At 34.7% G+C, this 70258-nt stretch overlaps 6 protein-coding genes, 1 long non-coding RNA gene and 2 pseudogenes across 15 annotated transcripts in view; 5 read left to right on the forward strand and 4 right to left on the reverse strand.

The window, feature by feature from the left end:
- Positions 1-661: 661 nt before the first annotated feature.
- On the forward strand, positions 662-8569 carry LOC107936694 (glutathione S-transferase T1). 5 transcript variants are annotated; one of them, XM_016869444.2, is made up of 10 exons: positions 662-930; positions 1034-1156; positions 4865-4950; positions 5861-5969; positions 6062-6135; positions 6217-6277; positions 6375-6428; positions 7257-7336; positions 7671-7876; positions 8190-8569. In XM_016869444.2, exons 4-10 carry the CDS (start codon positions 5905-5907, stop codon positions 8400-8402), a joined length of 753 nt encoding a protein of 250 aa, XP_016724933.1. In that variant the 5' UTR covers positions 662-930; positions 1034-1156; positions 4865-4950; positions 5861-5904; the 3' UTR covers positions 8403-8569. The 5 variants fall into 5 exon arrangements, with proteins under 5 accessions (XP_016724933.1, XP_016724934.1, XP_016724932.1 ...); XM_016869445.2 differs by having other exon boundaries at positions 1034-1146; XM_016869443.2 differs by lacking the exon at positions 4865-4950.
- Positions 8570-10250: 1681 nt separating this feature from the next.
- Positions 10251-12695, forward strand: LOC107936695 (glutathione S-transferase T1-like; annotated as a pseudogene).
- A 999-nt stretch (positions 12696-13694) lies between these two features.
- LOC107936693 (probable xyloglucan galactosyltransferase GT20) lies at positions 13695-16410 on the forward strand (annotated as a pseudogene).
- Positions 16411-18004: 1594 nt separating this feature from the next.
- Positions 18005-20067, forward strand: LOC107936710 (probable phospholipid hydroperoxide glutathione peroxidase). Its single transcript, XM_016869465.2, has 6 exons — positions 18005-18445; positions 18547-18623; positions 18735-18796; positions 19055-19173; positions 19496-19663; positions 19840-20067. The coding sequence occupies exons 1-6, from the start codon at positions 18398-18400 to the stop codon at positions 19864-19866; spliced, it is 501 nt and encodes a 166-aa protein (XP_016724954.1). The 5' UTR covers positions 18005-18397; the 3' UTR covers positions 19867-20067.
- A 484-nt stretch (positions 20068-20551) lies between these two features.
- On the reverse strand, positions 20552-24264 carry LOC107936707 (AT-hook motif nuclear-localized protein 5). The gene is made up of 5 exons (XM_041098647.1): positions 23127-24264; positions 22643-22710; positions 21990-22121; positions 21199-21357; positions 20552-21049 (listed from the first exon to the last, which is right to left on the reverse strand). Exons 1-5 carry the CDS (start codon positions 23563-23565, stop codon positions 20822-20824), a joined length of 1026 nt encoding a protein of 341 aa, XP_040954581.1. The 5' UTR covers positions 23566-24264; the 3' UTR covers positions 20552-20821.
- A 2066-nt stretch (positions 24265-26330) lies between these two features.
- On the reverse strand, positions 26331-29418 carry LOC107936682 (putative pre-16S rRNA nuclease). 3 transcript variants are annotated; one of them, XM_041098648.1, is made up of 8 exons: positions 29369-29418; positions 29124-29245; positions 28796-28938; positions 28534-28591; positions 27593-27661; positions 27413-27508; positions 27014-27103; positions 26331-26605 (listed from the first exon to the last, which is right to left on the reverse strand). In XM_041098648.1, exons 1-8 carry the CDS (start codon positions 29382-29384, stop codon positions 26567-26569), a joined length of 633 nt encoding a protein of 210 aa, XP_040954582.1. In that variant the 5' UTR covers positions 29385-29418; the 3' UTR covers positions 26331-26566. The 3 variants fall into 3 exon arrangements, with proteins under 3 accessions (XP_040954582.1, XP_016724917.1, XP_016724918.1); XM_016869428.2 differs by lacking the exon at positions 29369-29418 and having other exon boundaries at positions 28796-28952; positions 29124-29344; XM_016869429.2 differs by lacking the exon at positions 29369-29418 and having other exon boundaries at positions 28796-28976; positions 29124-29344.
- A 1704-nt stretch (positions 29419-31122) lies between these two features.
- On the reverse strand, positions 31123-44722 carry LOC107936696 (lysine-specific demethylase 5D). Of its 3 annotated transcripts, none has more exons than XM_016869448.2 (34): positions 44516-44722; positions 43018-44369; positions 42341-42398; positions 41904-42026; positions 41379-41436; positions 41133-41269; positions 40664-40822; positions 40470-40556; positions 39816-39998; positions 38918-39070; positions 38635-38820; positions 38496-38561; positions 38281-38376; positions 38104-38190; positions 37873-37989; positions 37583-37790; positions 37433-37497; positions 37263-37321; positions 37027-37158; positions 36774-36933; positions 36360-36695; positions 35924-36106; positions 35690-35751; positions 34823-34901; positions 34294-34443; positions 34089-34207; positions 33824-33938; positions 33672-33745; positions 33044-33191; positions 32722-32883; positions 32027-32122; positions 31842-31937; positions 31544-31749; positions 31123-31470 (listed from the first exon to the last, which is right to left on the reverse strand). In XM_016869448.2, the coding sequence occupies exons 2-34, from the start codon at positions 43572-43574 to the stop codon at positions 31239-31241; spliced, it is 4749 nt and encodes a 1582-aa protein (XP_016724937.2). In that variant the 5' UTR covers positions 43575-44369; positions 44516-44722; the 3' UTR covers positions 31123-31238. The 3 variants fall into 3 exon arrangements, with proteins under 3 accessions (XP_016724937.2, XP_016724936.2, XP_040954583.1); XM_016869447.2 differs by having other exon boundaries at positions 40664-40825; positions 44516-44641; XM_041098649.1 differs by lacking the exon at positions 32722-32883 and having other exon boundaries at positions 40664-40825; positions 44516-44641.
- Positions 44723-52213: 7491 nt separating this feature from the next.
- On the forward strand, positions 52214-59130 carry LOC121219903 (uncharacterized). The gene is made up of 5 exons (XR_005916962.1): positions 52214-52342; positions 52463-52533; positions 52676-52751; positions 58845-58988; positions 59074-59130. It is a non-coding gene; the product is annotated as an uncharacterized lncRNA (long non-coding RNA).
- Positions 59131-68203: 9073 nt separating this feature from the next.
- LOC107936701 (tubulin beta-7 chain-like) overlaps positions 68204-70258 on the reverse strand; it is a 2947-nt gene continuing 892 nt past the window's right edge. Inside the window, exons 2-3 of the mRNA XM_016869453.2 lie at positions 70222-70258; positions 68204-69102 (exon numbers count right to left, since the gene is read on the reverse strand). The exon at positions 70222-70258 is cut by the window's right edge and continues 233 nt beyond it. Coding sequence (XP_016724942.1) covers positions 68432-69102; positions 70222-70258 — 708 coding nt within the window. The 3' untranslated portion in view covers positions 68204-68431. The remainder of the gene's footprint in view (positions 69103-70221) is intronic.

The following is a 70258-nucleotide window of genomic DNA, read 5'->3' on the forward strand; positions in this document are numbered from 1 at the left end:
TTTATCCCTTTCTGCCGATTGACATTTTTTAATGACTGTTTTCGAGTCTCCCCTTATTGTGGCTGATCGGAGACCCAGTGAAATTCCCAATTTGACTGCCTGTAGACAAGCTAAAGCCTCTGCAAGGAAAGGAGATGAGACATTGGAATGAAGGGACTGTTTTAAAACTTTCATCTCTCCCCTACTATTACGTGCAATGACCCCTGACGCCGATCTGGATCTATTTGCCTCGAAAGCTGCATCAAAAAGGATTGTGTCCTCCGGCTCCTCCTCCGAATGTTTCTGTAGTCTATCAGTCCCCCAGGCATGTTTTTCCTTACCCACCCCTTCAAGTTCTGCTATATAGCTTTCTATTTTTTGTGCAAGAATCCTTCCTGAAAGATGTTTTCTTTCATGTACCAACTGATTACGGGAGTTCCATATGACCCATAAAGCGCAGCAAAATATCAGATTCTGTTCTTTGGTACCTTTTTCAAGAACCCATGTAAGCCATGTTCTAATGTTTTGATCTGAAAAAATTGTAACCCAGCCCATGCTAATATTCTGCCAAACTTCTATACTTGTAGGGCATTGTCGAAACACATGGAAGCTGTCTTCTTCGCCGAAGCCACATCGAGGGCATCTCACGATTGTGGTTATTCGCTTATTTCGTAGGTTAACTAGACTAGAGTAGGCATATAGTTCCAGGATATCCGCCAGACTAGCAGTAGGATTTTTGATGGAAGTTGTAAATTCCATAGCTTTCTGTGGAATTCTTTAAGCTCGGTTTGTAATAAATTATTAGGAGACAAAACATCTTCTTGTAATAGTTTGTAGGCGCTCCGAACAGAGAACTCTCCAGTCGCCTCTCCTTTCCAAACTCTCAAATCTTCGCTGTCCGTTTCTGCAAGTGGTATCTTCAAAATTTTCTGAGCTATGTCTACTTGAAAGGTACTAAAGATAATCTCCGTTTTCCACTGCTTACTTGTGCCATCAATCAAGTCTGATACTGTTTTTAGTTCCCTGTTCTCATTTCCATTCTGCCATGTACTAGGTTCGATCCCTGGAATCCATCAATCTGTCCATATGGAAACATTATTTCCTCTTACAATTCTCCAACTAAGCCCCTGAATAAGAAGTCTCTTTGCTGCTCAGATACTCTTCCAGGTAAGAGAAGGTAAATTTCCCAGCTCTGCTATTAAAAAATCTGACTGGATAATATTTTGCTTTCTGGCTAAAAGTGAATTTGGATAATTAAAAAGACGCCACCCCTGTTTGGCTAATAACGCAATATTAAACTGACTGAGATTTCGAAAACCCAAGCCTCCATTTTCTTTTGAACTGCACAGATTATTCCATAAACACCAATGAATTCCCCCTTTGCCATGACCCTTTTCCCACCAAAACTTCGCAGTAATTGCCTCCATTTCCTCGCATAATGTTTTTGGAAGTAAAAAACACGCCATTGAGTATGTTGGTATGGCTTGTAAGATTGCTTTAATGAAAACTTTCCCGCCCTGCGATAAAAATCTCGTGCTCCAATTGTCAATGTGCTTCCTTAGTCTATCTTTCAAAACTTGAAACGAAGCCTTTTTTTTTTCTTCCAACCATGGTCGGCAAACCTAGGTAACGTTCTGGCTCATTTGAACTTTGGATTCCCAGCAGGTTTACCACCTGAATTCTGTCTACTTCCTTCGTGTTTTTGCTGAAGAAAATGGATGATTTGTCCATATTAACACACTGTCCCGACCTCTTTTGTACTCCCTTAAAATATCCTTAATTGCATTTGCCCCTCTACTTGATGCCTCCCCAAAAAGAATGCAATCATCTGCAAATAACAAATGGGATACCTGTGGGCCTCTTCTGCTTACTTTGACCCCCTTCAGAAAACCTTCATTGGTTGCTTTTCTCATAAGGCTAGAAAGACCTTCCTTGCATATTGAAAAAGAAATGGGCTTAAAGGATCCACTGTCTGAGTCCTCTCGATGGACAGAATGATTCCCTGATATTTCCATTAACCACAACTTTATAAGAAACAGTAGAAATGCATTTTATAATTGACTCAATCCAGCTTCGAGCGAAATCCATCTTACACTTACTTTTTCAATGAAATTCCATTCAACGACTTGTTCATGTCCACTTTTACTGCCATATAACCCTTTTTCCCTACTCTTTTTTGTTTTAGGGAATGCAAAATTTCATAAGCAAGAACATTATTTGATATTAATCTTCCCGACACAAAAGCACTTTGTGCACTATCAATGCATTTATCAATCACTCCCCCAAATTTGTTCGCTATAGCTTTTGCCATTATTTTATGGATGACATTGCATAAGCTAATAGGCTTTGCCATTATTTTATAGATGACATTGCATAAACTAATAGGCCTAAAATGTGACATGCTAACTGGATTACTATTTTTTGGAATGAGCACAATATGAGTTGTGTTAATTAAACTAACCTCCATATCTCCATTCAAAAGCTGTAGACAGAAAGTAACAATGTCGTTTCCAATAAAATGCTAGCACTTTGGTAAAATAAAGCTGGAAATCCGTCTTCGCCTGGAGCTTTTGTGGGAGGCATTGTTCGACAATGCCTCGCGGATTTCTTCACTTGTGTATGACGCCATCAACTTTTTATTTTCCTCTTCATGGATGCATCGATCAATGACCGAAAGTAAAAACTCCAGATTAACTTGATTCTCTGATGGAAACAGCTTCTGGAAGTAGGACCTTGCAATTTCTTCCATTTCCTGGAAATCTCTCGCGACTCTTCCATCTGCTTTTTGTAACATTCTGATCTTGTTTTTCCTCTGCCTTTGGGTAGCCTGGCTATGGAAAAAACCTGTATTGCGTTCCCCTAATTTTAGCCAATTCAGACGGGCCCTTTGCTCCCAATACCTTTCCTCCTTCTCAAACACCATATTTGAATTAATTTTTGTGTCGATCAGCTCCGCCAAATTGTTGTCATCCCTTTCAGCCTCGAGCAACTATGATAGCTTTGCCTCTAGAAATTTCTTTTTTTCCAGTTTTTGTGTTACGAATATCCGTAGCCCAACTCTCAAGCCCCTTCTTTAAGAATTCCATTTTCTGCAGAAAATTTCCTATTGCCATCTTCCAGACAGTGATCCGAAAACGAGTGAACCAAATGTTGAGCTTTGACTTCAGAGAAAAATGAAATCCACTCCTTGTTCGCCACCCCCTAACCAACCTTTCTCGTATATTAGTCTCCGGAAGATTACCTTTTTCCCATGTGAACCATCTTCCCAGATAACCCACATCATTTAATTGGCAAAACTCCAGAGCTTTCCTAAACAATTCCATCCGTTTTTCATCTCGGGGTAAGCCTCCCTTATTCTCGAAACTGCACATGACTTCGTTGAAATCTCCACATATTAACCATGGAATGTTATTTCCATTAAAGAGATTTTTCAGAACCCCCCATGAATCTTCCCTATCATGTGCGTACGGGGTGCCGTAAAAACCTGTAAAACGCCACATCACCCCCTCTCATCATCATGGATTATCACATCAATATGTCTTTTAGAGAAGTTCTGGAAAGAAATATTAACATCATTCTTCCATGCCAAACATAGCCCCCCTTTAGTTCCATCTGCATCCACCCTAGTACCATTCACAAAGCCACATCTCTTTCTAAATCTTTCCATCTGTTTTCCACCGAATTTAGTCTCCATAAAGAAGACTATTCTGGGAGCACAAGTCTTCAGCGATTGCCGAAGCCAACTTATTATTTTCATAATGTTCGGTCGGCTTGCCTCTTGGCAGCCGCCGATGTAAACTGATTAAGGTCTGTTAATTTTCTATTTCTTGCCGAGGGGAATGACTCATCATACTTTGTTTGGCCATCACTCTCACTCCAAGATCTTTTTTTTCCCTCTTCACCTGCTAGGGTTATATCCTCCAAGTCGTGTTCCATTGCATGTTGATCATTGTCCGTCATTGAACTAGCCTGTTTTGCAGCAACTTTTAATAAACCCCCATCCAGATTAATCCCTAGAACTGGGTCTATAATCTTCCAAACTCTATTTTCTTCCTCCATTTCCCTTGGTTAGCCCATAACTTTCCTATTTATCTCCTGAAACCCGTCTGAGTCTCCCTCCCATTCCTCTCTTAGCCAGACACTTTTCATAGTCAAAGCTCTTCGAGATTGTGCTCTTATTGATAAATCCCATCCCATCTCAGCTATTTCCACTCAAACCATCATTTTTGCCTCACAAAATGAGTCATTATGGCCCAACTTTCCACAAAAGAAACAGAAAAGAGTTGGTCTTTCATATTTAAAATTGACATATGAACGTCTTCCACCATATGCAATTAACTTCTTCCTCTTCAGAGGGCGTCTTATATCCACCTGAACCCTCATCCTCATGAAATTTCTATTTTCTTTCCCTAGATTTGACACGTCGTATTCCATAAAGGACCCCAAGAAATTCTCAAGACTCACTGCTAATTTTTCTGAATGGAAACCAATAGGCACTTCATGTATCTGTACCCAAAAAGGGGTTAGAATTAAGGGGACCAGTATCGGATTCTCCCCCGTCGCATTTTATAAAGTATCAATAGATGATTATTGAAAGTCCAAGGAGAACCCTTCGAAACCCTCTCCAAATCCATAGAATGAAAAAATTGAAACAAATACCTTTTATCCCCCAGATCCCGAATGCAAACTCCTCGAACAGGATGCCACAGATTTGACATAGTGCTTTTCATGGCTGGAAAGTGGATTGCGCTTGCTGTGAGAAAACAACCCACTAATTGAAAAAACTCCTCCCTTCTTCCCATACTTGGGTTTTCTTGAATTTTAATAACCTCATCTTCCTCTTCGTTGATCGATAAGTGGGCTAACTCGTTTTCCATGTTGACAGGGACAAACACTCCCCAAAACCAGAAGGAGAGACCAAAGAACAAAACCTAAAAACTTGCTAGAGGCGGCAGACACAAACGTGCTAGGGTAGCAGACTTTTTTTCCCGTTAAATTAAATCTAAATTAAATTAACAATAATAACAACAAAAACAAATTAAATTAACATTCATTTATAACAAAAAAATATTACCTTTTCTTAACCACTTAATCTCCCTAGACAACAAACTCTCATTTCTTTTTTTATTTATTTATTTTCCTTCTCTTTCTCCTTCCCTCTCTTTATTCTATTTCTCTTTTTTTCTTTCTTTTTCTCTTCCCTTCCCGCCCTCTCCTTCTCCTTCTCCTTATAATGGTCCCCAAACACACAACTCATAGGCTTTTAGCCATGAACCATTCCATCACCTGACAACCGCAGGTCGGTGCCGCCTATGGAGATGGCGTGACTGGTGGTGCCGCCTCTGCCCTAGGTGCGACCAGCGGGTGCTGCCTCTTCCCTAGGCGTGACCCATTGTGCTATCCCATCTATGACAGCGGGTCAGGTTTCGGGTCCGAGTTTTTCAGTATACGAGTCGTATTTGTCCCGTATTTTCTTTAAGTGCCGCCTATTAACTTACCTTCACCATTTTTTTTTTATTTTCAGTCAAATTTTGTGAGAATCCTCGACTCGTGTCGCCTATGTACCACCCTTCACCTCTTTGAATGTACCATTTTGGTACATAATTTTTTAAACATGTCATTACAATATTTTTATTTTATTATACAATATTCAGGTAAAAACCCAAATTTAAAATATTGGACTTTCGTTTATATTTTTATTTATTTCTTTTTGATAGTTGTCTTGGATTTTAAATTTATGGTTAAATGTTACAGAAGCAGTTTTTCAAATTTTATTTCTTTTCAATTATGGTTTGGCGCAAATTCTTAGTATTTTATTTCAATTTTCTTTAAATTAATTACTGAAGATATTAATTAAAATTTGAGCTTCGGTAATCAACAGCCAAAAGAGAAGCAGGGAAGGAAGCACAAAGTAGAACGGGAAAAATGAAGCTGGAAGTGTATGCTGATCGAATGTCCCAACCATCTCGCGCTGTCATCATCTTCTGCAAGTAATTCTCACTTTAATTTTTTTTCAACGCCTGTTTCGCTTTTATAATTTCGCTTAATTTCCTTCTATTCTTCTTTTTTTGGGTAATTTTAGGGTAAATGGTATAGATTATACGGAGCGCAAGGTAGATATCTCAAAGAGAGAGCATTTGACTCCTGAATTTGCTGGTACTCCTTAAATCATATTTCATTACTGAAATTATACTCCAATTTCTCATTAATAATTTCACTCGTGTTTTGTTGTTGCAGAAATCCATCCCATGAAACAGCTGGCTGCCATTGTTGACGGAAATTTTAAGTTGTTTGAGAGGTATTTAAAGAGGATTTTACTTTCCTTCCCCTGTAAATGTGATTCTTTTTACACAGTCAAAGTTTCTATAAATGTTTAGTTAATTTATTAATTGCAGCCACTCCATTCTTATATATCTTGCTTGTGCGTTTCCTGGAGTTGCAGATCATTGGTAAGTGCTTTCTCTTTCTCTTTTGGTTTTTCTTGTATGTTTATGTTGAAAAGTGGCCAACCATGCTGCTGTGATGATTTTTTTGAAGTGCATGTAGCTTGTATGCTTGCTGCAATAGCAAGTTCTTTGTTTAGTTATATTCTGATTTAATTTGATTGAAAATGAACAAGCTTGATGACAGCTTGATGTGTTTAGGTAGCAGAATGATGTGTTTTGTTGGCTTGTTTGAGTGTACAAGCAATGTTTCACAAGTTACTAGGCTGATTAGTGGTAGTAGTTGTGTTTGGTAAGTTAATTGACTATAAAAAAACATGTTATGCTTTGTTCATTGGCAATGAAAATCAGTTTTTCATTCCTTGCTGCACGTTTGTTAGCAAGTAAATTGTTTCTTGCTGCACGTTTGTTAGCAAGTAAATTGTTTCTTGCTGCACGTTTGTTAGCAAGTAAATTGTTCCTTGCTGCACGTTTGTTAGCAAGTAAATTGTTTCTTGCTGCTTTGTTCTTTGTCCTGTTTTCTTCTTTTGCTGCTGATAAACGCCAACAGTTTAGGGCTATTGGAGTTCCATTTCCAGCTTCTGTATACTATATTTACAGTGCCATATAACTGTTCATATAACCTTTCCCTGTCACAGTGTTCTATGGTGTTAATGTTTGAAGGATTTCACTACACAACCAACTTAAGGGCCGATGTCTATGTACTATAGGTTACTTTTGTGTTTATACTTGTGCAGTTCTAGTCACTGGATATGAATATATTTGGGCACATTTCACTTTTGGTTTAAGTATGTGTAGTTCGTTTATTAACAAATTTGATGTTTGTTTTTAAAGGTATCCAGCTAATCTTTTCAAGAGAAGTAAGATGCATTCGGTGTTGTATTGGCATCACTCCAACTTACGTCGTGCTGCAGGTGTATAGATTAACCCCTCAAAGGAATCATACTAATTTTCTTGTTCTATGATATGTTTTTACCCTTTTTGGATCAATGCTATTGCAAATAACAATATGCTATCTAGGTAGGCATTTAAAGCATTAGTATGTGCACATCTTTACCTTAATCACAATATTGGACTATCGGAGATGCTAAAATTTCTTCCATTTTGGACTTTGGCTTGTAAACTGAAATTCACCTTTAGTTATCTATGTTGCTTTGATACCTCCTATTGGAATATGGTTGTTTATATGGTTATGGATCCATTTCTTGGGTGAAAGATGGCTTTTGAAATCGATGCTTCTCATTTCAGATACATATGTTACTAACACTACAATATTACCCGCGCTTGGCCATCCATCGAATCAACAAGCAGCTGCTGAAGCTGAGAAACTTCTCTTCTCATCTTTGTCAAAGATAGAGTCCTTTTGGTTGAAGGGTGATGGGCCATTTTTGCTGGGTAGGAATCAACCCTCCATAGCTGATCTTAGCCTTGTTTGTGAGCTAATGCAACTTGAGGTAATGATATTTTTGCCCACATCTGAATTCTTTATTGTCGTCATTACTTTTACTACAAATCTCCAACTATCCAATCACGGTTAAGAATTAAGTAGGGGTCACCACTTATGGTATTTTAATGGACCCTACTTGTGTTCTAATTGGTTAATTGTAGTGCAATTGTTTGTATGTGATATGCTCCCTCTATCCTTTTCCCAGTACATGGGGAATGAGATTGTTTCATTGATATCCCCATTGTGCACTTTTTAGGACCATATCCTCTATAACCATATGAAAATGAGGTCCTTTTCAATAGTTATACTCTTGGGTGCAGGTTTTGGATGAGAAGGATCGTGAGAGGTTTTTGGGTCCATACAAGAAAGTTCAGCAGTGGATTAAGCATACAAGGAATGCTACGAGTCCTCACTTTGACAACGTGCATAATATCCTCATGAAAGTCAAAGAAAAACTAAAAAATAAGCCGTTAATGGAAGCAAATCATGGAGGTGCGCTTGACATCCAAAAGCGATTGCGTTCAAGAATATGACATGTGAAAGAAAACTGAATAAATCATGGAGTCCCCAGCTTTTGTGTTGTCTTGGTATGAATAAATTGGAAATGAAAGGAAGTATGGATGTAAGCCATCTGGCTTGGATGAAGGGTTTTTGAAACATTTATTGAAGGTTTCAACGAAAATAAGAATCTTTAAATCAAGTTCATTCCTTCTGCAGTCTGGATGTCGAGATTTAAATCTTGGTTTCACTTAAGTTCCGGTCATATTGGTGAGCGTGCTATTCACCGTTCTAGTAGAAAACTAGAACTACTAACTTGTTCTGCATCTATAAAATTTTCGGCTTGTACTTAGTCCCTGAATTTGACGATTAGGCTTCACTTTGAATAATTACATTACAATGGGGAAGGGAGAAAGGTTTACAAATACAAAGAACCCTGAACCTCACGTCAATCAATTTAAAACCCACACAAATTTATCACTTGAACCAATGACCTAATTGGCTTTACATAAGCATTTTTTTAATTTTCTTTTCAATTATGGTTTGGCACAAATTCTTAATAATTTATTTTATTTTATTTTTCTTAATCCAGGCTACAGCATCACCTTATTTTTACTAAATAATTGATATGGTGAACTAGTTTACTCATTTGGTTGATTTTTTGGTTTGAGTTTTGATAGAATTTCTTTTCAGTTGTTTTTATTTGAATTAAAACCTACTAAACAAAAACTTTAATCTTTTATTATTTAAACTAATGTTTACTAAACAAAAACTCTAATAACTGTTTTAAGCAATTCTTAATCAACAAGAGTAAAATACTATACTGTAACCTTAGAATTTAGATAATATTAAAAAATAAATCAAAACATACATTTGTTTATTTTTCCTTTTCATAACTATAAATTGTAATATAATGATTTAAACTTGTAGGCCAAGGGCATTTGGGTAGTTCACTTAAACTTGCATGTAGCCTTACCCAGTATAACAATTCAAAGATCCAGGCATTTGAGAAAAGTGAAAGTCAACAAATAAAAAAACTCTTTTCTACAATGGCAAACTCTCTATGTTTCACTTCCTTCAACACTTGCAATACAGCAGGTATTCTAAATGTGGATGATTTAATCTTAGGTGACCAGTTTTTTTGAGTTAATCTCTCTTTTCTGCATTGATTTTAGGGATACTTATTAATCCAAGGAAGGTTCTTGTGGTAAATCAAGAGCTTAAAGGCTCCAGGAGTGCCACAATTCGTTCTTTAGAGGCTAGGGTAAGAGGTTTCTTTAGATCCCCATTTGATTTGATAAGTGTTTTGAGTTAATCTCTCTATTCTTAGTTTCTTCTTTATCCTTTCTGCAATTTTCTGCTTTCTAACTTCACCTAGTTTTTTTGTTTAACAGGCTGTTGAAAAGAATCCAACTACCATCGTCTATGCTCGTTGCGAAGGAAATGATAAGAAATATTTTGGGTATTTACTTTTTTGAAATTTATGGATTTAATCCTTATACTTTAGTTTATTCATTTCTAGTCCTTATACTTTTCAAATTTTAAAATTTCAATCCTCGTCAAATGTTAATTGTTAAATTCATTAAGTTTTGCTATTTTTGAAACCTGAAACTTGTTATTTCCATTTACTACTCACTAAAAATCCAATTAATAAATTAATAATTGCCACTTGTGCCAAGATTGAAATTTCAAAATTTGAAAAAGTATAGAAGCATAGAATGATCCAATTAGAGAATATAAATCGAATACACAATTGTGCTCATAGTACATGACCAATAATTGAATTTAACTAAATAGATTTAATTGCTATTGTTTGGGTTAATACTAAATTTCAAAATTTGAAAAGTACAAAGACTAAAATTAACTAATTCAAAAAGTATAAGAATTAAAATTGATCAAATAAAAATACAAAACTAAACCCACAATTTTCGCAAAATACATAAACTAATAGCAGAATTTAACCTTTTATCTTTTGTCTCATCTTTTTTTTTGGCCTGAAATTAGGTCTCTTGATTCATATAACTATAAATTTTGTTGATTATCATCCTGTATAAGGACCCCCCAAAAAAATCCAATAAGTTGAATGACAAATTTAAAATTTTTTATAGTTAGTGATTAAAAAAGAATTTTAAGCATTGGGTCAGCTCGAATAAGTTAAAAAAATCATTCCACCTTGTCTTGTTCTCCAACTTGCGTAGTATAAATTTAAAAGATTGGACTTTCGTTTATATTTTTTTATTTCTTTTTGATAGTTGGCTTAGATTTTAAATTTTATAGTTAATTTCTGTATTATTTATCGGAAATGGCCAATTTTGGCAAAACGCATTCACGTAGGGGCGTTTTAAGGTAACAGCAAAACGCACTACTAAAGGAGCGATTTTACCATGTCATCAGAAAACGTGTTGACGTGGATGTGCTTTATTGACGTGTCAAAATCGCTCCCCTAGGGGTGCCTTTTGCTGAAATTTGACCTTAAAATATTCTTACGTAGACGTATTTTGCTAAAATCGGCTATTTTCAATAAATAATGCAGAAATTAGCCTATTTCTATAAATATACTTGGAAATGGGCCTTTATAGGTAAATTAGTCTGTTGCAGAATTATTTTTTTAAAAATTTTATTTCTTTTCAATTATGGTTTGGCGCAAATTCTTAGTATTTTATTTTAATTTTTCTTTAAATTAATTACTGAAGATATTAATTAAAATTTGAGCTTCGGTAATCAACAGCCAAAAGAGAAGCAGGGAAGGAAGCACAAAGTAGAACGGGAAAAACGAAGCCGCAACTGTTTGCTGATCGAATGACCCCACCATCTCGCGCTGTCATCATCTTCTGCAAGTAATTCTCACTTTAATTTTTTTTCAAAGCCAGTTTCGCTTTTATAATTTCGCTTAATTTCCTTCTCCTCTTTTTTAGGGTAAATGGTATAGATTATACGGAGCGTAAGGTCGATATCTCAAAGAGAGAGCATTTGACTCTTGCATTTGCTGGTACTCCTTAAATCATATTTCATTACTGAAATTATACTCCAATTTCTCATTAATAATTTCACTCGTGTTTTGTTGTTGCAGAAATCAATCCCATGAAACAGCTTCCTGCCATTGTTGACGGAAATTTTAAGTTGTTTGAGAGGTATTTAAAGAGGATTTTACTTTCCTTCCCCTGTGAATGTGATTCTTTTTACACAGTCAAAGTTTCTATAAATGTTTAGTTAATTTGTTAATTGCAGCCACTCCATTCTTATATGTCTTGCTTGTGCGTTTCCTGGAGTTGCAGATCATTGGTAAGTGCTTTCTCTCTCTTTTGGTTTTTCTTGTATGTTTAGGGCTATTCGAGTTCCATTTCCAGCTTCTGTATGCTATATTTACGGTGCCATATAACTTTTCCCTGGCTCAGTGTTCTATGGTGTTAATGTTTGAAGGATTTCACTACACAACCAACTTAAGGGCCGATGTCTATGTACTGTAGGTTACTTTTGTGTTTATACTTGTGCAGTTCTAGTCACTGGATATGAATATATTTGGGCACATTTCACTTTTGGTTTAAGTATGTGTAGTTCGTTTATTAACAAATTTGATGTTCGTTTTTAAAGGTATCCAGCTGATCATTTCAAGAGAAGTAAGATACATTCAGTGTTGTATTGGCATCACTCCAACTTATGTCGTGCTGCAGGTGTATAGATTAGCCCCTCAAAAGAATCATACTAATTTTCTTGTTCTATGATATGTTTTTACCCTTTGTGGATCAATGCTATTGCAAATAACAATATGCTATCTAGGTAGGCATTTAAAGCATTAGTCTGTGCACATCTTTACCTTAATTACAATGTTGGACTATCAGAGATGCTAAAATTTCTTCCATTTTGTACTTTGGCATGTAAACTGAAATTCACCTGTAGTTATCTAGGTTGCTTTGATACCTCCTATTGGAATATGGTTGTTTATATGGTTATGGATCCATTTCTTGGGTGAAAGATGGCTTTTGAAATCGATGCTTCTCATTTCAGATACATATGTTACTAACACTACAATATTACCACGCTTGGCTATCCATCGAATCAACAAGCAGCTGATGAAGCTGAGAAATTTCTCGTCTCATCTTTGTCAGAGATAGAGTCTTTTTGGTTGAAGGGTGATTGGCCATTTTTGCTGGGTGGGAATCAACCCTCCATAGCTGATCTTAGCCTTGTTTGTGAGCTAATTCAACTTAAGGTAATGATATTTTTGCCCACATCTGAATTCTTTATTGTCATCATTATTTCTCGGGTGGAACGTAGTCTTCTATGATATAGATTCGATTGTGTTCCCCATAGATGGGAAAATTTCATCTGCAATTACTTTTACTACAAATCTCCAGCTACCCAATCACGATTAAGAATTACGTAGGGGTCACCACTTATGGTATTTTAATGGACCCTACCTGTGTTCTAATTGGTTAATTGTAGTGCAATTGTTTGTACGTGTTATGCTCCCTCTATCCTTTTCCCAGTACATGGGGAATGGGATTGTTTCATTGATATCCCCATTGTGCACTTTTTAGGACCATATCCTCCATAACCATATGAAAATGAGGTCCTTTTCAATAGTTATACTCTTGGGTGCACGTTTTTGATGAGAAGGATCGTGATAGGTTATTGGGTCCATACAAGAAAGTTCAGCAGTGGATTAAGCATACCAGGAATGGTACATGTCCTCACTTTGACAACGTGCATAATATCCTCATGAAAGTCAAAGAAAAACTAAAAAATAAGCGGTTAATGGAAGCAAATCATGGAGGTGTGTCTGTCAGCAGACAGTGGCTGCGTGCAAGAATGTGACATGTGAAAAAAAACTGAATAAACATTTAGACCAGATGGTTTATGATTTATACAATGAATCGTGTAGTTAGATGTTTGTCAACTGTACAATTGTAACAGGTTCTCCCCAGCTTTTGTGTTGTCTTGGTATGAACAAATTGGAAATGATGGGAAGAAACTTTGGCTGCAAGTCATCTGGCTTGGATGATGGGCTTTTGACACACTTACTGAAGGTTTCAACGAAAATAAAAATCTTTAAATAAAGTTTATTCCATATGCAGTCTGGATGTCGAGATTTAAATCAATATAGTTGGTTCCACATAAGTTACCGTCATATTGGTTAGTGTGCCGTGCACCGTTCTAATAGAAAACTAGAACTATTAACTTTATGTTCTGCATCGATAAAAATTTTGGCTTGTAGCATCCCTTGCCCAATTCTAGATTTACTAGTTAGAAAATTATGCATACATCGGTGCATGAATAATTCTAAAAAAAAAAAATATAAGATTATTAAAACTTTAACCGTTAAAGTTTGTCAAACTTTTAAGTTTAAAATTTAAAGGAAAATAATAATACTAATAATAAATATTAAAAGATATAAAGAATTTATATAACAAATAAAATTCCTAAAAACTTCTCAAACGTAGCTTCATGTTTGTATAGAACTTCCACCATATAGGTATAGTATGGGATGACTTATCTTGGATAATCTTATTATTCAATGTTTGGGTTGATATTATGATTTTATTTTAAGTTTATTGAATGATGAATTTTTATATACATATTGTAAATAGTTTTAAAAAATATCAAAAAATTTGAAATAATACATCGAAACAAATCAATAATGGTATATTTGTTTCAATAGAAAAATAGTATGCTTATCGATGTGATATTGATCAACTTGGTTTAAACTCCAAATTCGTTTGGAGTTTTCTCTGTTTCTTTAAAGTATGATTGTATGTTAATTTTTGTTATATGATTCTATGATGTTATTTAATTATCTTTTTATGATGATGGTAGAATATTATTTTGATTTAATCTCAAATAAAAAGTCAATAAAGTTTTGCATCATAATTTATTTCCCATACCACTAGCAGTTCTCTCTCTATGAGCCTTACGAAGCATCCAAAATGCCTGTAGAACAACTCATCTTCAACCATTAAAAAAGCTATAAAAATCCTAGCCATCGTCCATACTATCAATCATCAACAAATATTTAAATCAAAACCTCAGCTGCATGGCTGTCATATTTATTTCATTGACATTGCATGGAGCATATGTTTTTTTGGACAAATATTTTTATAAATTGGTCAATCAATGAATTAGCACCACCTAATGATCATTATGCAAGACAAACGTGCATGCAATTTTGGAACCAACCATTATACGTGCAGCCATGTATATGCAGCTTTCTCCCACTAGAAAAACCTGAAACAAAGAAATGAACAGACACTAAATCCATCAGACATGGCAATCTCAATGACCAAAAAGAAGTCTAAACCATCCAAAAAGTTAGAAACAAAACACCATCAGTTTTCTGATACGCTTTTGTTCAAAATTCTAAACCGTATCCCTCTTGCAATCTTTCTATTAATCCTTATTTTCCTTTGGTCATCTTCCACCACCATCATCTCCGGTAAATTCGTTCACGTATGCGTGTCGTCGCGGAAACTCAACAATCTTTACTGTCTCTCTGCAGGTACCCAACCCAACTTTGAAATTCCAATTCCAGCTTTGAACAACAATATTAGCACCGGTATCAAAGAGGTAGTCGATATTGTCCAGGAAGTTCCGGACCCGATCGTCAACAATGGCAGTGATGGGAAGTTGAGTTTGCTGTCAAGGTTGTTGAACAGCAGCTACAAGTTCAAAGATCATGGATATCAAATAAAGATCATGTAACATCATGTGATGGGAAAGGGATTTATGTGTATGATTTGCCATCAAAGTTCAATAAGGACTTGGTAGGCCAATGTGGAGATATGATTCCATGGACAAATTTTTGTAAGTACTTCAACAATGAAGCCATGGGAGAACCTCTTGTAAAGCTTGGAAAAGGATGGTATCATACTCATCAATATGCCTTGGAGTTGATATTTCACACAAGGGCATTAAAACATCCTTGTAGAGTTTACAATGAAAATAAGGCAAAGCTGTTTTATGTACCATTTTATGGTGGGTTAGATATCTTGAGGTGGCACTTCAAAAATGTGTCTAATGATGTTAAAGACACCTTGGGGTTGGAACTTGTTAAATGGCTTGAGAACAAGGAATCATGGCAAAAAAACTCTGGGAAAGATCATGTGTTTGTGTTGGGTAAAATTTCATGGGATTTCAGAAGAAAAAATGATGATGTTTCATCATGGGGTACTCGATTTTTAGAGCTTGATCAACTGCAGAAATCAATTAAGTCGTTAATCGAACGTCAACCGTGGCACGTAAACGACATCGGTATCCCGCATCCTACGTACTTTCATCCTCATTTAGACGACGATATCATCACATGGCAGCTCAAGATTATCCGATCGAACCGCACGAGTCTTGTCAGTTTCGCAGGGGCAGCAAGGCCTGATGCACCACAAAACATAAGGTCAATACTGATCAATCAATGTAATAATCCAGGAACCAATTGTAGGTTCCTGAATTGTAGTTCAGGTGGATGTGATCAACCCGAATCAGTCATTGAGCTCTTAATGGATTCCGAATTCTGTTTACAACCTCCCGGTGATAGCCCGACGAGAAAATCCGTATTCGATTCCCTTGTTTCGGGTTGTATTCTGGTACTTTTCGACCCTTTTACGGCTTATTACCAATATCCATGGCATTTACCAGAAGATCATAGCAAATACTCAGTGTTCATAGAACAAGAAGAGGTGAGAAAGATGAAGGTGAACATAATAGAAAAGTTGAAGAAGGTTCCTCTAAGGGAAAGAGAAGATATGAGAAGGTACATTGTTTATGAATTATTGCCTGGTTTGGTATATGGAGACTCAAATTCCCAGCTTGAAAAATTCCAAGATGCATTTTCCATAACAAATAATAATTTGCTTGCAAGGGTAAACAAAATTGAATGAATGAATCCACTTTTTTTGTTCGAATATGAACACTAATTGTTTAGTTTCAACCTGTAAATTGTATCAATCAATGTCATCACTTTCAATTTTCCAATATGAGTGTGTATTTTGGAAATCTATAAGTAGCTTAGAATAATCAATTTCAACAATGGTTTCTCCTCCACATATCTTAGCTTTTTCTTCTATAGAGAATCTTTTTCTAGAAAACTCTAGAAAAACGAAATAATTAGTTTGACAAACTTTTTAAGGTTTAAGTCTGCTCTTAGTCCTTATACTCTTTGCAGATTTAAAATTTGGTCCCTCTATCTTGAATTCCAAGATCTCTTTGGCTTCTGATTTAATCAAAATTCAAGTGCAATCGATGATAAGAGGATAAACATACCTCATCGCACTCGAACCCACATTCTCCTGCACTGGCAACAATCCACAACTCCAAATTCTTAATTGAAAACCTTATACCTTTGATTAAACATTTTTATTTGTTTATTTGACCTTTCAATCATGTAATATTTAATCTTGCGAACATTTTTGTTTAAATGTATCATAATTTAATTAAACAAATTTATTTAATTGAATTTTAATTATTAAAATAAAAAGTCTAAATTCATAAATTAAAAACAAAAAACTAAATTTTGTAGGTTAAAATTAGTTTGGATTCTCGCAACGGTGCACAAATTATTTGTGTGTATTAATATTATAAATTTTTTTGTTTGAATTAATTAACGATTTGAAAAAATATAAATTTAATTTAATCAATGTTATTAAAATGTGTTTTCATTTAAAAAAATATTTTAAGTTAAAATTTTACCATATATTTGTGTTAATTTGTTTTATAATTTGTATTTCCTATAATTTATTTAATGTAATTATAAATAGAATTATAATTTTGTATTTTTAGAGTATATATCCACACTCATTTCAATTTATGCACATTTAGAGAGTGTACTATTTAAGTTAAATGTCACAAAAATATTGATGTAAAAATTAAGTAACACTTCTTGTAATCATATAAAAATATGACATGTAATAATATATTGAAAATAAAATAAGCTTAAATGCATTGATATTGTGAAATTTGGCGAGATATCAACAAAAACATAAGGAATTTTTTATCCAAATTAGTTTCTATATTTTAATGCGGAATTTGTTTTGAATTAATTTTTTTAAATCGTTAACAGTTAGACTTGGTGACAAATGACAATTTAGAAGTTTCCTTTTCTCTAACCTCATATTATTATAATATATATATATGAAAAATATTTGTTACTATGTCCGTAAAGTTTTTAGACTTTAAATGCAGAATTAGGGAGTTTATAAGTGTCTTATAAGGTTTATTAGATATATTAGATATGCTCTAAGTCTTTGTATTCCTTGCATATTTTAAATTTAGTCCCCTTACTTTTATTATAAATAACTTAATCCTTCTACTTTTTAGATTTAAATAAGCAAGTTTAATTGTTAACACCGTTAAATTTCTTTTGTTAAATTTAATATAATTTATATTGTCATTTTTTTAGTTACATGACTATCAAGTGTGTTTTTTTTTTAATTTCAAAATATCATATCAATAAATTTGACATAAAAAATTAAGATGTTAACAATTGAATTTTAATTTTGAAATCTGAAAAATAGAATAATTAAATTCCAAAAAATAAAATATAAGGATTAAATTATAAATTTATGAAACTACTGAGACTTATAGTATATTTTAACAAAATTTAAACCCAAGGAATGCAACAGTTTAACCAATTGGGAAATGGGTAAAGCGCAAAATGTTCCGTTCACACGCCCAAAACTCCAAAACAAGGAAAAGAGGCGCCCCATGACGTAGTCCCTGATGCAAATACGGCCCCAATTTATCTATCCGATGTGGGGATATATGAAAATTCCACGTTGTAAAATTTGCCTCACGGTCATAAAAACGCGATACCCACGCGACGTTTTGACCGTCGGCTCAAAATCCTATAAATTACGCTTCATGGTTCCCTTTTCAACTTGTATTAATTAGACTCGTTTGAAAAATAAATTAATAAAATCTTGATATAGTTGCTCTGCTTTTGCTTCTCTTATACTGAGTTCCAAGCAAAACCCCTTTTTGTTTTTCGTCTGATTCAGCTAAGGTCTTCTTTGGGTAGTTTGAGATTTGAGTTATTCATCATACTATGGCTTCTCAACCTTCTAAGGGATCAGTTCATGATTTCACTGTTAAGGTTGGTTTTGGGTTTAATTCAAATTTATACCCCCATAGGTTAAATTTAATTTGTCTTTCATTTATCTCACTGGGTTTTGTTTTTGTATTTTGGCTGTTCAGGATGCAAGAGGGAATGATGTTGATTTAAGTATTTACAAGGGCAAGGTTTTGTTGATTGTCAATGTTGCATCACAATGGTAAATTTCAATTTTGGAGGGTTTTTTCCCCCTATTATCCATTATTAGTCATTTTTTAATTAGTAGTATCTAGACACAGTTTTTAATCTTGCTGCTTAAATGTTGATGCAGTGGCTTGACCAATTCCAACTACACTGAGCTGAGTAAATTGTATGAGCAATATAAAGATCAAGGTTTGTTTTTGGCATCTTTTTGGATTTATATATATATATAATATTCCAAGAGGTTCTTGTGGTTGGAAAAAGTGGAAATGAAATTTTCAGGCATTTAGACCAAGTTGTCAGGAGGGCTTTACTTGAATAACATCCTGACCAAACAGGATTAGGTTCAGACTTAGTCCCAGACCGTAAAACGATGAGGACACTTGATTAATTGATTTGTTACTTTTTGTCCTAACTTTATATTATATTACTTGTTACTGTCTTGTGCAGGTTTTGAGATTCTTGCATTCCCATGTAACCAGTTTGGAGGACAGGAGCCAGGGAACAATGAGCAAATCTTAGAGTTTGCTTGCACTCGCTTTAAAGCTGAATACCCCATATTTGATAAGGTATATACCTTTTAGCCATATGAATGGAAGCACTGCTTGTAGTGTAGGTTAATATCTTTGGAAGCTTTGACTCTAGCTTACACTGAGAGTGTTGAAAATCAAAGATCTTAAAACAGACTCCTCTGTTGAACTAGGAATAGGTGAATTACCGTGTAGAGTTATCTCAAAATCAAGCCCTTTATAATGCCTTAGTAAGATTATAAAATTATTAGTATTATCAATTAAGGAAGTTGTATGATATCATGTGTTCTGGTTTACTCATGGGATTGTTAATTCTTCAGTGTTATAGAACCGACCTTTATGTCGTTTAATTTGATTACAGGTCGATGTGAATGGTGAGAAGGCTGCTCCCATATACAAATTCCTCAAGTCTAGTAAAGGTGGACTTTTTGGGGACAGCATCAAGTGGAATTTTTCCAAGTTCTTGGTCGATAAGGAGGGCCATGTCGTCGATCGTTATGCTCCCACTACTTCTCCTCTTAGCATTGAGGTAAGTCCTGTTAATTTCATGTATTTTGCTACTGATATTGTAACAAGAGAAAGTGGAAATGAGAACATTCCAAGGGAAATTAAACCCTGGAATTGACGTAAGTTCTGCATTTATAGACTGAATGTCTTAACATATTGGGTTATATAACATCCAATGGTTGTTATTTCTATTTGCAGAAGGATATAAAGAAACTGCTGGCTTGAATTTGATGGGTGGAAGAGATTAGCTGATCACCTCATGGAGTTAATAAATTAGATATGCCTACGAATAAAAAAAAAACTATTCTATCTCTGTTTATGTTTCCCCCATCTCCTAATGATGGGTTAGACTGTACTACAATTTAGAAGTTGTACCTTTTATAATATTTTATTCACCATGGAAAAGCACACATCTTTGTTTGTCTTTATGCTTGAATTAATTTTGCTATTAGCAACGAAATTATTGGTAAAACTATTATGAAGATGTCGGATTGTATTTTATCTTTTATTAGAAAATGAGTAAATTAATTCATTTATATTAAATTAATGAGTAAATTAAATTTTTTTTGTTTTAAATTTTATCTATTTATACAGTTAAAATTGACGGGTAAGATAGAATAACTAAAATAAGATGTGACATATCACATGTATCTGATGTTAATATACAAGAACTAATTTTTAACCATAAAAATAAATAAAAATTTTAACAAAAAATCAATTTACTCCTTATTTTAACCTTAACCATTTTACTTAAAATTAAAAGATAAAGTGCGCTTAAAATTAAATTAATAATTTCAATTGTAAGGAAGATAATTTACGCAAGTGACCAGAGAGCAATGTTGTACCAAACAACAAATTTCAGACATTTCAACTTAAATTTTGGGAAAACTTAAATTGCAACACGACCTAATGGCTAAAAAAATGGCAACTTTTGTTTGCTTGAATTACCATTGAACCTTAAAATGACATCTCTGACAACTACAGATCAATGTTACTTTTTTAACTCCAAACTACACATCTTACAACAAGTTTCCCAGCCAAACTTGAGAAAACTCACAGTTGAATGTTACAATCTAGGTTAGGACAAACCCCATTTGCTCCTGTTGGCTGAATGGGAAAGATTTTAAAATTTTCCAACCTCTCAAAGATTCAGTACATGTACAACAATACATATGTACAATCATCCTCGTGTCAAGTCAATATCAGTGTGAGGATTTCTCAGATCAACCGGCCGTGAACCAGGCCAAATGTTCATTGAAGGGGGAGTGAAATTCTGAGTTGAAGGTGCAATATTAGGCATGATTGATTTAGGGCTGAACTGGGGTACAGATTCCTTGCTGCCTTGAGGACTAGCTGGTTGTTTGGGCTTGGTTTTAGATCCCCCATAAATAAAACTGCATACCACTAGCTGCAGCAAATACACAACGCATTAGAAAATTCAGATGCAAACATCATCTGGGTTGAGCCATACAGATAGATTTACTTAACACATCACAACTCATAAATAAGCACCAACATACAACTGTTAGTAAAATTTTGAGAAAACACAAAGGATACCTGAACTAGGCTTGATGCAATCAATGTTGCAACCCCACCACCTATGACCTGACCATCGGGAGTAGAAAGAGAAGCACTTATGCCACCTGTTCGATTGCGAGGTCCTCCATCCTCAGCAAGCAAATAAGAACCCGACAAGCATAATATCTCAAAACGGCCCTAAGAAAAGCTAAAACACGTCAAATAAGTTTCCTCCAAGCTGCACAAGTATCACTAAAGGTTCGAAAGGATGAAGTGCATAAAATGAAAAGTTAATTGAATCCCAAACTTGATTAAAGCTAATAATGTCAGGTTAAACTGATTTTGTTCATAAAGCAGTTGACTTTATTTGCAAGCTAAGCCAACCTTTAACCAAAAGTTCTTTCCATTTATTTAAGCCCCAGGACCAACGTAAAAATTTCATATCAAGTTGCAAGTTCATCTGGGCAGAAATATTTTCGGAGCTAGATCCTGGACTCACATACTATAGAAGTAATATAACCTCACTTTTACACGTACTATAGACATATAACCATAACTATATTTCACATCACTTTATTACACAACAAAAAGGACAAAAAAAGGCCTGAATTAATACATGATTAAGGCTACTATGCTCTGATTTTGGAAAATGTATTTAATCAAGAGTGTAAAAACACGTCAGTCATATTCCACATTTCGAAGTGCAATACTAAGAAATAATAAAGAAGCTAGTAAGTTATTCACTTATTTGGGCATCAAAAAGTCATGGCATACAAAATTTTACCATTTACAAAAAATGGAAAAATCAAAAGGAGCACAAGTGCCACAACCTCATATGTCACAGTAGGAGTAGATGATGCAGGCTGACGTAGGGTTACTGAGGAAACTGTACCACTGCCTGATAGGATGCAGACAGCCCTTGGTCTTTGTTGCGAAAAGGACAACATTTTTGCTACAATGTCCTGAAAAAAGAAGATACAGATGCAATTCCCAGATCAATATTTAGTTCTAGATGCCTAGGAAATTGCAAATGCTATTCACAACTAATCATATTAGAGTAAACCCATTAATGTTAATTTGAACCATATATGGGGTGTTCATGTTCCTCATACACCAATTCTCAAGGGCTCATGTTTACTTACAGCAGGGACAACCTCTCACACTCACAGTTTATAGATAGTAAAACAGGGCTCATGTTTACTTACAGCAGGGACAACCTCTCACACTCACAGTTTATAGATAGTAAAACAGTCATGGTAGAGTGTGAGGTGTTGTCTCTAAACTTTGCTCAAGTGAATTAGCATGAGAGTGTATGAATATAGTGCCCTTCATCATATTTTTCTAATTCATACCACTCAAACAACCCTTCTTTCAGATGGTGAACATGTTTTACTCTCCATATATATAACCACAACTGCACAAGCAGTTAACTTTGATCTGTGTTTAAGAGTATTCAGTGTGAGATGAACTAGAAAGATCATACTTCTCCAATTCCAACGGTGACAACGTGAGGAGCAAACGCCTGCCCTGCTGAACTGTTCATCCATTCACCTATAAAAAACAAACAAACCTTTAAAGACGATCCCAGAAACCAGGTAGCATATATTTGCAACACAGGTAGTTACATAAGCTTCTAATTGAGCACTAAGTTCCAAAATCATGTTTACAGTCTAAGTATAAGCAAGGCAGCCACTGAATTAAGGGCATGTATAATCTAAGGACAAGCAATATATCCCTTCCAAAAGAGAACACCTTTTTTCTTTTATAAAAAATGAATCATAAAGGGTTTATTAACTGTGAATACACAAATAGCAGAATTGTTCATATCAAAGATGAATTAAAGCCTAAAACTATCAGATCATTGAGTAGGACAATAAAATAAAAGTCTAAAGAGACACATAATTGTTTCCTACCAAAGCCTCTAAGCTACATTCTAATTTGAACATAAAAATCCAGTAAAATCTAACCTAGAGATGCTAACTGTTGCTTCCTTCCAGTCCCAGGAGGCCGGCCTCGGTTTCTTTTTTGACCAGAAGCATCTGATCCTGATGAAGGCTTAGGCTTGGCAGACATAGGCAAAAGCCCCAATGAAACCTGCCCATCAGGCGCATATTTGCGAGGTCTACCTCTCTTCTTCTTTGCTGGCTCGCTCAGTGGCGTCCCAGAGGAGGCATCCATGTTAATTCCATGAGGAAAGCTGACATTTTTAAGCTCCCCAGTAAAGGTTGATCCAACATTAGACTGAAGCTGAACAGGAGGGTTAGATAAAGGCCTGAACCCAGGTTGAGAATGAAATGCTGCTATACCAGTGTGCGTTACTGAACCAGAACTAGACCCACCAACCCCTCTATGAATATAATAAGGAGCTGACCCGCCTGATAATGCCATAGCTTCTCTCCCATCCATGCATTTACTATTGAGACACTAGCTTATTGGTACACAAGAAAAATTGTGTAAAAATTAGAAAATTTTTAACCTCAAATGGTAACAAAGAAGAAGCACCAAAAAATTAGAAAATTTTGAGTAAAAAAAGGTTTTAGCAAGAAAATATAGCTTCCCAAGTAAGCCTTTCTAAACCCTAAATCTTCTACAGCAAACCTAATGATGTTCAAAAACAGGGGTTTTCAGGGTCCTTTTCTAAATGAGTAAAAATTTAAGGACCCGAGAAGCTTGAATTTAAACAAAAAGCAAACGAACAAGAGTTAGAGGTTGATTTTCACTACTAGAAAACCCGTGATTAGAAAAAAGCTAAGCATTCAGTAACAAAAATAATGCCGAGTATGAAAAGCTTAAAGAACCAAACAAGGTAGACTGAGACTCAGAGGCCTGAACTCAGCTCATCAAGGAAATAAACAAACCCTAGATTTGGAAACGGGCCCTAAAGCTTTGGGTAGAGAAATGGAAGAACAACTGGAAAAGTGAGGCAGAAACAAAGCAAGAAAAGACAAAGAGAAAAAATTATTTCAAAATTTAAGATCTTTTTGAATTAAAGGTGTATGACTATCATGTAGAAATGTAGAATTGAAGAGCTTTTTTATTTATTTTTATTTTTTAAAATAAAATTCTTTCCTTGGGGTTCGTTCGTTTTCTTACTCTTTCAGTGAAGAGTCAAGTTCATAATTTTATAAAAAGTAAATTATACTACTTTCACTCAACTATTTGAAAATTCTAAATTACTCTTTAGTTTATTAATTTGGTATTTAATAATCGAATGTGACATTAATTCACTATTCATAATCTTAACTGTAAATTTACACTTTTATTATTTAATTTAAAAAAATTACATCATCAAATTATTTGAAGCTTATAATTTCTTTTCTCTACAGTAGTACTCCAATTATTTTGCCGTCGTTCAACCTCTTCTTTCGATAAAGAAACACATTAAACTAATTTTTTTTCCCTTCTCTTCCAACTTTATGATTTAACTTTTTTTAAAATATCTTAAATACCTATTAGATCTTAGTTCACAATCATTGAATGGCAACTCGATTCAAATATGTCCATTTTTCTCAACGATACTTTTTCCTTTAACTTTTTGGATTGAGCTTCCTTTTTGAAACTATGTAACTCCTAACCAAATTTGGAACTTTTAGTTTTCGTTTTTCTCTTATTATTTTGTTTTCTTTGATTTTATTTTGTATTGTTTGGGTCTTAAAGAAACACGAGACTTTTTACCATTTTTTTTATTTGCTTTCTTTTTATTTTTGTTTGTTTTGATTGTGGTTGTGATGATATTTAGTTGTTGGTTCGGGATAAAGGTACGTGAATAGTGTGATAGTAATTTTTTTGGGATTATAATTTTAGCTAAAGGGAAAATAGTGAATAGATCAAGAATGAAAGGTTGTTGAGTAGGTTGGGTTAGAGATGAGTGATGGGGTTGATAGTGACTTTGCTAAGTTTTAGGGTTTGAGTTATTGATATTGTTTGGATTATAAAGCTAAGGAGTAATGATGCAAACATTGAGTGAACAAATCATAAATTTACTTAACCCCACATCTAACGTTCGTTACCTAGTTAATGGGTCAATTGCCAACTTGTAACTTTCGAATCATTCAATGATTTAATTTGTAACTTTTAAAATTTAATAACCAAAGTGCAAATTTACCAATATATCTTCTATTATAAAATTTTATGTCGTATTTATTTTGGTTATTTTGGTGTTATGATTTTACACAAATTCAAGCATTAATAGCTTATAACCACTCTAACTAGGGGTAAATAAAACTTGATCCGACTCGAAAATTAAAAAAAAATTTAATTTTCGAGTTAATCGAATTGAGTTATTCAAGTTATTCATTTTTTTAGTCAACTTAAATAAGTAATTTAAATTTTCGAGTTTTAGTCGAGTTAAATTTTACAATTTAAATAACTCGAATAACTCAAATGACAAATTAATGAAAATACCAATTTGGTCCCTAACAATTTAAAATTGCGCAAATTTATCGTTTTCAATAAAAAAATTATAAAAATAATTCAAAATATTTATAAAAATTTCAAAATTTCATATTTTTAAAAATTAAAAAGAAATAAAGAATCTAAAGAATGTATAAAAAATGTTTAAAAATTTAAAGAAAATTTTAAAATAATAATTTTAAGGACCTAAACAAATAAATTGCAAATTCAAATTTATCATACTAAAATATTTTTTTTTCTCTTCTTTTTATTTGAAAGAGTTTTCAGATATAAATGATTTCAAATTTACATTCTCTGACATGGAATTAGTTATGTTGTAAGAATATTTTATTTTGACATGTTTAATTTTTTAATTTAATTCAAACAATGTCATTTGATTTAACTCGACTCGAATTCAATTTCACTCGATTCAAAAAAAAATTGAGTTAAAGATGATAAAATAAGACTCATTAACTTGACTAACTCGAAAATTTTTTACTCAAATGGATCAATCGCTCACCCCTAACTCTAACCAAAACCAAGTATACTCGTGTGCTTTCATGCACCCAGATTAGATTGTCCTCCTGTGGAATTAGGATACGAAGTATTTGTTAGGCTTGATTAGTACTAAAAGAGGGAAGCTAGCACTAGATCCGAAACCCAAATAATATCATCTCTAAGATGTTGCAGCCCCTGCTACCCTTCGATGAAGATAAGTATGTTATAAAGCAATGGATGAAAAAATATCTGACAAGATCCCAACTCCATGGCAAAAGATATCAAGAATTCTTCTATGTTCCCACAAAGTAAATAAGGTTTAATCGAAATAAAAACAGCAGAGTAACATTTACTTTTTGCTAGGCTGAGACCTATTTGTTGGAGTGTTGGCAATACAATTGGGTTTTTATTTTCCTCTCAAAATGCCAAACTACTTCAGTATTTTCACTTACAAAGCTAAGATCCGGGTGTTAATCAGATGACATAACGCCTAGATGTATACCAATAGGGTTATATCTCACCTACGTTCCTTCTTGTTCACATAATCCAGGTATGCCTGCAAATGAAAATATCAGAAAATGGAAATTTATAGTTTCTTTATAAATGTTAACTTTAAGTGCAAATTTAAAAACTGACCATAACCAAGTCGGATAAATAGGTTCAGTATCTCACAAGAAGAAAATTGACTAAAGAGGATCGTGGAATTTTAACATGCCAAAGAACGTTTAGGCCCATCATCATCATCATCAAGTCAGCATTTAGAATATGGTATTGTAATATGGATTCTCTCCATTACCAAAATGATAACTTGCAATAACAAGCGAAAATGTAGCTGTCCTTATCTATGACCTTAACTGACTCGTACTGCTTTAACGTTTAAAATTTAAACTAAACAAATCTAATGCTTAAACATATTACTCGAGGAACTTACAAATTTGCAAGGGACCAAAAGCAAGAAAGATACCTGAAGAATCTGAACAGCAGCAAACTTATCAACTACAGTTTTTGCTAGTACTGGATGCAAGCTCAAAGGCTTTATCAGCAATTCCACATTCTGTTGAGAATGCAAACTATGAGATTAGTTATTGCTTGCCATGAAATGCCGCAGTAGTGACCCTCTCAAAAGGCATAGGCATAAGCATAGAAATCAGTCATTTCATCTGATTTAATCATGTAGAAAATAGTATATGATTGCATCCAGGATTAATGATGACATATTTAGATATGTGAAAAGGAAAGAGAATAAAACTCAAGCTTGTATTTCAAGTCTTACTAATCTACTTCTGTTAAAGATTGTGAATTATCTGGATTGATTTTTTTTTAAAGTTTTTTCTGATATAGCCACAAAACTACCAGCACCTACCTTTGATGTAAAGCGCTCATCCCAGAACGTAAACTTTAACCCATCAAGTTTTCCCGTCTCTGAAAGATCATCAATGAATAGCTTCACCTGTGTAGCCTAATTAAAATGATAATAAAACAAAATTTAGGGAGCAAATAAGAGATTATGCTAACAGAGCATAAGGGAAATAGTAATACACACATCAGGAGCAAGTCGTTGTCTGTCAAATGGATAGCCAACTACGAAGCCTACCAGAGACAGTTCAGAGATCTGCATAAAGACAGGAGAAAAATGATCAAGAGTCATAAAGTAGATAGCTCAAAGTTCAAAAACAAGCAGCAGCATCCATGGCCTCAGATATATGCATATCTCTTCTCATACCAGTTGTTCCATAGGTGCATCCATAGACATAATTAAAAACAAAAAAGGACAGAAGCAAGCCAACTTCACTTAAAATACGATTGTGAAATTGTTATGGCATGTTTCCGCAGCTTGATTAGATGAGTTTTGACCCAAAAGTCCTATATTATTATGTTGTTTAGATACTTCTAATGAAGGAACATATGGGACTCCTTGATATAGAAACAAAGGAGCACTCGAAGCAAAAGATTAAGCAAAGGGATACAAGATTAATCAAAAGATTAAAAGATTCCACAAAGCAATGTAGCAGCACAAAAGCAGTCACATATGTAACAAAGCTAAGAGGGACAGACAACTTCATCAAATACAAGTCCAGCAAAAAAAGTAAAAGAGAATAATGAATTTCCATAATCCCAGCAAACTTACACAAGTCCACATCTGCAACCCCAACTCCATGAAATGATAGGGAGAGAAAAATAAACAAAGTGACATCCTCCCATCAAATAACATGATCCAGATTCCACAAAAATATTTAAAACTAGGCCCCTTGTTTCTTCTCCACCACATTCCACCCCAAACATCCTGTTTGCTAACTCACAAACAACAAAATATCTTGGGGCATTAACATTTACATGCATTATCTCACTATGGTTAGCAAGTAGCATGAGACTAACTCTTTCTAGGTAAAATTATTTTCAAAATCAGGAAGGTATACTCTCAAAAGTTATGTCAATTAAATTCTAATGCCCAGCAACAAAGAAAGCAAATTAAACCACCCTCACCAGGCTTTGAAAATCATGAGCCACTAGATCAATATTTGTCTTCTTCCGAACCAAAACACTGCACAGATATATTAAAAATAAATAAACAAGCTTTTTAATGGTTCTATATCTCGTGAAGAATAATAACTCAGGGATATTAAATATCAAGTATATTGAGATATCTATACCCAGACCTTCAAAGATTGTTTCAACATTGAGATCAAATAGTTGAAAAATACTTAGCATTGAGTAATGCTATCTGCAACATATGAAAATTATATACCTTAGAGGTGAGGCGATTTTATTATCGAGGTCTGAGACAGCTAATCCAACATACTTATCACCAACATCTAAACCAAGCAACCGTCCTCCTTGCGATGCATTTGATTTGACCAAATTTTGGAATAGGTGTAAAGGTTTTACGTACTGCATTTGTCTATCTATCAAATCGTTGCATCACAAGACTAAGAAAATTCAATGAAACATTTATTCGAACATTTTAAGAGCATTAATGAAGTTAGTTGCTTCGCCCCCGAAATTGAAAATCGAAGGGCGAAGCAGTAAAAAGAAGAGGATGGGGAAAAGGGAAGGGAGCAAAATGTTCAACTTACAGAAAAATAATAATGGCGAGTTTGTATGGAGATTAATTTGGAGCTGCAGCTGCTGAAGGAGACACCAAAGAGAAACACTTTCGTGTAAGGTCTAGCTGCTAGACTAAAGAACCCACTTTTACCTTCAATAAAATAGAAGAGGAAAACTTTAATTTATTACATTTTACTCATTAATATTATTGTTTTATAACATTTTAGTTACTGTTTCATTATCCATCATTAGAGGTATTGTAATAAAAACGGACCATGCTCCATAACCATCACATCAGATTCGTGATACAACTCAAGTAAAACAAATTCAAAATATGAGTAATTTCAAAAGGGAGTTTTTAATAACACAAATTCATTTTTCACATGTGGTTTTCCAAAATTACTCATAATTTTATTTGATTTAGGGTTAATATGTAGTTTGTCCTTTAAATTTGTCTAAAAGTATTTAGTTGCTATCTGAAACTTTTTGGACTTGATTGATACCTGAACTTGTACTCTGTTACTCAGGTTGGTACCTCTGTTTAAACACCATTAGCTTATACTGACATGGCATTGATAACTAATATGTTGCTGACACATGACAGCTTCTCAATATGTTATGTGACAAATATAAATTTTAAAAATTAAAAAACTTTAAATATATATAAATTAATTAAAAAAATTCACATCAAGAATGAACCTCAACAAAAATTTATATTCCTTTTTGTTAATTATTTATTTTTATAGATTTTTAATTTTTTTTAAAATTTATACTTGCCACATGGCATACAAAGAAGTTGCCATATGTCACCGCTAGATTGGCTATCAATGTCACGTCGGTACAAACTAATGGTGTTAAAACAGAGGTACCAACTTGAGTAACAAAATATAAGTTCAACCATCAACTAAGTATTAAAAAGAAAATTCGGTACCAACTAGATACTTTTGGACAAGTTCAGAAGGCAAATTACATATTAACCCTTCGATTTAATACACATAATCCCATTATAAGATTAAAACTTAAACTTCAAATTTTATTTTATTTTATTTTATTGTAATATATATTTTTAAAAATTTATTTCATTAAAACCATTTATAATTTTTTTTTTGCAAATATAATGATATCCGAATTTTTTATCCCATGTAGTTTTGGAACTCATCAATGGTGTAAAAACCGGAATAGTGATTCCACGAATTAGACCACCAATCAATAATGATTGAATCACTAGTTTTTGTCTCAATTTTTATTTTTATTTACCGATTCACACTTGTTTATAAATTTAGCTCAATTTTGTTAGGTTATATTATTCATAAATTACAAATTTAATCCTATACTTTAATCTAATCATATAATCCTCAGACCTTTTAAATAAATTACAATTCTAGTCAAATTTATTAAATTTTATCATTTCAAAAAAAAAATTACAACATATGATCATATATGTTATATTATATCAACTATGCATAAGTAATACTCACAAAAAACAATGAAAATGTTCATAAAGATTACTATGAATACATTTAACAATTATAGTGTGATGAACCAGAAAATGGTAGAGAATTTTAGCAGAAAGAGAAAAAAGAATCTAGAAAGATAGAGGAGAAAGAGAGAATAATTCTTCTTTTCTTTTCATAACTGTTTCTGCCTCCTCTCCTCGTGATAAAGGGGACAAATAACCAATTACAGCTGGCATCAGTTAACTGCCATTCTTTCCAAAACGGCCCAATACGCATCGTTTGACTCATGAATCCGACCTCTAAAACGGTGCGTTTACATTACGACAATTAAAGAAAACAGAACCAACATTAACAGAAATAACAACAATTAAGGAAAGATTAACAGTGAATGTTTTAACCCATAACATATTGGCTACTAAAAATTTGGACCTATTTACTTTTGGCCAATATGCTTTATCCCCCAGCTTGCCCGACATTTTAAACGATGACCGGCCATTCTTATGGACTAGAGTAGATAAGTTGAAATCTGCATTAAATTAATATGTCAACTATTAGAATCAAAGAAAGCAAGTGTGAAAATTGCAGATAATTGATTATTGGGCTGGCAAAATTTACAGGGGCTTAAGCCACAAGAATCAATTGAATCAATGAAATGTATGCTACTTGCTAATTTGCTAACAATCATTTTTATGTGATTATTGGTTGTGGTCTATGGAAAAATGAAGTAAGACTATCAAGCTCAGCGCGCTTCTTCGCTGCTCTCCTAAAAGGCTTCCGATTTCGCCACCTCAAATGACCTATCCCACTCCCATTCTCATCACCAATCAGCATTTTTTGTGTGGCACTAGACTCCGATTTCTTTGGTCCCGTTCTTGGTTTTTTATGCCGAGGAGATGGGGTTTTCGGCTCCACCGTACATCTGCCAATGCATTAAAAAACAGAACGATTATGTAGAACAAGTATTGGGGATGTTAAATATTCCATTAACATACCTTTCATGATCCATCAATGAGTCAAAAGAGGACACCAAATGTTGAGTCCCAGGCATACATGCTGCACAGATATAAACCTTTGGTGGGAACGCTAAATTAACACATCTTATGTGGTACCACTCATCACATCGACCGCAAACGATCATTGATCTTTCATCATACGGCTTTCGACAAATGCAATGAAGCCTACTTCGGGCTCTTAACAACTACATTAATAAAACAACAAAAGCAAACTATATTTTATTTAAAAAAAAAAGTTTACAGACATGTTCAGTTGTATGAAGAGGCGATTTGATACCTCGAGTTCCTTCTTTAAGCAAACTGGCAACCTTTCCCCCTCTGTGATAAGTTCATAAACTCCATCTAAGCCAAGTGCCCCACAATCTGCTGCAACCTGTTAAGAGAAAAGATCCCTTAATTGCAGGGCCATGGCTAATCTATTTAAAAGTAGCATCCACATACAAACACATAAAGGATGCCAACCTTCTTGGCACGATCCACCCACTGCAATCCAATGTCCTTCAATTCGGAAAGCTTCAATCTTAGGTGATCTTCAGGTGAAATGTTCATGGCATCTCCCTATTCAAAAACCATCTTTAGATGCGCCACACGAGAATGCAAATGCATTCATGAAATGCATGACGTATACATCCAGAAAAACTGCTAATCATTGGTTTGTTGAGAGGAACTTTTGATGCAAACAAAACTAGGTTGTGTGGTATTTCTACTAAAAATGAAAACAGTACCAATGCTTTCCCTTTTGACAGTTCATACCATATCAGCATTGGTAATTTGTTCATCATTTCTGAAAGCCAACTGACAATATGGAAAAATCTAATGACCAATGGATAATCAACAATGATTTAGATAAGAAGAAAAACGCTGTGATTATATCTTCAAGATCATGAAAGAATCTGAAATGGGCAGATAGGGAGAGACAAACAGCTCATATTAGATACCACAAGGGCCTTTATAACTATGGACTATTGTTGCCATGAGCATTTCTTACCTTAAGTAACAAAAGCAAAATAACAGAGGCAGAAATCATGTAGATCTCAGAGGGCTCAAGTCTAGAACTCTAATCAGCACCATCTAATTGCAATTAGCTTGAAAAATTCTTCCAAATGATTCCATAACAAAAAGTGGTTCAAAAGCCAAGCTTTGCCAATCGCACATACCTCTTTCAGGTGCTGAAAAATCTGTTGGACTGAAGGCTTCTCTAAATCCTTCTCTAAAGCATCTAACAATCTAGCAACTTGGAATCTCCAAGAGAATCTAGCTAATGCCCGCTCAAGATCACAATAACTTTGATGATCATATACACCTGCCACTCCAAAGGCCTGTACCCAAAAATCAAACTAACTCAGATGGATCCCTAATATGTTTGGCAGCAACAATACATAACATCATTTCATGTCCAAAAGAAGTCTGTATATGCTGCCTAGAATATATATGAAGAATGATAAAGCAGAATGAGGAAAAGGGGAAGACAGAGGATACCTTCCAAGCAGTAGTAAGTTTTTTACCAACAGCAGTAAATTGATCTTTATTATAGCAGGACATTTCAAAGTCCAGTATCTCTGTCAAACACTTTTTGCAAGCATAAGCTTGGTCCACAATTTGCTGTAATATCTCTCTTTCTTCAATCCTGTAACAGTACCAAATGCAACAAAACATTTGTATTCAGAACTTTTAAATCCCTAAACACAATCAAAATGATTGATAAAAAGAATTATTGCAGAAAAATCACATTCATATTCTGCAGAATATATAGACAGACAAGAGCTTTATGTTTTTCAAAACACTCAAAACATAAATAGCAACTAGCAATTAGTTTCAGGTGAAAATGAAACAAAAAGAAATTCACTACATGCCAGCTCTTTTTTTTCCGCCAAAACCCTAAATAGGAACACAGTAACTCGATTGAACATGGAACGACAACTCCTTGCAACTCTTTTGTTCAATTTAATATCTTACAACATCTCAATAAGTGTTTCAAGTATTTTTTTAACAATAAACATGAAACCCAATAACATAATTGATAATTCCAGAACTTTTGAAGTGATGAAAATTAATCACGTAGTAAATTGGACACCCCAAAATAGCATTTAAATTTTTGCTTGTATACCTTACACAAAACTTTTCATCAACAAAGAGAAGATCAGAGAGAAGCTTCAAGTCTGAATACTTGCCATTATGCCTCTGTGACAAGCAACAGATCCTGTTAACAGACATACAAGCTTCTACAAAAAGACAATCTGGACAAATATAAATGCATACCAAGAAGCCACATCTATTGGGAGGTATTAATCCACCCACAAGAAGCTGACAATATGAGCATGTATATGCTTCTTCTGCATTATTTCTTCTATATTCTAGGCACTGCAAATGGTAGCTGTTCATAGGAAAGACACCAATATGATGAGAAGAACAGACCACATCAACTATAAAGCATGCACAATAAGGCAAGAACTCAAACTTGATCAAATAAAAGTGAGAAACAGATGGAGTGAGAACAATCTGTAACACCAAACAGAGACCTTACCAGTCCTTGCATGTTGAACATGTTAAAAAATCCCAATCCTCAGAACCACTCATACAGCACATGTAGAAACAATCTGACTTTTCGTATATATACAGAGATCTATCTAGGGACCCTTTGATCTGGAGAACATTAGAAAGATTCTTAGGGTTAACTAATAATAAATTATTCCAAAGTTACAAATACAATAAGGATTATCTAACTGAACCTTCAGCAAGGCACAGAGCAGTGAGCTCTCATCTCCAGCAAAGGTCTTTACAGCATCCATGCAGCGCTGCTTCCACTTCTCAACCTTTTCAACTTCAGACACGACAATATCTACCTCTGGACATGTAAAGAAAGAAGCTTTTCCATACTCCTGCATGTGAAGCTCATAGGGAATCAAATCATGAACTTTAAGCTTAAACAATATAAATTACATATCAACACAGAACATTCAAAATTTTCAAATACTTATCAAGTAAAGTAAGGTTTTACTAAAAGGATTGGGAAACAAAAGATAAGAGAGCAGACAATTTCATTGTAAAATACAATTCCTTTCATAATCATAGCAAGAAAAGTCTAACAGATAGACCTGCTATTTTAATTTATTGGGGGGGAAATGCAGGCAGTAACTTATGCCACAATATACTAAATGAAGCAAATATTAACAAAATACTCCAGGAAAACTGCAAAGAGTAATTTGTAATATCAAAAGTTCATGCCTAAACTTTTGCCTAGAACCATCCATGGCATACCTCAAGCAGCATTAACTGAGACCACGATCGCTCCCCCATCTCTAAACTAAAAAACTGATGCACCTGCTCCTGCCACAACCTAAATTTACAGTTAAGCACATGATCAACAATCAAAATAAATTGCATCTCTGGTATCAAGATGAAAGCTATACAAGAGCTGACAGCAGTAAGTATCATGCACATACACATGCATGCAACCAGATTATCACAATTTAGCACCTTCAAACCAAAAGCTTAGTGGACCAAAAGCTCAGTGGGGAAACAAGAACTTGATCAGAAAAATAAGAATAACAATAGCTCTATAAAATGGTGCACCTTTGTCTCATTTGTTGAGTTAAAACTGGCTAACTCCTTAACCTTTTGTGTTGCATTAGTATTTGATTACTGTTTTGTTTAAATTAAGTTTGATATTTACTTTGTAATAGAACATTAATTTTTTAAAGTTTTTATACATTAATATCAATTAAGAATTTATTGGAGCAAGAAATGGATGAACTGGACATTAAACAGGTGAAAAGGAAGTCAAAACAGGAAACTAGCTTTAAAAACTGTTGCTGCAGCACAAAATTACAGCAAACTCAGAAATGCAGCCTGGGCTGATTGAACTACCTTGCAGACTCATATATGTTATATCCCATATATGTTTAAAATAAACTGAGGGATGTCACAGGTTTGAGCTAAATTTAGAAACAAGTTTAAAATAAGGACCCATATATGTTATATCCCAAAATACTGAATCATTCATCATAGCATTGGGTAGTTATACTACTAGAGTAGAAGTTGAAAAAAAAAAGCTATGGATAAACCAATTCCAAAAGAAAGATGTGTCAGTCAAATAGAAAGTTGTTAAACATTCAATAGACTGACCTATGTTTGCAGGTAGCCTCTGTAAGTTGTGCAACCATCATTGGGAAGGCAACACTAATATCCTGCATCGGAGACAAAAATAAATTCTAAATGGAAGGGGTTTTTTTTTTTTTTGATAGAATAAACGAAGTTCTAATAACATTATAAGTGAAATAACCATCCCAAACCCAGAAGGTGCATGTGGAAGCTTTAAATTCCTACAAGCACAGAAAGGATCAAGGATAAAAAAAATACCTGATATGCAGCAAGCATTTCTTCAGCATCAGTCAATTTGCATGCATTACACTTCACAGGTGCGGAAATCACCTCTGAAACCTTCTTAAGCCATTTCGCTCCGAAAATTAAGGAGCTCAACAAATTACATGAAGAATGCATAATAGAAAGCTGCTCCGAGATATTCATCAAACTCTCAACATCCTGTGAAACAGAAATAACGCCCATCATGGATTTGATAAGAATTAAGCGCTCCAGAATATTTGTAAGCAAGAAAAAATTAAAGAAGATGCATCATTTTTCTTTCTTTCGGTTGGGGGCCAGGGGGATAGAAGAGAAAACACAAAAATCAGAACAAAGCAAACAAGGTCTAGTTTAAATTATTCAATTTTCTAAGCAACTAGACCATGCAAAGCAAAGCATCAAAAAAGTGAAACAAAATACTTAGAATTGTTACCTCATAAGAAGGCATCAAATAGCAGAAAGAAAGAACTTTATTGCACCAATGCAGCGTTGAACAAGCATTTTGAAGCTTTGGAATCTCAGGAAAATCCAGTCCAAAAGATAAACCAGCTTTTGAGATAGATTCTATCAAGTTAACAATATGTTCAATTTTCAAAATAAGACCATTGCTCCTGCCATCACCAATGTCAGTCACACTATACAGGCACTCCACATCTTGCAGTAGGGAATAGGCATCATGCTGCCATCTCTTGCTATTTTCCAAAATTGTTTCAAGCACATTTTGTTGCTTAAAAGTTATCTTCAGAAATCTTGACTCAGAAACCAACTCCTGAAAAATATAAAACAAACTTCTCAAATTTGTTTCAATGACTTCAGCAGACATAGCAAATGAAGGAGCAATATGAACCTTCAGATCATCAAGTTTCAGCAAAGAACGAGATGTAGATGAGCCAGACAAATCAGGTTCTAAAAATGGCTTGCTATTATTTAACCATGAGTTTGCCACCAATATTGCGGCTTTGACATCACCTAAAGAAGGCATTATAGCAACTATGTCCTCCGACATCCTAAAAAGATCAAATTCAGTATCATCATACACAACAACAGAACAAAATATAGAACTCAGTGAGGTGAAAGATGATAGCAACTGGTCGTCAAACCTTATAAGATCCTCAAATTCAGACATCTGAGCCTTGCAAGCAAGTATATCCTTAGCTCTTTCTTCCCACTGCAGAGCACCAGCAAGTTCTCTAGACAAACTAATAAATAAATCCTCTCTCTCAATTTGCAAACTGAAACAGGAAACTCAGAATGAGACTTTTAGGAGTAACAAGAAATGTAACAAAGACAACACTCAGTAACATGAGTTGTGAGACAAATGGAGAGAAAGCATTACATAACAGCATCTGCCAACAGTTGCTGAAGAAAGTCCAAAGCCATTTTTGAATTGCGTGCCTAAATAAATAATAATATACGCTGTAATATTAGTGAATTATATAAATGTAATATATGCATGCATTCTGAAATACTAACATGTAATAGCTGAAAGAAAAAGGACATCATTACCTTTATTGCCTTTTCCCTGCAACAAGCCTTCTTCAACTCAATCTTCACAAGTGACAACTCATCAACTGTTCCGAGGAAAAGAAAAATCAATAACAAAAAATATGTCCAAAAAATCACCAAATAACATTTATATATAGCTGTTGGAAGAACCTTGAATCTTCAGTGATTCTCCATCTTCTAAAATACGATTTAATTCATTAATAACACTTTGTTGATCCTCTCTCTGATGGATATTTATCATAATATCATTTAACTTTGTGATCCACAAAGAAGCATCAATCTGGTATTGCTTCAGAAGTGCCAACTCTGGTATGTTAACACTGAAACTTGCCATTTCTTGAAGAAGCACTTCCACATCCTGCACAATTAAGAGTTCAAAGTACAAGTTCTTAAATATTCAAGCAGATGCATAAGTGGACAAATGAGAGTAAAGTGACTACCTTTAGAGTAACAGAACCACTCAATAAAGATCTACACCGGGCTTGACAAGATTCAGCCTGGCTTACAAGATCAAAAATCATTTCTTTTTCCTGAACTTGGACCTGAAGCTCCAATATCTATCAAAATAATGATGGAATATCAAATATATAATAAAAAGAAAACATCAACCATATTCTCAGGTCTCTTTTCTTCAAAGAGAGCTATTTTACAAGGTAAAGAAATTCAATCACCTCTGTTTTTAACTTGTAAAGAATGTCAACCTCAACTGCTGCTGGCTGTTCATTGGAGATGGCTTTTCTTGCATTGTCTATCCATACCTAGAGGACATCAATGATGAAAGTGAATCAGGCATGACAATAGACATTCATAAACAACAAATATATATTGTGAATCTTAAAAAGATATACCTTCACCAAAGAGATTTTTTGTGATAACTTCAGAATTTGTTCTACATGTATTGATGAGCTGCAAGCCCTTGAATACAACAACTCCAACTCATCAAGCTGCAAGACCCGAAATAATTGATGAGAGAGAATCCAGTCCAAGCAATAAGCTCTCCAGATAATAAAAAATGTTAACTTTAAGTGATTGATATAAGAAGTAGAGGCATCTCAAGAGATACCTTAGAGAATGTTGATAAAGCAGCATCAATATCATGAACCAACAAATTGGCCTCTTCGGTGCAATGCTGCACAAAAACAGTTGTAAGAGTTCTCAGACAGAGACAAAAGAAGAGATTCAGCAATGCTACACTGTTGTACCTTCAACTTATGATATCCGGGCTCATTACAGGGAACAGGATCAACACTAAGCAATTTCTTAACCCGTTTATGTGCCACTTTCTCAAAATCACCTCCAGCAGACCAATTTTCAATTTTAGAAAGACAGTCTCTTATTCCTTGCACCCATTTCCGAGCTGCAGTCAGATTCTTCACCACATCGCGTACCTATAGTACATGAAAAATAGTTACATCAGTTACAATCATAATACTATGCAGAAGGATGAGCACTAGAAGAATGAAACAAATTAGGCTTGAAGCTTACGGAATCCATCTCGGCACCAGCCCAGAGAAACTGTTCAGCTTCCTTCAACAGGGTAGCATATGCATCACCTGAAAAAGGACTCTGAAAAATCTTACACGCCTGTGAAAGCCATTGCTCTGCAAGTTGAGCATGAGTAACATGGGCACCTTTCACCTACATGCATTTAATTATTCAATTAGTTCAGTTATCTATCTTCAAAAAGATATACATCCCATCATAAATAGAAAATCACTAGATTGCAAAGTGTTGACATCCAGAGATCATTCGCTTGTTGGTGAAATACACTAAAGAAGAACAATTTCAGTAAGAATTTGTGTCTCTATATAGAAGATTTCAGGGCAAAGTGCATCAGAAAGAAATCACCCAATGGGCAATACATCTAAAACTTCAACCACCAGAAAAAGTGAGGAGTATCATTAGATAGGACATTATATAGTATTAGAGGGAATAGAGTAAAATATGGCAGAAGGCCTTACTAATGAGTTTTCACAAATCAGAAGGCTAGGTAGATCCATTTCTGAACCAGTTTGAAGAGCCTTCACTCAGGTCATAGTATTAGTGGTAACTCAGGAACATGAGCCATAGGAATCACAAAAAAACCACAAGCTAAATTCACTGATCAAACCAGAGTATGTCAAGAAGCAATACACAAGAAACAAGAAACTAATATTCAGCAATAGCACTCTTTGACTATTATTGACTATTAATTTCCCCTCAACCACCATAAATCAAATCAATACAGCTATCAAAATTATTAAATTAAAGCTACTCCACATTCATGTTACTTTATAACTGAAAGAAAGGGTGAAAAAGCATGGTCCAAACAAAACCTCATCAAAAGCTAAAAAATAAGAGTAAGAGCTATTTTTGACAAATATCCAAAGGAAATTCATTAAACCTTCTTTTTTAAAGAATTCAATTCACTGGAAGATGAGATATTCCCAAGTAAACTATCACTTTGTGGCATCTCCTCCGACTCATGCTTGTCCACTATAAGCACCAAATCAGCCAATTCTGCCAGAGTATGACGATATAGAAGACAATGTTTACTGGATTTGCACTCACAGAGGTGCTCCCAATGCTGCATGATAAAAATTAATGATAATAAAAGAAAAAGAAAAGGGTAGTCAGCAAAATCAGAATAAAAGGAATTAACCTCAAAACAACCTTCATCAGCAAAATCAAATTCATTTCAAGAAGTAGCCTCAAAAGGAAGCAGTAACACTGGATGGCTAGAACACCAACAGAATACTTTGTATTATTAAAAATTCATAATATAGAAAATACACGGCATTTATATCCATAAAGTTCCCAGTAATCAGGCATCAGGTAAACAGCCTCAATAAATAAGGGCAAATATAATTGGGAAAAAAACCTATGCACCCCAATTTCTCTTTCAAAAGTACATAGATAGTGAATTTCAGGAGGAAAAGCAACAACATTTCTTTTTTTCCAAAAGCAATAACAATTTAAAAAATCAATTTTCAAGAATTTCAATGTAAAGGGGATGCAAATGAACTAAGATCAGAACTTATCACTAAGCTTAAATTACCTCCAGGCAGACAAAAGCAGATGGCCTGCAGCGGCAAACAACAGCAGAAAGATACAAATACTGCTTGCATATAATGCATGTTGGATCCTACAAAAGCCACCAGGAAGTATTGTCATGATCAAGCATTATCTTGTTATGAATGCTACGAAAATAAATAAGTCAAGCCAGAATTTTTCTCCATCCACAAATATTACCTCTTCTGTGCCCACAAATTCAGGAGATCTCCGAGGAGACATGGGAGATGATCTTGTTATGCCACTTAGCCAAAGCCTCTCCCTAAATGTCCTTTCTTTCTTATACATTCTGAGCAATTCTTTTCTCAAATAAGTTGATGCATTTTTATCCCAATCACTCTGCTAAACAAACGCAATAGAAATTAGGAACCATTTTAGCCCTGACATCTACATTCAAAGTGGGATAAATTAAACATCAGTCATATATCCCAATCACTCTGCTAACCAAAATGTTTGCAATAAAAAAATTACAAATTATTTGAATCTGACATCAGATTCAACAGAGGATTGATTTACCATCGGCCCGAACCTTCACATTCGTCTTGGTTTTATTTATAACAAAATTGCAAAAGAACGTTAAACTGTCACGTTTAATGACAGTGATTCTTGAATTAATGAATAATAGATAAGGAAAGTCAATTAATCATACCTTGGCTACCACACAAAGAAGCTCCTCATGAGATAAAACTGGAGCTTTACGATACAACTGATACAGCTCTGCCCCAGACCCACCATGTGGTAACCAATCAGCAGGAGCAAAATTTACTGCCTCTGCACAATTTAAACCTGAGAAGACAAAGCAAAGTTCAGTGCGAATGATTCTTTACAAGTTTAGACACACCAAACCTACCATTAAATTGAGACATAACTAGCCCATAAAATTATGACAACTTACCCAAATTGAATCCTCCATGGTAAGATCTAGGGAAAGTAATGACAAAATTTCCTGGCTCCTGGGAAAAGGAAAGCAAGCAACATACAAAATTTATCAACATACACCAAACATAAAGGGTTAATAAGTGCCAAGTGGCAATAGATAAGGTGATAATTATGCAAAAACATATGTGTAATTAACACATGTCCCACCTTGATTCTGTGAGAATAAGGCATTAAATGCAAAAACCTTTCTCAAAATAGAATTTAAATGCCCTTAACCAGAGCCTACAGGCACCTTTTAACCAGACCAAAACAACAATTATTTGAAAGAAATACATCAAACAGTCAACTCAAAGTTCACTAGGAAATTCATACATATTTAACCAAATATAGATGCAGAAACAACAAACTTCCATATACCAATGGATTGCAAACATCCAGCTTAGCATGCTGAGTTATAAGAAATCAATATAGTTTAGCAAACATAAAGTTGAACAATTTTCTTCATTAAATTATAAAAGAAGTCAAAATAATAAAGGAAAACCTGTAGCACACTGTAGACTGGGACACCATTTTCTCGCAAGACAGAAGGATTTAACATGGTAACAAGCTGAAACAGCAAGTCAGGTTGTGCATCAAACAGATCAGGGAGACAATCCCGCATCACCTACAACAAATGGAAAATCTCAGCTGCAGACATACTTTTAAAAAACAAGAGAGAATAATAATACTCAAAGACATGAAATGCTAGAGAGGAACCATGAATGCATCAGCTATGCTACTCAAAAACACAAAAAATCCACTAAAAAGAAAAGCAAAACAGGCAAAACCATATTGCAAACAAAAAAGTAATTAGAAGTTAGATATCTATTATATCACATAAGGAAAAAAAATTCGAAAATAATCGTTAAAAGGTATAAGAGGCTTGACAGGACGCACATGTCAAAGTGCAATGTATTACATTAATATATAAAAGACTACCTTCTCAAAAGCACTAGCTTCACTACCAGGGACACTGTACCAACATTTAGGCTCTCCCCTGCAAACACAAAATATAACCATCAAATGTCACAAATGAAATTTTTATGCATGCACTCTATAAAACATAATAGAGGCACAGATCAATAAAACCATCAGAAGATTAAGAAAATAAAAATGTATTTTATCTATTATGTCCTCTTTCAATAAGATATGTCAATATCAAACAGGTAAATTGAAAGATATGCAACTGAATTAGTTATATTATTACTTAAATATTCTTCACAGTCCTTGGTAATGTCTTGATCGCCTATAAAGGAACCTAAACAGAAAATTCCTAGATGAGAAGCATAATAAGTTGTAAATTGACCAGAGATTATAGATGCATTGAGTAAAACTGACCAAGGTAATAGAGACATGTCCAGCCTCTAATGCAGATACAATCTGAGGTTCTGAACCATCAACCAGATATTAATCATTCATCCTCTAATGAAATGCATCTGAAATATTTTGGACTTGCTATAAAGTATATGGTCTAGTAATATGAATGCCCATTTCCCAGACAATTTTTATTACATAATTGCACAAATCATGTCCTGGTCAAACCTCAAAAGCAGTAACAACAATGTCAACATGATCTACTGAAAAAAATAGAGCATGAGACATTAGAAGAAACATACCAGTGAAGGTAATTCATTGAATAAAAACAATGATCTTCAAAATGCCAGCAGAAAGCTGAGAACAGCATTCCAATATACAGCCAGGGAACCATGACACCAGTAATGTTATGATGAACAGCCCTCAGCATTGAACCTTTCAGCTTGGGCAAGTTATTGAGATTCCACGGACTCTTACAGTATTCATCCCATGCTTTAGGCTCAACAGATTCTGGCCTCTGGTCATTTACACGTGGAAAACCACTCCCATGAACAGAAGTATCCAGGTCACTTCCATACATAACTTCCACATCACCTGCCAAACCCTCCACGATCTCCCAAAACTTTTTCTCTATCTGTACTCTCGAAGCACATCCTGATCCAAACCATTTCTTATTGGCTCGATCAGCCAAACGCCTAAAAGCTTCCAATGTAAATTGTTTTCCAGGAATAAAACCAAAACTATCTTTGTCAGAATTCAGGCACTCAAAGCAATACCAGTTACCCGGTGGGACCTGCTTCAACGGTGGTGACAGACAATATATATGCCACCCCTTATTACATCTATCACATAGTAGCATCACTTCCCCATGTAACCCACTTCTGCATTGCTCACATATCTGATCATGATCTTCCTCCTCCACCTTGCAGACCTTAACATTCCGATGGTCACTATTCTTCCGTCTCCTCTTGGAGCTATAAATTTTAGCCTTCTTTTCATTCTTTGCATCCTCATTAATGCCTCTCTTATAACTCTTCGCCCTCTCCCGATTCAACTGGTTATAATAACCTTCATAATCATACAAATGCTCTCTATACAACTGACATAAAACATGCTTAGCACACTCCGAAATCTTCTTCCCTGACCTCACAAACCTAAAAACCTCCCCCACTTTTTCCCCTTCACGACCTTATCATAGCCCCCATACCTCCTCACTGCATTAAACAATTTACACAAATCCAACTCCTCCCCTTCAAAAATCACCCTCTTCTTCAACTTCTTACCACAATGTCCTTCTAAAAACCTATTATACTCTAACTCGAAAGTCTTTGAATCACACGAAGCAGGCCGTGCCTGCAACTGATGAATTGCTTGTGTTTTGGTAGGAAAAGTAAAAGAATCCAGGTTCAACGAAAATGGAGGGTTCCAAGTTTTAGGGGGAACAATCTTACAAATCCCATATGGCTCAGCCTCAGGCCTGATCTTATAAATATACCCTAATGGGTCCCTAAATTCCTCTTCACTAGGGTAATAAACCGGCCCCGACTGTATATTCAATGACCCAGTAGATGAAACAGTCAAATTTTGCCCTGTTTCAACTGCCCTAGGTCTCCCCTTCCCCATCACCACCACCACTCCAACCTATACATACAATCTATACAAAACACCATGCACATAAAAATATGATCACATAAATGTTTTTGACAAACAATAATTAACAGTAACAAACCCTTTCCTTCAAATATAAGTAATAGACAAATTAAAATTTTTGAGTAAGAATTTCTAGGGTTTCAAGCGTACCTTTAGCGGAGATTGTGAGGTGGTCTTTGTTAGTGAGAGATAAAAAGAAAAGACTAAAGACTGAGAGTTTCGTGGGAGATTTGGTTCTAAAATAAAAATGAAAAGTTTGTTATTTATTTTATAAAAGGAATGGGTTAGTGATTTACTTTAGAATCACTAACTTTTGCTAAATTTACGAAATTGGTACTACACTTTCCTGTGCCCTTTTTATCGGAGACTGCGGATCTGTTGTCCTTATTTATCAGCATCTAATGAGTTTTAAGAAAATATCCACGCGCGTTGTCGGATCCCACGCGTTAAGTGATCGACGGTAAGGGTGAAATTGATGGGCCAGATTTAATTGTGTGTTGATAAGAATCGGTCTTGGCGAATGACAATACATGTTTTAGCGTCTAGATATTTCCACTCTTGTGCACGTGTCACTGATATATCAAGATTTTGCTTACTGTATAAATTATTTTTAAATTATTTTATGATATTTTAAATATAAATTTAAAAAAATTGCATTTGCTTGTTTAATGGTATGTTTTAAATATCAATATTAAAATGTTAGTGTTATAAGAGATTTTATAATTACCTTTTTTCTCTGACGAGATAATTATAATTATCTTAAATAAGGGTTTTAATTTTATTCATTAGACGTTGAAATTTGAATCCTTTGACAATAAAGATTTGTGACCTTAGGTACAATTCGTAAAGGGACAGTTTTATTTCCTTTTTATCATGTTTCTTCGAGGTTTTTATTTGAATGTATTAAACCTCACAAAATATTTTTTATTATTTTAGAATGTGTAATTTTTTTTTGTAAAAATAGGCAGATTTATATAAAAGCTACTGCTCAAAGACACGAAGAGACAACCGACACACACAGCTGTCCCACAATCAATACAAGCATAGAAAATATCAACAAAATTAAAGAAAGCAAAACCAAACAAAACAAAACAGGTAGTTCACTTAAGAAAAGAAACACCAAACAAACATCTGCAGTGACTCTTCCACAACCCCAAATCAGCCAACGTGCTTCCCACAGTATTCTTCATCAAGCCCACAAAAAGGAAACACCAGAGCTATGAACAGCTACTTGGAGATTCAACCGAACCTTCTCCAAAGTTCAAAGCTACTTTAACAACAACCTTGAGACTTCCGTACCCACGCAGCCCAGTCCTTCCTTACCGCCTTCAGAACCAAGTTTGGAACATCAGTATCACATCTCCAACAGACCCCTCTCCTCCTTCCTTCAATGGCAAGAGCATGCGCCGCTTCATTTCCTTCCCAAGGCACAAATGTGTAAGTAACCTCTTCAAAACTCCTATCTAGTTGTTGGATGTGATGAACGATCGATCTAATAATCGATTTACCCACCTCTCTGTTTCTAATGGGTTTAATGACTGACAAGGCATCCCCTTCCACCACCAGCCGTTGGAGACCCATCGTATGCGCAAAAATCAACACTCTCTCGCAAGCCCGAGCCTCTGCCACAAAAGGGTCAGCAACATCATCAAAAAAGCAAGTCTCCGCTCCAACAATTTCACCTTTATAATTTCTAGCCATGACTGCTGTTACAGCCAAACTGATATCTTGCAAATAAGATGCATCAAAATTAAGCTTGACAAATCCATCAGTCGGTGGTCTCCAAATTAAGCGCCCTCGTGGACGCGATTTTGCTACAGTATGTCATGTAAGAAATAATTTTTTTCTGATGTTTCTGAGCAAATAGTATAAAATCGTTTCTACGAGGATGCTATTTGAGAAGAAATTGTGAAATCGCGCCCTCATGGACGCGATTTTGCTATAGTAGCAAGTTTGGGCTGAGGCTATAAATTAGGCAGAACATGTTGTTAGAATTCATAAGTCATAACAGAAACAATTTAGAGAGCCTAAGAAAGTTAGAGTTTCAAAATGAGTGAACGTACTACTGCTGTTATTTACTACGATTGTGAGGTTTGCCACACCGAGAATAGTGTTGTCTTTTTGTCGGAGAATACGGTGCGACTGTCATTTAACCAGAACATAGATTTGACAGAACTTCATAAAAGAATTAGGCGTAAAATCTTCGGAACGACGCCAATGAAAGTCCTGTCAATCACGTATCGATTTTGTTCTTATGTTGATCCGGTGACATATGACTCGTTCGACATAAAAGGTGCTCGTAGCTTGGAGGCAATGGTGCAGACTCATCTTGCTAGTGGAGCAACTTATATTGAGTTATATGTACAATTTACGTCACCAACTGATGTACTTCCGTCCGGTGTTCGAGATGTATACACGACCCCTGGCCGACACTCGGTAACTGGTTACAAAATACGGAACAACCCATGTTCGGTAGAGGTGTCGAATGCACATCCCCCGCAAGATACTCTGTTGGTGGATGGGACATGTACGTCGGTGGCTCGACGTTTGATGCTGGAAATACGTACTGGAAAACTGCGTCAAGTTCTAGTGGATGGCAATCTACATCCAATTGGGGACGTTATCAAATGCCCAGAAGAAGGGATGACGTACTACCTACGACGTCAACCGGTGAGGGGACCTCGTACGCTACAGATGATTGTGGGTTAGAAGATGACTCCAATGTGGATCCACCTCGAGAGCCCAGGCCGGATGGTGCAGAAGTGGGATTATTTTCTGAACCGGAGCCTATTCTAACAAAAGGTGAAGATGCTGAAAATAGTTCAGATGATGAAGAAAATCAACGTTTCAGAGCATACTCACCTCCAACCCACATGCATAATGTCGATCTGTCAGCAGATGATGCGTTAGAGTTTCCAGATCTACCACACCGGTTGCGCGATCGTACAAGTTCGGGGGTAGATTACGATGAACTTGAAGTTGGTAATCAGTTTACCAACAAAGGATAGTTTTAATTACCACGTCGTTAAATCAAAATCTGATAAGTTTGAGGCGAAGTGTGCGGTGCAAGACGGCACATGTTCATGGAAAATCGTCGCCTCGTTAAGGAAAAAGACGGAGTTGTGGGAGATAAAAAAGTACAAAGGTCCACATACATGTGCTGCAGGTATAGGATTGAATGGATCTGAATAATAATTTTATTTTGCAATGTTGCATTATCTAATGTACTCCCTCTGTAGGTGTTTCACAAGATCATCCCAAAATGGATTCAGCTATGTTAGCCAGCTTGATAATGCCCACGATAAAAGCAGATCCCAGGACTTCAGTGCCGGTGATAATTGCCAATATCCGTAACCAAATGGGGTATACGCTCTCTTACCGCAAGGCTTGGATAGCTAAGCAAAAGGCGTTAGAGAAGATGCATAGTGGGTGAGACGCCTCATATAATGAAGTATGGCAGTGGTATCAGGTGCTAGAGAGATACGTCCCAGGTGCCATCACAGACCTTGAAACGGAACATGCGTACTACAACGACCGATTGCTACGTGGATGTCAAGTGTTCAAACGCCTATTTTGGACCTTTAAGCAATGCCGAGATGCATTTCCATACTGCAAGTCGTTGGTACAAATTGACGGTACCTTCATGTTCGGTAGGTATACTTATCAGCTATTGGTTGTAGTGGCACAGGACGGCGCTGAGAGAATTCTTCCAATTGCATTTGCAATAACACCGGGGGAGTCATCTGATGACTGGGATTTCTTTCTCTCTAGATTAAGGAGGCATGTCTGCCCCCAACCTGATATCTGTGTTATTTCAGATCGGGGCACCGGTATACTAGCTGCATTTGATCAAGAGGGAAGCTTGTGGCAGCGCACACACCATAAATATTGCCTAAGACACATTGCTTCGAACTACTACAGGCAATATCCATCCAAGAGTGAACGACGACAAGTTATCAACATAGGTATTAGTTTATAACTGTATTATTTCGTTTGTCAATTTGAATTAGTTTTATTGGTAGAAGTGGTATAAAATATTCACTATTATATTCCAATTGGCAGGGTATGAAATAAATAAAGATCGTTTTCAGGAGATGTTGGCAATTTTACGATCCCAAAATAGAGAGGGGGCGGACTACCTCTGTAACATACGTTTCGAACAGTGGACACAAGCAAACGATGGAGGCCTACGATATGGCCATATGACGTCGAACCTGGCTGAATGCATAAATTCTGTTCTTAAAGGAATGCGCCATCTACTGATAACACCGGTTGTGCGAGAGACATATTTCCGTTTGGCGGCGCTATTTCCAAAGCGAGCAGCAACTTATGCTGGCCAAATGCATGGTGGCCATGTATGGTGCAGTAAGGTGGTTCAAGAAATTAACAAGGTGAATGCGAGGGCAAACATCATGCACACAGTGTGTCACGATCGAGACAATTTATGGTTTCGCGTGACGGAGTTTGACAGACCGCACCAAGGTATTATTGGCGGGCAGTATCGTGTACACTTGCGAAACAGGACTTGTGGCTGTGGGAAGTTTGATGCACTTTGTTATCCATGTACTCATGTTATTGCAGCTTGCCAGAAACTTCGTCTGGATCCAATGAGTTATATGGACGAAGTGTACAAACTAGAAAACATGTACAACATTTGGAGACATGTTTTTCCCACAGGTCCTAGATGAACGTAAGTGGCCGCCCGTATCTCTTGCTCCTTTTAAGCTGTTACCGGATAGAGAATTGCGTCGCAAACCAAAAGGTCGACCTTGCTCCACTAGAATACGAAACAATATGGATATCCGATAAACATCCAGTCAGCAGAAGTTGTGCAGATGGTGTAGGAACCCAGGCCATACAAGTCGATCATGCCCTAATCGCAATAGTTGAATGTAATTTTAGAAAAAAAAATATTTTCTTCAATTATTAATTGATAATTGTATAAATTGTTAGTAAAATTATCAAATTAGTTTAATTTCTTAATTGTTAGTACCAGTCAAAACATTTTACCAGATCTAACATTATGTAAAATTATTAAGCCAAAACAATTTTCTTAATGGTTAGAAAATTTTATCAAATAATCTCAAATTATTAAGTCCAAAAATTGTGTTAATGGTTATTAAAGTGTTCAAAATATGTAAAATTATTAAGCCAAAAAAATATGTAAAATTATTAAGCCAAAAAAATTTAGGTTGGTTTTGGGTTTTTAATTAATTTAGGTTAGGTTTAGGGTTTTTAATTAATTTAGGTTTAAGGTTTTTAGTTAATTTAGGTTAGATTAGGGTTTTTAATTAATTTAGGTTAGGGTTAGGTTAGGGTTTTTAGTTAATTTAGGTTAGATTAGGTTTTTTAATTAATTTAGGTTAGGGTTAGGGTTTTAAATAATTTAGGTTAGATTAGGGTTTTAAATTAATTTAGGTTAGATTAGGGTTTTAAATTAATTTAGGTTAGATTAGGGTTTTTAGTTAATTTAGGTTAGGTTAGGGTTTTTAATTAATTTAGGTTAGGGTTAGGGTTTTAAATTAATTTAGGTTAGATTAGGGTTTTAAATCAATTTAGGTTAGATTAGGGTTTTTAATTAATTTAGGTTAGATTAGGGTTTTTAGTTAATTTAGGTTAGGGTTTTTAGTTAATTTAGGTTAGATTAGGGTTTTTAATTAATTTAGGTTACACTATTCCAGGATAGGGTTTTAGCGGCATTTTTTGTGGCGTTTTAACAACAAACGCCGCTAAAAATCCAGCATTAGCTGCGACCTTCGACAAACGCCGCTAAAGCACACCATTAGCGGCGCATTATACAAAGCGCCGCAAAAATCTTAACCAAAACGCATCGTTCTGGGTTGAGGTATTTTAGAATTAGTGGCGCTTAAGGCAACACACCACTAAAGCACACCATTAGCGGCGCATCATACAAAGCGCAGCAAAAATCTTAACCAAAACGCATCGTTTTAGGTTGAGGTATATTAGAATTAGTGGCGCTTATGGATAAATGCCGCTAAAACACATCATTAGCGGCGCATTAGACAGAGCGCCGCAAAAAATCATAACCAAAACGCATCGTTCTAGGTTGAGGTATTTTAGAATTAGTGGCGTTTAAGTAAAAACGCCGCTAAAGTAGACCATTAGCGGCGCATCATACAAAGCGCCGCAAAAAATCTTAACCAAAACGCATCGTTCTGGGTTGATGTATTTTAGAATTAGTGGCGCTTAAGTAAAAACGCCGCTAAAGCACACCATTAGCATCGCATCATACAAAGCGACACAAAAAATCTTAACTAAAACGCATCGTTCTGGGTTGATGTATTTTAGAATTAGTGGTGCTTAAGTAAAAACGCCACTAAGGAACACAATTAGCGGCGCATTATTCAAAGCGCCGCAAAAAAAACTTAACCAAAACGCGTCGTTTTTGGTTGAGGTATTTTAGAATTAGTGGCGCTATAGTAAAATGCCGCTAAAGTACATAATTAGCGGCGCATTATACAAAGCGCCGCGAATAAATCTTAACTAAAACGCATCGTTTTAAACCGATACGTAACGTTTTGTCTTGAGATATAGCGCCATTAGCGGCGTGTACAAGAAAACGCCGCAAATGTTTTGACCAAAACGTATCGTTTCGGCTTGACCTATAGATGTTGATTAAAACGTCAGCGTTTTATTCCTTCGCTTTGCTAAAAAGTTAAGCAAAATGACGTCGTTTTCTGTTGAGGTATATGGATATTAGCGGCGCTTATTTGGAAACGCCGCAAAAATTGAGCAACACAACCTCTTTTTTTGTTAAGCATTAGAGGCATTAGAGGTGTAAGGAAATGGTTTATTGTTTAAGGGTTTGATTTCAAGGGTTAGGAGTTTAGGGTTTATAGTTTACGTCTTGTGATTTAGGATTTCCTAATAGATATAAGTTAGAGGTTTAGGGATTACGATTTACGGGCTATGGTTTAAGGGTTGGGGTTTAATGTATAAGTGTTACGGGTTAATGGTTAAGGGTTAAGGGTTAGGGGTTTAGGATTTATAGTTTATGTTTTAGGAGTCAATGTTTAGGGTTTACGGGCTTAGGGCTTAAAGATTATGGTTTGTGTACGATTTGTGGTTCAAGTGTTGGGGTTTAAGGTTAAGGGTCTCAATGTGTTAGGGTTGTCAGTTCATGTTTACGGTATAGGGTTTAGGGAACAAGGGTGAAGGGTGAAGGGTTAAGGGTACTTGGTTTAATGGTTTGAGTTTAAGGTTTAGAGGTTGGAGATTAAGGGATAGAGGTTTAGGGGTTAAGGTATAAGGGCTTGTTTTAAGGTTTGTGGACTATGGATTATAGGTTCAGAGATTGGGGTTTAGGGGTTGGGGCTAAGGTTTAAGGTTTAAGTGTTAAAGGGTTTAGGGTTTCAGAGTAAGTGGTTTAAGGTTTTTTGGTTAAAGGTATTGAGAGTTTAGGGTTTAGAATAATTAGTGTTTTTTAAATTTACATATTAAATCATTTATTATATAATTGATCAAAACATAATATTAATTTTATTATATTAAAATTTATATTACTTAGATCTACAAAAATTAGGTATTTAAAATTGATATGAATTATGTAAAAATTAAATTTAAAATTGTAAAAAGATGGGAAGATTAGTGGCGTTTTTATATAAAGCGCCACAGTATGTAGGCAATAGCGGCGTTTTTACCAAAACGCCACTAGTAACTATTAAATTCTTTCAAAACGGCACAGTTTTTCTTCAGGAATTTAGGGTTTTTCTGGCGTTTTTTGATAAACGCCGCAAATGTTATGCAATTAGTGGCGTTTTTTAATTAGCGCCACAAAAATTGGAATTTAAACTTCGTCGTTTTACTTAATAGTGTCTGTTGTTCCAATTCTAATTCTCCCCCGCCCCGACTCTCCCTCCATCTTTCTTCTCTCCTGCAAATCCCTAGACCTTTCACCTTTTTAACGGCGATTTCCCCTCTTCTCGGTTGAATATCGGTTCTCGTCTGGGCTGACTGGTAAAAAACTTTCGAAATCCCTAATTTCTCCGTTGACTCCGTATGTGGCTGTTCATTTTTATGTTCGATTTTTTCTTTCTGTAATGCCCGCTTTGTTTTTCCTTTCTCTTTAAAATCCAGAGACCATTCACCCCTTCAACGACGATTTCCCCTCTTTTCGATCGAATATTACTTCTCGTCTGGGCTGACTGGTAAAAATCTTTCCAAATCCCTAATTTATTCGTTGAATACGTATATGGCTATTCATTTTTCTGTTTGACTTTTTCTTTCTCTAATGCTCGCACAAATTTCCTTTCTCTTTAAATTCTGTGTTGCTTCTGTTGCTATCTGTAGGCCATTCAACTTGGGCATTCCAATTGTTGCTCTTATTTTCTACGAGTGAAGTCGTCTGCTGTTCATTACAGTTAAGGTAAGTTCGTTATCTATTTCTTGCATTATTCGGTATGTTAGATGTTTTCTGGGTCTTCAATCTAATTGCAGTTAAGGACAATGAAACATGAATGCCTAAGTTGATAGCAGCAGCTAGCTGTTCTTAACTTTGTATGTCAAAAGCTGCAATTATAGTAGTATTTACCCTTCAAAGTCATGTTTTCTGTTGTAATTACAGAATAAGCCCATTAAAGTCAGCAATGTTTGTTTAGAAGCAACCGAGAATTGTTTTCCTTTTCTGCTGATATTGAATATGTTTGAAATGCATAGGTTGAAATGCAAATAATTTAGATGATGGTGAATAATTTAAAAATATATATGCATGTATTCCTCGTTGTATAATCATGATTCATGAAAATGATAAGAGAGATTGTGTGACTGTCTAATAGCTCGCTATATCCGTAATTGGTAAAGATGGTCCAAGTGAGACAACTTGTGAAAGCCAAAAATTATTTCAATGTTTTAGAACTTCCCCATTTCTTTTGTTAGTATTTCTTTTTTTCTTCCGATTGCCTCTATTCCCAGGGTTCCAATTTGCATCCACATTTTATCTATTTATGACCATTAAACTCAATACGTGAAGAAAGTTCAAAATGGACCTGCAATTATAAATGTACTCAAATGATGGGTATCCTCTACAGTCATCTATTTCCTTTAAAAGTATAACCAATTAATGGGCTTTTTTGGACTGAACTTTTAGGCTCACCATTTCCTAGTGGAACAAATTTAGACCCAAAAGTGCGGAATATCATGTCATAGAAGGCCCAAAATATATTTCTTTATTGTTCACGTTTCAATTTTGGGATCATCTAAATTATTTGCTCGGACTTACGTAGATATTTGTTTATAATGTGAATATTTGATGGTTATATCTTCCAATTTCTATATTATGATTTCATAATACTGTATTTATTTATATTACGATTTTGTTGCTGGTCTTACATTATAGTATCACAAAAGTATTAATTTATCATGTATCATTTTGTTGCTAGTCATATATATACTCTTTGTTTGTTTCCTAGAAATCAATCGTGCCAAAAACGCAATATATTTCGTTCTGCAATACTATATCGTAAATATTAAAATATTGGACCGCGAATATTATATCGTAAATATTTAAATTTATATTCTTTTTATATATTACATACATTAATATGGGCATTTTAACATATATTTCATTTTTTGTAATAGTAACATTTTAAAATTAAAAAAGATTTGTAAATGATAATTTAATATCTATTAAAACCAATATTTTTAATATATCACCCCATATATGGTATGGGTATATAACCTATATTTAAAACTTATTACTATAAAATTTGTAAGTTTTCAAAATAATTGTAAATATTGTTTTAATATCTATATAAGTTTTCTAAATTTATAAGTTTTCTAAATAAGTTTTCTAAATTTATTTGTATTAAAATTTATTAGTATTAAATTTACTTCGTTTTCTAAATAAGTGTTCTAAATTTGGAAGAAATAAAATATATGTGTATTAAGTTATATAGCTTACATAAATTAAATAACTTACATAACTTACATAAATTCTTGCATAAATTAAATAATTTACATAACTTACATAAATTAAATAACTTAAATAATTGACATAAATTCTATGGACTTACATAACTTACATAAACTTGCATAAATTAAATAACTTACATAAACTAAATAACTTACATAACTTACATAAACTAAATAACTTACATAACTTACATAAATTAAATAACTTACATAACTTACATAAATTAAATAACTTACATAACTTACATAAACTTGCATAAATTAAATTACTTACATAACTTACATAAATTAAATAACTTAAATAATTGACATAAATTCCGTGGACTTACATAACTTACATAAACTTGCATAAATTAAATAACTTACATATCTTACATAAATTAAATAACTTACATAAACTTGCATAAATTAAATTACTTACATAACTTACATAAATTAAATAACTTAAATAATTGACATAAATTCCGTGGACTTACATAACTTACATAAACTTGCATAAATTAAATAACTTACATAAACTAAATAACTTACATATCTTACATAAATTAAATAACTTACATAACTTACATGATACATAAAAATATATCATATCACAAATTATTCAATTAAAATGTATATATCATATGATATATATTTAAAAAAACTCATTTGTAGTTACCACTAAACAACTTACCCTTGTAATTTCTGGTGCAAATCAGACATCAAGAAATAAGAAATGGACCGGTCTTGGATGAATTTGTCAAGGGTAAGCGACGGTTATCGAAATGGAGTTCAGACTTTTCTAAATTTTGCATTTCAATATGCAAGCCAGGAGAACATGATTCTTTGCCCGTGTAAGAAGTGTGTCAACATAAACTGACATTATCGTGAAGTTGTATACGAGCATCTAATTGTTGATGGGTTTGTTCGGGGTTATAAACAATGGCTTTTTCATGGAGAATGCCCGCCTAGTACTTCCTCTTCAAGGATGGATGTATCTTATGACAGTACTACTTACCACCAGTCTGATAGAGGGGATGACATGGAAGGTATGTTGCGGGATACATTTAATATGCACAATCATGGTGTTCAGTCGTTCCCAGCGAACTTTGTGGCTTCTGATGATTGTAATATTAGGAGAAATGCTTTTACCGAACCGGGAAGTAGTGTACGTCATGAAGAGCCGAACGAAGAAGCGGTGAAGTTCTACGCGCTACTTAATGACATGAACGACGAACTGTATGAGGGATCAAAATATTCAAAAATATCTTTCTGTGTTCATCTTTTTCAATTAAAATGTTTGGGAGGCTGGACCGGAAACTATTTGACAATGCTGTTAGAGTTCTTGAGAGAAATGTTTCCTTTTGCAAAAATCCCTCAGTCATGCAAAGATATGAAGAAATTGATAAAAGATTTATGCATTGGGTACAACAAAATCCATAGTTGCCCAAACGACTGCATGTTGTATTGGGGCGATCGGAGAAATCAACATTGCTATCATGTATGCGGCCACTCCCATTGGATAAGTCAAAACGCAAAAGGTGGGAACGACGATGAAAATGATGCACAGTCAAGAAAGAAGCCAGTCAAGATTTTACGATATTTTCCGCTGATACCGAGGCTTCAAAGGCTTTTCATGTCGTCGAAGACAGTGGAGTCTATGATGTGGCACTATGATGGACGAACGGATGATGGATTATTAAGGCATCCGGCAGATTCTTTAGCTTGGAAATCATTTGACAATAAATTTCCAAGCTTTGCAAGCGATCCTAGGAGTGTGAGGCTTGGGCTAGCATCTGATGGATTTAATCCATTTAAGATCTTGAGCACTGCGTACAGTACTTGACCAGTAGTGCTTGTTTCTTACAATCTACCTCCGTGGATTTGTATGAAGCAATCTTCCCTTATCTTATCTATGATTATCCCTGGAGAGAAAGGGCCCAGGAATGATATCGACATTTATTTACAGCCACTTATTGAAGAGTTAAAACAATTGTGGGCTGGTGTCGAGACATACGATGTACTGAAAAAAGAGAACTTTAATCTACGTGCAGCTTTGATGTGGACCGTTAATGACTTTCCTGCTTATGCCAATTTATCTGGTTAGAGTACCAAGGGTCGTTATGTGTGTCCTTGTTGTGCTGCACAAACATGTTCGCAATGGTTGTACAATGGGAAGAAGTTCTCTTACATGGGGCATCGTCGGTGGTTACCTGAAAAACATAGATTTAGATTTCAAAGTTCTGTATTTGATGGTACTGAAGAGTTTAGGAAAGCTCATTCGCAGACCAGTGGCTCTGAAATCTTGGGCATGTTGGAAGATATGAATTTCATTTATGGGAAGATGAACCAACCAACAAACACGCAAAGAAATAGAAGATCAAATGATGAAGCTGATGATGACTCTGATGAAGAGGACGATCCTAATGAGGCGGACTTGTGGAAAAAAAGAAGTATTTTTTTCGAGTTGCCTTATTGGGAGCATCACATTTTACGGCACAATCTTGATGTTATGCACATTGAGAAAAATGTCTGCAAGAACATTGTGGGTACAATTTTGAATGTCGACGGAAAATCAAAAGACAATCTTCAGAGTCGACTTGATTTAGTTCAAATGGGAATCCAACCTGATCTTCATCCCAATCCACTCCCGAATGGGAAATATCGGTTGTCACCTTCTATTTTTTCAATGTCCAAGACGGAGAAAGAAATGTTCTGCACGGTGTTGAAGGATATGAAGGCTCCAGATGCGTATGCATCAAATATATCTCGATGTGTTAGTGTTAAAGATTGAAGATTATATTCGCTGAAATCACATGACTATCACATCTTGATGCAAGATTTACTGCCAGTGGCTCTACGATGTTGTATGTCCAAGAAGGTGACGTCTTGTATAATTGAACTATCCAACATAATGAAAGCCATTTGTGGCAAAGTTTTGGATGTTCAAGAACTTCAGAAGGTACAAGATCGAGCCGTTTTGACTTTATGCAACATGGAGAAAATCTTCCCACCTTCCTTCTTCACCATTATGGTTCACTTGATAATCCATCTCCCGCACGAAGCAATTCTTGGCGGACCCGTTTTCTATCGATGGATGTATCCCATAGAAAGGTGTTAATTAAAATTTTTAAAATTTTCCTTCATTCACCTCTATGCCTTTAGTTTCAATAATTAAGAAATGTTGTATATTGTGTTTAGGTTCCTATCCAAATTAAAGTCTTACTACCGCAACAAGCGATATCCAGAAGGATCGATTGCTGAAGGCTACTTGGCAGAGGAATGTATGACCTTCTGCTCAAGATATTTGGAAGATGTCGAAACAAGGTTGAACAGACCAAATAGGAATGCTGGACTCACGGACTATAACTTAGCCGATACTTATTTGTTCCAAAGTTTTGGAGAACCAATCTGCAAATGTGAAATTGCAGAATTAGATCATTTATCGTGGGTACAAGCACATCGATATGTTCTGTTTCACCACGAATCATTGGAATCTTTACGGAAGTAAGTTCTACAACTTTGGTAAATATTTATCAAAATAATAACTGTTTATCTTCTAACAAGGTAAACATTTTTTTAAAATAGTGAGTACAAACAAATATTGAGATCTCGTTCGCGCTCCCGAAGAACACATCGAGATATCAATAAGATGTTTACAGAATCTTTTTATGAATGGTTAAGCCAAACGGTATGCAGTTGGAGCTTCCTCTTACAAATAATAATGTTTTCTCATAACATTTTTAATTACTCAGTTTACTTTCCGTTCAATAGGTTTGGAGTGGAAAGAACGTAAACGACGAAGTTAAATAGCTCTCCCAAGGTCCAAATCGAGTGGTTAAAAGATATAGTGCGTTCCTTATCAACGGATTCAGATTTCATACAAAATATCGCGAGAGGTTGAGGAGAACGCAAATTGTGGAATAGTTGTTAATTCTGCAATTACAAGTTATGCTAGTGCTTGGGACAATAATCCTGTCGAGGGAAATGTGGAATATTTCAGACATCTTACTGACATAATTGAGTTGGATTACTACGGCAAATGGAAAGTTGTCTTATTTCGAGGTGATTGGGCCGATGTTAATACAGCTCGTGGAATTAAGCAAGACCAATTTGGTTTTACAATGGTGAATTTTGACCGATTGATTCACACAGGACAACAACTGATAGATGAGCCGTATGTATTCTCATCTCAAGTCAAACAAGTTTTTTACTCAAAGATCCAACTGATGAGGGTTGGTACGTTGTACTCCGTAACATCCCTAGAGACTTGTTTGACATGGGCAGTGGAAGTAGAGATAACATCGATGACAGATCAGAAACTTTGCCCTTTCCAGAACAAAACTTAAACGACAATATCCCTAGTACTAGTGCACACTTTCAATGGGTTCGTCAGGATACCGATGAAGATATTTACGAATAATGATGTAGTAAGATTTTACGATTGTTTATTTATATGTAATATATTATCATTTAAATCTTGGTCTTATTATATATTTCAACTGTTTTATATGTGCTGATATTTTTGTAATTAGTTATTAAGTTGTCAACTATTTTATGTGTATTGCAGATAAAATGCCTAGAAGAAAAATTCTAAGGGGAAGCATTACGAGGAATGAGCCTAACTCGACAGAGACAAATAGTACTGAACAGCAGACAACAATTGGATCTTCGAATGTTCCGATTACATCTGAGGATCCTACAGAAGTTCAAAGTAATTTTACGTTTAATTTACATGTGTGTTTCTATTATAGTTGATTTATTTTTCAAATTCTTATATTATAATATACCATTTGTAGCTGAAAATGGTGAGACGCGCAGAGGTCGAAGACGTACGCTACTTAGAGAGTTGTACGAGTTAGATCCAGTCGAGCGTGTCAAAGTTGGACGAAACAGTTTTGGTCAGCCTGTTGGATCAGAAGCTCGACTTTTAGCAGGATACATGGGCATTTTAGCACAAAATCCGAATATGTTGCCTATCAACTACGAGTCATGGCGTGAAATGCCCGATAGCAACAAAAACCAAGCCCTCGATAATATTAAGGTAACAAAATGTTAATGTCATCTGTAATGCTTGGGAAATTGTTTCATTTATATTTACTTTATTAACTTGTGTTTTTTGTTTTTTGTAGGCGAGGTTTGCTTCAGAGGTCTCCGATGCTTACGTAAAGAAGGCATTGGAAAAAAGATGGAGAGATAATAAAAGTACTTTGAAGAAAAATTATTATAAAACAAGAACAATCCTAGATGAGAAATTGCAAAATGTCCCGCCGGGTATGTTGAGGTACCAATGGGAAGATGCGGTTAGATTTTGGCATTCGCAGAAAGGCGAGGTATGACGTACTTCCAAACTATTGTAATTATTTTAGTTTATAGTATTTTCTATTTACGTACTAAAAACTTCATAACGTAGGATCGTGAACAAGTTGGAAAAAGCAGCAGGCAGAAACAAAAATTCACCCACACATGTAACACCCCTTAACCCCGAACCGTCGCCGGAACAGGGTTACGAGGCATTACCGAACGTATCAAACAATTTACAGCAAATCTATCCAATTGTGTAGCAGTTACTAAATTACTTATAATTCGAGCTACGGGACTCAAAATTTAATTCCGTAAATTTTTCCTGAAACTAGACTCGTATATCTTCCTACCATAAAAATTTCATAATTTTTGGTCCAGCCAATTAGTACAGTTTATTAGTTAAAGTATGCCCTGTTTCACCAATTGACTGCCCTGACCTCTTGTCACTAAAAATAAAATTTCTCATTGTAGGATTGTCATATGAAGTTATTACTTGTTTCTACAGAAAATAGACTCAATAAGGATTCTATACATATAAACTGCAACTCATAACTATATTTTTACCATTTTTAATGATTTTCTAAACTCAGAACAGGGGACTCCAAAAACAGTTTTGACCCCGTCTCACTAAAACTCTAATATCTCAGAATATAAAATTCTTTTTCCTACAACGTTTCTTTCCTATAAAATTAGACTTGATAAGCTTTAATTCTATATATCATTCACTCTCTAATTCCATTTCTAATATTTATGGTGATTTTTCACATTCACGTCACTGCTGCTGTCAAAGAAACTGCTTCTTTGAATTAGTTACCATTTACACATATATAACACCAAAACATAATCTTAACTAACCATTTATATTAAAACATAATGACATTTATGCACAACCTATGTACATGCCACATTTACCAAAGGAAGAATACATCACCAAGTTTTGTTGAAGTCGGGATTAATCTGGATGCTGAACCGGGACCTTTGACTTCTATCGACCTGCGCACGGAAACAACCGTACGCTGAGTAATTCATACTCAGTGGTATTACTATAATTCAAATTATAACAATAATAAATATGTAATGCATAAATCTTATATACAAATTTTAATTCAATATTTCAACAATAGCAATCTATCAATCAATATCACATATCCACAATTTGACTTTGAACATATCATGAACCTTAGGTTCATTTCTCAATCTCATTTCACATTTCAATTCACGATTCAACTTTTTCATTTCATTTTAGTAGCTCATTCGATCAAGTCGTTCGGTTTATCATTTCATTAATTACCCTATTAACAAAACTCGGACTTTGGCGGATACACGGATCCAACCAAACACACCAGTATGGCACCCAGTGCCTCATCGGATAGTTCGAAGCAATAATTGACACCCAGTGTCTCATCGGCAAAGCCGAAGTAAGTTGGTACCCAGTACCTCATCGAATCTATCCGAAGTAACAGTATGACACCCAGTGTCTCATCGACTCGAGGTCGAAGTATTCCCTGAACTCTTCCAATCCTATGGCATGCCAACTATATCCGACTCAGCCCGACTAGTTAATAGGGTATTTAAATCACATGTAATCTCAATTCAATCACAATTTCTCACATTTTCAATTCAATCATTTTCCACCTTTCAATCAATAATTAATCCACAATTCACACATTTTCACAACTCAATACATTTCTATACAGTTTAATACCATTCACAATTTGATTCAAATTCACTTCCCTCTTTCAATCAACAAACAATCCAAATATTAATTCATATCAACTATTCAATATGACTCCCAATAATAATAATACTAATACTAATATTAATACTTACCTCACATTTCATTTACTAAACTCATAAATTAAAATTTAGCATTTAATAATAAATAACTTGAATTATAGTAATACAAACCGTAATTCTCCCGTTTTAGTCCTCGATAACTTTCTCCTTTCCTTTTGATGCCGATGCCTCGGGTTCTTTGTTAGCTATGAAAATAATAATTTATACTATTAATTTCAGCACTACTTATAATAAATAATTGAGTTTCTATTCAATTTCTTCCTTATTCTCAATTTAATCCTAACTAAATTTATTTACTTTTCTAATTTAATTCACACTCTATTTCTATTCAAATTTCATCCAAACTTAAATTTAACTATCAAAATTTCAGCATATTTTCCTAATTCCGAATTTCCCCCACTTCAGTCCCTAAAACATAAAACTTATAGTTTCTTTTGCGATTTAATCCCTTTATTAATTCTAACTTAAAACTCATTCAATTAAATCCCTAATTCAACAATTTATTCAACATAAACTATACTTTGAAAACCTATGAACTTACAAAATATCAACTTAATTCTATCAAAACTTTGTTTTAAAGCTTTTAAAATATTATAATTAAGAGGAAAGGGCTAATTTGACTTACCAAATTAAACTTCAAGCTTCAAAACCCCTATTTTCCCTATTTTCTTTCTTTCTTTCTTTCTTTCTTTCCTTCCTTCTCTGCCCGTTTTGCTCTCTGTTTCTTTCTCTGTTTCGTCTTTTCTATTCTGTTTCTTTTCTTTCTTTTTTCTATTCTTTCTTTTGTTTTATGTATATATATAATATAATATAATATATTAATAATAATATAATATAAAAACATAATCATTACTATAATATAATAATATTTTTTTAACACATAAAAATCTCAGATTTTTATACTTATGCCGCCTCAACTTTGGAAAAAGGCATAATTTCCTATTTGGTCCTTTTAACTTTTCTTTAATCTATAATTAAACTTTTATCCCTATTGCAATTTAATCCTTTTTCATAATTAACTATCGAAACGTTAAAATTTCTTAACGAAACTTTAATATTATCCTATTGACACTCCGTAAATATTTATAAAAATATTTACGGCTCAGTTTATAATATCGAGGTCTCGATACCTCGTTTTCGACCCAATTTACCTAATAATTTCTTTTAAATCACAAAATTCACTAATTCAAAAATATTTCTAAAATCACACTTAACTTATAATTATTAATTAATAAATTTTTCTAACTTTTTCATCGATTTTAGTGATCTCAAATCACTATTCTGACACTACTGAAAATTGGGCTGTTACAACACAGCCGGGTCGAGAAGTTTTGCATGTGTAGCTCAGGCAGAGGTATTTTTAATTTTTTTAATATTGTCGAATATGTATAACTTTCTGTTAAATAATATTTATACTACCATATTGTAGGAACTGTCGTCCGGTCAAAAAGTTGGATGCCTTCAACTTTTTGAAATTACACATAGGAAGAAAGATGGATCTCCCATGACTCCTGAAGCTGGTGAAATAATGGTACGTTTACTTAATAAGATTTGACTTATTTTAGTTATTTTTAGTGTTTATTTTCTAATGGTCTGATTCATTGCTTGTAATGCAACTATTGTTATGTTGCATATGTTTTTTAATATTACGTTCCTAACTATGTGATTTATTTATTAGGAAAAACTAAAGGATAAAAAGGCGGAGTACGAAGCGATTGCTTCTAGTGATAGTTCTGTTCATATTGAAGACATTGATAACCGGATTATTACTGAAGTTTTGGGTCCTGAAAGGTATGGTCGGGTTCGATTTCAAGGATCTTTTGTTAGCCCAACCCAATATTTTGGATCCAGCTCCCACCAATACATGGCTTTGGGGAGTCAGGCTCAAGCTGAAGTTCAGAGGTTGAAAGACCAGATGGCTGAAATGCAAGCGACCACAGTTGAGGTTCAAAGGAAATATGAAGAACTCTAGCTACAACTTAAAGCAGATGCGGCAGCGAGGGAAGCAGAAGCTGCAACTAGAGAAGCAGAGCAGGCCAAAAAGTACGAAGAACTCCAGCAACAGCTTCAGGCTGTGATGAAGATGTTTCAGTCGCAACTTCCGCCTTCATAGTGTATGACATAAATATTTTTATCATTTTAACATTTAACATTTTTGCAAAAATACTATGAATTCACTTTTATTTATTGATATTAATATTATTTTATTCTTTTAATTTGAAATATTATATAAATTTATTACTTTTGGCTGGTTTAAATCTGGTTGCTTTTGATTTGTTGCTATAGGAGGGCTGAAAATATGAAAAATTTAATATAAAAAATCCCAAAATTAGTGGTGTTTTTGTATAAAAGCGCCGCTAAAGAACATGTTCTTTAGCGGGGTTTTAAAAAAAACGCCACTATTTTTCATGTTCTTTAGCGGCGCTTAGAAAAAAGCGCCGCTAAAGAACATGGTCTTTAGCGGCGTTTTTTTCTAAGCGTCGCTAAAGAACATTGTCTTTAGTGGCGTTTTTTTCTAAGCACCGCTAAAGAACATGGTCTTTAGAGGCGTTTTTTTCTAAGCGCCGCTAAGAACATTGTCTTTAGTGGCGTTTTTTTCTAAGCACCGCTAAAGAACATGGTCTTTAGAGGCGTTTTTTTTCTAAGCGCCGCTAAAGACCATGTTCTTTAGCGGCGTTTTTGTTTGTAAACGCTGCAAACGTTTGCGACGTTTTCGTTAGCGGCCTTTTTTGCGGTGATTCTGGAAGCGCCGCAAATACCTTTAGTGGCATTAAAAAGCGCTGCTAAAGGCCTAAAAAAATGCCGCTAAAGACCTGTTTTGGTGTAGCGTTAGATTAGGGTTTTTAGTTAATTTAGGTTAGGGTTAGATTAGGGTTTTTAGTTAATTTAGGTTAGGGTTAGATTAGGGTTTTTAGTTAATTTAGGTTAGATTAGGGTTTTTAATTAATTTAGGTTAGATTAGGGTTTTAGTTAATTTAGGTTAGGGTTAGGTTAGGGTTTTTAGTTAATTTATGTTAGATTAGGTCTTTAAATTAATTTAGGTTAGTGTTAGGTTAGGGTTTTCAATTAAATTAGGGTTTTTATTTTATTATATCAAATAATATCAAAATTTTCTTAAAAAATTTCTATGCATATTACATCAAATAAACTTCTATTTTATTACATCAAATAATAAAATTAAATACGGCAATCAATGTCTATGACCGGGGGATTCGGTTCCACATGGCGGTCGTCAACGATTGCGCTCTGGATTCCTCATTCCTCTAGCTTCTGGCGACGGTTATTCTTCCTCTGGTGGTGATTGTGGTCCTTCCACCGGTGGTGGTTGTGGTTCTTCCGGTTCCGCATCTGGTTGTCGGACTTGGGACGATGATCCACCTTCAAAGAATAGTGTATGTGGAGGTGTTTGCATCATGAACGACGACAGTGTTTGAAAGCTATACGTTGCTAGCGATTGGGAAAAAGGAGAGCTCCCCGAATGCATAGTTGATCCCTCCTGCGCTGCTGGCCTAGATATCGACGGTCCGCTCGGCATAACAGGAAATAGAGCTGAACCGGACATTTGGCTCCAACCTGCCATAGTATTTGGAAAAGGATACATGTAAGGGTTAGGGTACATATAAGGGCTAGGAAACATACCTCGCATCATAGGGAAAGACGGTTGCGTGGGTATCATCTGTTGAATTGCTGCGTCAGGTGACTGCGTCGGTGCTCTCGTTGTGGCCGGTGATTGCATGCCCGCTGATGATGCGCCGGGTGACTGTCTGGGCCTCGTTGAGGGGCTGCCTTCGAAGTCTTCTCCTCTTGGATTTAGAGGCCCGCGCCTTTCCCTTCCGAGACGTAATTGCCGTTGCCTCTCCTTTGGCGTAAGTAAATACGGCTTGTCATGGATCCTAAACCATGGCATGTATTATGGAACACACGCTAACTCCGAAACGACGATTGCTTTCCGAGTAGGTAGATATTCATGCCGATTTTCCCACATTTCCATGTACTCGGACCAGTATCTAGTCCAATCCGTACCTAATTGCCGAAGGTCGATTTTGTGGTGCTCGTCAAACTCCTCAGGGTCCGCAGGAATCGGTTGTCAACATCCAAACTGTCTTAGCACTCTGTCTGTCTGGTGGGGCTCCACGGTTGCATAGTTGATCAACACCACTTTCACGTGCCAAGCATTCGGATTTTGTAAAAACTCTTTCGGGATTACTGCCCGAATTGCCGGATCTTCGTATGGTGTCCATTAAAACTATATGAACATGATAGAAATATTAGTTATATACATAATACTAAATACTAAATACTAAATATCAATCGACTAGCAAATGTATGGAAATATCTATTTACAATAATACTTACTTCTGCTTCCGACCGTTAGTCTAATAGAAGCTGTATATCTTCAAGTTCAGACGGTAATCCACGAAAACTTGCCGGATGGTTCCACCTAATTAAATAAATTTTTAGCATACTTTTATTGTATAAATCTACATAATAATTCAAAAATGTAATATAAAATTTACCTCGTTACAAGTGGGAATGTATATGGGTGGTTCACTCGAGGACGTAGAAATGGAAAGCGAAACCGTGCCCATGATTGCAGTAGTGAAAGACAACCTCCGATGTTTGCTCTCCTCGGTCGCGTCGCCCCGCACATCTCCCGATATAATGTTGCCAAGACGGCAGACCCCCAACTAAATTCACTGGCTCCTCTAAAATCAACGAGTTTTAGCAGCCACCTTAGATGTACACGGCTCCATGACGTGTCTGGCATCAGATAACCTCCAATTATTTGAAGAATGTATGATCGAGCATATCGAATTCTTTCGATTTCGGTTGAATTTACATTCGGCTCGAGGAAGGTGGACGTAACCAGCCCATCTCGACCTTACCTCCATCCATTTTTTCCGGAATAGCGCCCAAAAGCTCATAGCACACCGCCTCCCAATTGCTAGATTGGGCAGACCCGGTGACTGGGTGCCCTTCCACCGGTAATCCCAAATGCATGCTGACATCTTCTAGAGTGATAGTGCACTCTCCACATGAAAGATGAAATGTGTGCGTCTCGGGTCTCCACCTTTCGATCAACGCACTAATCAGTTTCGGGTCCAACTTGAATCCCCGGCCTACCGTCGCCACGTGCCAAAAACCCGCTTCCCGTAGGTAGTTCTCTACTAACGGTGATGGATGAGCATGCATATTCCGGATATGGCATTCCAATACCCGATCTTTAGACTTTTATAACAAACAATAAATTAATAATTATCTAAAAATACATAAATAAAAAAATCTTAAATAATAATTACAAATTAAATTTAATACTTACCATTTTCATTTGCTCCACCGATATGTGATTGCTATCAAGACGAGTCAATGATCCGGCCATTGATGAAAATATAAAAAAATTTAAAATTATTTTAAAAAAATATAAAAAATATAATTATTTTAAAAATGGATTTGAGAGAATTTTGGAAGGAAATTAAAATTAAATATGAGTTTGAGAGAATTTTGGAAGGAAATTGAGAGAATTTTGGAAGGAAATTGAGAGGATTAGAGAGGAAAAATTAGATAGGATTTGTTTGTGAAAAAAAATAAAGGGGTGGGGGGTATTTATATTTTTTTTGACCGTTGGGGGTACTGTTCACGCGCGGAGAAGGTCGCGTCCACGTCAGCGCGATCTGCTGACGTGGAAGGAAATCGCGTCATTTACCCTGACGTGGGCGCGATTTCTCGGAAAATGATCCATTCCGGTAAATAATTAAAAAATCGGCCCATTTAGGTAAATTTTGAAAAAAAACAGCTTTTTTTGGTAAATTGCTTTTTTTATGTCATTGTTATGCTTGGATTTGTTAGTATTGTTCCTAGTGTTACTAATTTAACATTTTATAGCTTCAGTATAATGGATAAAATAGGATGATTGATATCAAAGCCATTTCTGTGTGTTACCAGTGTTACAACTTTATTTTACTTTTTACTTTGTTGGTTGAATCAATATAATTGATTATGGATCTTAAACTAATCGTAATGATACAAATAATGATGCATCACCAATGATATGCTAAAAATGAGCGAACCAATGCACAATACCCTAGCTAGGAACAATCGCCCAATTGCACTCGATCTCATAATACAAATTAGAATTATGAAAGATCTTGTGAAATTTCTTAAACCACCTCAAACTATCAAAACTTGATTGCTTTGATGTCACTTGACAATGAAGAATCATATAAGCAATATGCCATATTAGGAACATGAATATACATATAAATGTCTACTAATGATATACCAGTAATCGCATTATTGAGTTACATTCAAACTCGTTTATAATATTTATACGAATTAAATATATCTAAATTATTACTATTTCATATATGTGCATCTAACATTAAAATATTACATGCAAATACAAGAAAAAGAAAAAACGAGTTAAACCTAAGTGATAGATGTTCAATCCGTATCACGCATTATTCCGTTTTTTTTCCCTTTGGGTCTGGGTTTAGACCATATTCATTATTTTGTTCATTGTTGAACCCAATTCTCTTAACCATCATAAAATTTGCATATTTCCTAAATAAAAATAAATAAAAAGCCCACAAATTTTGCTTTTCTTTTCCCCAAAAATTTCCAATAAGGGCATATTTAACATTAACTTTAGGATAAAATTGGTCCTAAGTAAATTTGAGTAAGATCAGATTTAAACCAGCTCAAATGAAGCAATTGTAAATAAATTAATAATATTTTATGAAAATTATCAACAATACTAATGATTGGATTATAATTTTTAAATTTAAAAAATACATAAAAATTAAATCTCAAATTCTAAAAGAAATAATCTTGAAAATTTGAAGCTTGTCATTCCAAATTCATTATATAAATTTACACTCCAATTTTATTAAATCACAATTCACATTTGATATAAATATACAAATTCACAATTCACATTACTAAAAATCCCAACACAAATGAAAAAACATGGCCTCCTTATTTAAAACCATCAAAATGAACACCACATTTGATTTTTTTTCTCTAGGCCATTACTATAAAAAGTTGAAAAGGATCCCGTCAATTTTCCTCAGCTTCATCTTCATACCCTTCACCATCTTCATCAACCACAGCATCTTGATATTGTTGATATTCAGAAACCAAATCATTCATATTACTTTCAGCCTCAGTAAACTCCATTTCATCCATCCCTTCCCCTGTATACCAATGCAAAAATGCTTTCCTCCTAAACATCACTGTGAACTGTTCCGAAACACGTCGAAACATCTCTTGTATCGACGTCGAGTTCCCCATAAACGTCGATGACATCGTCAACCCGGTTGGTGGGATGTCGCAAACACTTGATTTAACATTGTTCGGAATCCACTCCACAAAATACGAAGAGTTCTTGTTTTGGACATTGATCATTTGTTCATCAACTTCCTTGGTGCTCATTTTGCCTCGAAACATTGCCGAGGCTGTTAAGTACCTTCCATGACGAGGATCAGCCGCGCACATCATGTTTTTGGAATCCCACATTTGTTGAGTTAGCTCGGGGATCGTTAAAGCTCGGTATTGTTGTGAACCCCGGGATGTTAAAGGTGCAAAACCAACCATGAAAAAATGGAGGCGTGGGAATGGGATCAAGTTTACTGCTAGTTTTCGAAGATCGGAATTGAGTTGGCCAGGGAAGCGAAGGCAGCATGTGACTCCACTCATGGTTGTTGAAATCAAATGGTTCAAGTCACCAACTGTTCATATATATACATATACGCACAAAAATAAGTTTAAAATAGTGCTGGTTAAAAGTTGTCAATTATGTTTGACTCAGATCAGAAATCAATTGCGATTCCAGTTTAAAGAATGGTATCGGATTGATTGAATCGGTGATTGAACTAGTTGAATCGGTTTTTTTTTTAATTTATTTGAATTTATATAAATTTTAAATTAAACCGATTAATCAGATAAATCGACAAATTAACCAATTCGATTGCAGATATAATTTTAAAAACATTAATAATTAATTTTGCAATTTCATAATTGAAGTGATTGCATCCAATAATACACTAACCCAAATCTTAAACCCGAAGGAGTAACATTTTAGAATTAATACCTCTCTTTGCCAACAATATCTTAGCTCATTGACAAGAACATTATATTATAGATATGGGAGTTTAGGTTTGATCTCAAGTAATTTTATTTTTCTTTCTCGATTATAAGAAAAAAAAGTTTAATACCTCATTTGACCCCTGTATTATCATTTCAGTACGTTTTTCTGTTAAAAAAATATTAAGTCAACCCATGACATAATGTCATGTGATAAGAAAAAAAAGTTAAAAAGAAATACTTAAAAATTTTAGAAAATGTCAGAAAAATTTTAAAAATCTAAAAAGCCCAACAATCTTAATACTTAGAAAATTATAAAAATAAATAAATCATAATTTATTTTAGAAAATTATAAAAATATATTTTAAATTTATAAGTATGAAAAAATTTTAAAAAAATTTGATAATTTTGTTTGGTTGGAATTTTTGGTTATATATATATATTTTTTTTGAAAATTTAAGGATTTTTTATGAATTTTTTGATATTTTAAAGGAATTCTGAGTTTTTTTTACATGTGGTAGTATTTGACTGGATGGGGAGATTTTTTAACCAAAAATATAGATGGGGACCAAACTGAGAAAAAAAATATAAATATCAGAGCAATAATTTAACTATAGTACGAAAGCCAAAAGAGGTATTAATCCATAATCTTATGATAACTGAGGATTGTCTTTTTGTTTGCTTGTTTGTTAGCATATTATATCTTGTATGAAAATGAAGATGCGATTAAAACCAAGACAAATTATAAAACATTTTGGACTTACAGCTGGGATTTGTGAGCTTAAGAGTTCTGAAGCAGAT

This window comes from Gossypium hirsutum, chromosome D08 (assembly GCF_007990345.1).
Source record: "Gossypium hirsutum isolate 1008001.06 chromosome D08, Gossypium_hirsutum_v2.1, whole genome shotgun sequence".
NCBI lineage: Eukaryota > Viridiplantae > Streptophyta > Magnoliopsida > Malvales > Malvaceae > Gossypium > Gossypium hirsutum.

Coding starts and splice junctions, on each gene's coding strand:
- LOC107936694 (XM_041098646.1), top strand. Junction 6,278..6,374: donor AATTTTAAGTTGTTTGAGAG/GTATTTAAAGAG, acceptor TATTAATTGCAG/CCACTCCATTCTTATATATC. Junction 6,429..7,256: donor CCTGGAGTTGCAGATCATTG/GTAAGTGCTTTC, acceptor TTGTTTTTAAAG/GTATCCAGCTAATCTTTTCA.
- LOC107936710 (XM_016869465.2), top strand. CDS start 18,398: ATGGCTTCTCAACCTTCTAAGGGATCAGTTCATGATTTCACTGTTAAG. Junction 18,624..18,734: donor GTCAATGTTGCATCACAATG/GTAAATTTCAAT, acceptor ATGTTGATGCAG/TGGCTTGACCAATTCCAACT. Junction 19,174..19,495: donor AATACCCCATATTTGATAAG/GTATATACCTTT, acceptor ATTTGATTACAG/GTCGATGTGAATGGTGAGAA.
- LOC107936707 (XM_041098647.1), bottom strand. CDS start 23,565: ATGGATGGGAGAGAAGCTATGGCATTATCAGGCGGGTCAGCTCCTTAT. Junction 22,122..22,642: donor TCACCGTTGGAATTGGAGAA/GTATGATCTTTC, acceptor TTCTTTTTTCAG/GACATTGTAGCAAAAATGTT. Junction 21,358..21,989: donor CTCCTACTGTGACATATGAG/GTTGTGGCACTT, acceptor AGCTTTTCTTAG/GGCCGTTTTGAGATATTATG.
- LOC107936682 (XM_041098648.1), bottom strand. Junction 28,939..29,123: donor CTCGCCATTATTATTTTTCT/GTAAGTTGAACA, acceptor AGACAAATGCAG/TACGTAAAACCTTTACACCT. Junction 27,104..27,412: donor ATGAGCGCTTTACATCAAAG/GTAGGTGCTGGT, acceptor CATTCTCAACAG/AATGTGGAATTGCTGATAAA.
- LOC107936696 (XM_016869447.2), bottom strand. CDS start 43,574: ATGCTACTATGTGATAGATGTAATAAGGGGTGGCATATATATTGTCTG. Junction 33,746..33,823: donor CCAATAGATGTGGCTTCTTG/GTATGCATTTAT, acceptor TGCTTGTCACAG/AGGCATAATGGCAAGTATTC. Junction 31,938..32,026: donor GGGTGGATCGTGCCAAGAAG/GTTGGCATCCTT, acceptor TTCTCTTAACAG/GTTGCAGCAGATTGTGGGGC.